Below are 72,089 nucleotides of genomic sequence, written 5' to 3'. Positions count from 1 at the left end.
CATTTCAAGGGTCATATCAAAAAGGCCCTTCTTGTTTTCTAGTCTTCCACAAAATCATATTCCGTTCACATGCTGGGACGATGCTCCTGGTATTAGGATTCCTGGTGAACTTTGCAAAGCTACAAAAACTCACACCAGAATCTGCCTTAGCTTGTTTCAGGTATAATCCGAGCCCAACAAACTGCTTTTCTACTGAGAATTCTGTCTGCAAAAGATGTGTTCTGGGCTGAATCTCAAACCATGATTAGATTAAAAAAACAACAACCCCAACTGATGTGCCTATTAGCTAATACGAAGGTCTTAACAGAGCTCTGCGTGTCTTACAGCATAAGCGATATTTCAGCCCGTGAGCTATTGCACAGTTGGATCCAACATCCTAAAATGTTTGAGGATACTGAAGCAGCTAACTCACCAAAGCGAGTTACTATGGCACGATATACATTAGACAAATCTTGGGAACGGGACTCGGTGTTTTCCTAGCGTAGCCGGTGATTCAGTTCTCCCCTAAGCCTGTTAGGGACACATTCTCATGTCCTTAAATGTACAAGCAGATAATTGTTGGCGCTCTATCTTTGTGTGAGGAGGCCAGGGTGTAAATGGCTTTTAATGACTGCAGCTGCTGGCTGAAAACTGTCAATGGAATTGGCTAATTCAGAGCCCCCGAATCTTGCGAGCTCTCTGCATAGTGCCGCTGAATCCGGACGAGCTGAACTAGAGTTACTGTCGAGGGGAGAGATACGAAGCCATGATCGCCAGCAGCAGGGAACGCAAACAAGAGGACCGGGAAAGCAAACCCCTCTCGACTCGGAAAATCCTTTCCGGATCCTGTAAGTTTCTTATTCACACACTCAAGACCCGCAGGGAAGAGTCTCGGTTTTGTTCTGACCCCCCCACCCCCAATTCCCTACTCACTCGGTGGCTTAGGCGTCCGAGGAAATGATAAGAGTTTTCTCCTTCCTGATAGACATCTTTACAGTGCTGGGGGGATCTTGGTATCTAAACTCCATTTAAACTTAATCTTATTGTATCCCACATGATTCATTGTTTTAACTCATATAATGCCATGTGGCTTTGCGGGGAAGAGCCGGAGAGAATTTTGTTTTCCTCTCTGCTGCACCAAGATATTCAGGTCAAGTTATGGCTCTCTGCGTTCAGTGCGCTGCTGTTTCCAGCCTGCCCCGTTTCCGGGGTACCTTTTGTGGGAGAGAAAGGAGAGGTGGGCTCTTGATTTTACTGCTTGGTTTGATTTGTAGCTCCTACTAGCTTCTGGTTTTCTGCTGCCCAGTAAGTGCCCCCTAAACCTGACTCGAGAATGACTCACTCGGCGCTCCGGAGTGTTTTGGTTCAAACAGAGGTTCGGTGCCATATCTCATGTGCCTGGTCACCTTCTAGGTAGAGGGAAATACAGTATCATGAGGCCGAGGCGGGTGAAATTAAGAGAGGGGGAGAGAGAAGCAGGCAGGTAAAGGAGAACTGATCACATCCATCGATTTTTTATTAGGATTGAATTGAATTTTTGTCATTGGTAAGGTGGCAAGTGTCGACAATATTGTACAGCTGCTTTATTTGAAATTATCCTCCCTTTTTAAAGCCACGGTTTCCCAAGATAAATGACCGCGTATTTGATGTCTGTGTCAGAGCTGCCCGTTCGGCTCCTGTAATTCAATCCTGTTGATGTAACGAGTGCAGTATATGCTGTGTAAAAATGTGGGCAAATCATTTTTAACGGTTTTGGTGGGTGTGAGAGGCAGGCCGGGTATTTTATTACTTGCCCCAAACAATACCAAAGCTACGAGATTAACCTCTCCCCCTCCTTTGGGTAAACGCGTCCATTGGTGAAAAATATGAAATATTTATTTGGGAAGGGAATTAAGGAATTAAATTTGTTGCAATTCCAAAGTCCAGAGTTCTTTAAGCAGCAAACTTTTTCGATTAGGCGTTTAGCTAAAAAGTGAACGGCAGTGCAGTATGTTTCCTAACGATAAACTCACATTCCTAATTTTGAAAGTGTCTGTTTAGCAGCATAAGCAGACATACCTCATCTTGCTTCTGAATTAAATACAACTCTTAATGATGCAGCATTATCAACAAGGGACACTTGATTGATTGATTGATCTAGGTATGATATATGTGCTGTACATCTAAATTAAATATTAAGTGAAATACTTAGCTCTAATTAGAAAATGTAACCTAGCAATGAAAAGTAGTAGAAATAAATTACAGAGGGAGAAAAAAGCCCTTGAGCCTATAAAATGTTACAGTGATGGAAGTAGCATGTTTAACAGTCATGTGTACAGTTGCTGACATATTAACAACAACCAGCAACACTGAAATGATTGACATATCATTAAGCCATCAGGCTGATTTTAATAATTCTGTCAAAACCAGAACATTTTAGTCAAGTTTTTTTATTTCCTTTCTTTCTTATTTTTCAGTACACTAACCCCAAGAAAACATAATTAGGTTGGGGGGGGAGAAGAGGGAGATATGAAACTGTCAAGGATTTACCAAAAACAAACAAACAAACAAACAAAAAACACCCTAAAAACCCAACCCTCTCCGGGAGATGAGGTTTCCGAAGAGAGCTGGGTTTCTTCTTCTGCGATTGTGCCTTCAAAAGGTAAACAACCACACAGTTGCCTCAACTTTCCCCTTTAATAAAAAGTTCCTGGTGTGACGGAAAATCTGAATATTTTATCAATCTCTTTTAGTGACCCTCATTAGGTGGGCATCCTGCAAAGGCCCTGGCGTTATAAGAAAGCTGCCCAATCAGAGCATTTGCACGCCTTGTTAGCGATGGTTAATGAAGCTTCCCCATACACTGAAAGAAAGGCCCCCTCAATGTAGATTTACCTTATGTCAACTCGTTACTTCTAATGAATCGCATCAAAATTCTTCCTTGAATGGGACTAAAGCACACAGAACCTGCAGCCCCCTGGATTCCGCCCCCCCCCCTTCTCTTTCTTAAAGAAGAGTTTACACATGCCAGACAGCAGAGCATCTGAGAGCTAGGTGACAACGTGCATTTATTGGAATGGAAAAAATATATACTCGCCTATGTACTATCAGAGCAAAGCCCCCAGGGCACCATGGATGTGGCCCCTGAAAACTAGTGCAATCAAACATTCCTTAAGAAAACATTTATTGAAATGATTCGGACACACTCTGCCTGTGCCTTCTGAAGTGCACACACACTGCAAGGTGAGGTGTATCAAATTATGGACGCTTCGCTGCTGTCAGGTATACATTTGCTCTTTGCCTGTGATTTGGAGCCCTTGCGCCCTTCCTCCCTCTGGGCTGGCACTTTAAAATCAATTAGTATGTTCAATTCTTGAGGTAAATTATTCAAACAAATGTTTGGAAGACCCCAAGGGAGAATTTGGCCATAACAAAAGGTTTGATTAGCTTTATTTACCCCAAAAGCAACAAAGGCACAGGGCTGGGAGAACAATCCACTACATCAGTGCCTGCCCAATTAAATGAAAGTCATTAGCTTCTTCCTGAAAATCCTATCTTTAAAATAAAATGGGGCGGGGAGAGAGAGAGAGAGAGAGAGAATCGGGTGTTTTGTGATATTTGTAGCACTAAGATTTTTTTAAAACTCTTACCCACTAGAATTTTTGCTCGATCTAAACAACAGAAAACCCATAATACAGATTATAACATTCACTGATTCTAATCCATTATCTGCCCGCCACACTGTCTATCTATTGATTCCCATATGCTTTCCATGGCTTTCAGTGACTGAGCAAAGCTACAACAGGGCAAGACACTGCTTGAACTATACCTAACAATTGCAAGACTGCGCCTGTTGTAAACATGAAGTGTTCCCAGCTTTACCATTCAGCTGTGAACAAACAAAAAGTAAATAAACTGGGCTATAAATTGTAACTAAAAAATGAGCTTGCATTCTGCGAAAAAACAGAGAGAGAGAGAGAGAGATTCCCGAGAAACAGATCTAGTTGGAGCCCTTTCCCTTTTGTCCCCCTGCTTATGAACTTCTAGCTCATTTCAAGATCATCACCGAGCTCAGCACAGATCTACAAGGAAAGGTTCTTCTCTCTTGCCTTAACTTTTACAACCTCTGCAAACTCTGGCGAGCAGAGCTAGCGAGCATTAGCTCACCAGTTTGTGGCCCTGTGCCTGCAGGAGGCTCTCTTCCCAGGAAGAAGAGCCTGCGGACCCAGGCTGTTGACGAAGGACGAGCTAAAAATGTTGTTTCTTAACTCTGCACCCCAGAAGACAAGAGTTCGAACTTTTTCAAGGATCCTCGGGAAGGGAAGGTAAGGTATATTTGGAACGAGATCACCCTCTGATGGCCTCATCCATAATATAATGTGCATGCGTGTGTATGTGTGATATGACCTCACCTGAAAATGACTAAAGAGAGAGAAGAAATAGGGACATCAACCTGACTTTAAAAAATTGTTCTTAAAAGAATGTAGTAGAAACAACGTGTCAGAAACCAGAAAACAGATGGGTCTGAGCCCCAAGAGAGCATTTTGGCTTGTCCTTTTCCTTTTTAACTTTTCTGTCCTGAACACTGCTCCACCTTGCCAAACAATGGGCAATAGGCATCTACACGGTTAAATAAAATATTCCCCCCCCTCCAAAAAAGAAGGAGAGAAGCAAGAGGATATGCAGGAGATAAACTCAATTCCTTTTATATACAATCCGGAAATAATCCATTCCCACCCATTGGACTGGGTTGGTGAGGTCCAAATAATGGCTTAATTTTTTAGATTTCATTTGCTTTAACTAAGACTGCCTTTAAACTCGAAATAAACAAACGATCTATTGGCCTGGTAAGACCTTCTCAAGCTAATATGTGAAACTTTAAATAACAGCAGGTACAAATTTGCCCTACTTAAGGCTATAAATGATACAGAAATTCAAGTGCCTAAGAAGTTGGCCTTGCACTATAAGGAAATTGCACTATACATAACCAATTATTTATCATTTTTACTGAAAGTATCAAATTCTCCTTAATGATGGCATAGGTGAAGTTGTTTCAAACTGACCAAAATGGGCATTATTCTTTATCATGTAAATTATCATTCACTTGACCCCAAGTTAGTGGAAATGCTTATACATGGATCACACTGAAACTTATTTAAACCACAGAACTAAATAAATATTTGACAAAATCGGAGGCAGCAAATTAAGGTAAATAGAATTCTTCAATTAAAGAGTGGAAGGTTTTAAGAAGTTTTAACTAAAATCTTTGATCATTGTGACAAACTTTAAGAATCAGGAATTTTAAAAAAATATTAAACTTATGCTTTCTAGATGTCACAAGAAATGTATGTAATCTCCCAGCACAAGAGTAAAAGAACAGAAAACATATGAACCATAGGAGTGTTAGATACATAAAAGACCTCCAAGTAACAATTACGCTAATACTTATTTTAAAATAGTAAAGGAAATTTTAAAAGATATTTAACACTCGTGTACAACAAAAATGAAGCTTCGATAAAGAAGATGCCGCTTGCAGTTGCTATTTGATTGGATAAATATACTTTTGGCATGGAGTGACATGATGTTATTTTGACACAAAATGAAAAAGTTACTGCAGCTATAAAGACATAGATACAGATAAATAAACTCATTTATAAATGAGTGGGCACATGTAGTATGAAATCAGAGAGTCAATGGCGTACAACGTAATGCAGGAAAATACACCATAGGTACAGCGCTGATCTAAGGTAAGTTTAATTTTTAACTCCTAGAGATTATTGGAAATCAAATAAAAATTCGACATGCATTGACCCATTAGAGGATTTAGCAGTGAGGAGCGAGAGATTTTCCAGGGCTTTTGTCACTAATGTTTCAATGCTCTGCACTAACTTTAAGAAAGTGTCAGTAGAATAACAAATTGAGGGCATGAAAGGCCATAGAGAGAAAGCAAGCAAGGATGCTCTTGACTTCTTAGCAGTTGCTTAGAAAGGAACTCGAGCTTAATATGAGGACTTAATCAGTGGATAGCACAAAGCTGGGAAAAGGGGAAGAAAAAAGTTGGACTCAGCACGTGCAGTTTGGTCAAGTCGCTTGATTAAGCAGTGAATAAAAAACTCCAAGGCTCAGAGCCTTTCAGTGCAAAATCACCTTCTGCCTTCAACTTTTCTAAACTGACATGAAGCCGCCACTGACAAAAACTATATTCAACCAAGAAACCTGGGAGTGGCAGGGTAAGTCTTTAAAAAGAAATGTGTATTTCATTGAAGGAATAGGTGTTCTAATATCACACACACACACACACACACACACACACACAATGTGTGTACAAGGATGGATGTACACGTGTGTGTGGTTTGTATGTCATAATATAAATTATGATATATTTATGTAGCTATATAGCTATATTTGCTGGTATGTATAGAAAAATCTATATATCTATGCATCCATACGTACACTTGTTATATACACACATACAGATCCATATATTATGTATATGATAGATAGATATAGTATAATTTAGCCATTTAATAGACCTAGAGAAGTAGATTTTCTCAGAAGATGCTGTTATCAGACTCACTCCTTCCTTAAGAAACAGCTGATTTTAAAGGCAAGCTGTAAAGATTTTTAACAGCTTAGCGAATATCACAGATAAGAAAAATCGGGAAGATGCTACTAGGATATCAGATTTTAATGGGCTTCTTCACTGGTGAAGGGAAACTTCATTCTGTTCCCTGTACGTATAATGATGTAGACAGACTTCGATATATACTCCATTTAATCTTTCTGTGTGACAGAGCTGTTTAAGTGTATACCATGCCTACATTCTTTGTATCAAGACCAAAAGGATGCATTGTTGAAAAAAAAAACTATTCAAAATCTTTCATCTGATAGAAACGATCCAGCAACTGTGAGGCAGCTCCAGTACAATGGTTCTGTCTACATAATAGTATCTGATAAAAATACAGCGTGTCAGTGCAACAAAAAGTTAAAAGTCTTAAACGTTTCCATCTCATATATTGTATGTAGTCAATAATATGGCAACCCTGCCTGTCCCCCCACTCCATCTGGTACACGGGGGCACTTTAAAATCGAGGACGTTGTGTTTGAAATCCCGGGTTCTAGGCACAGAAAGAGGGGCGCAATAGCTTTCTTACCTGGTAAGTTAAGCGAGAGCGATTAAAGGTGTAATGACCATAGGGTAAATATTCATTAGGAAGAGGAGATTCCTCTTCTAAGACCTTGTTTATTTTATTTGGAATTTAATATCCTATAGCCTAATCTACTACCAAGACCAAAGATTTAGAAGGAGAATATATCTACCTAATATTTTCTTTTTTTCAGACACTTTCTTCAGTGGGATAAAAAATATATGAATCATATGCACGTTATTGTCCTTTGCTGCAAGAGAAGAGCGCTATTTACCAAACCCCAAAATGTGAAGCAGAGAACAGTTGACTAATGTAGTTAGCAACTCTGTCTGAGGTAGAAGCATTTAGCTAGCTAACTGGGAGGGTGTTTTGCTGCTCATTCAATCCAGTGAGATGGAGTTTTCCTCCTAAACTACTCTCCCCGAAGAGTAGTAGCTCTTTTCCCTAGAGCAACCATGAGCAGCTGAGGATGGCGCTCATGTGTCTTAATAGGGTCACAAAGGAGGTTTTAGTCTTTTTAATTTCCAGCCACAAGAAGTGACGTAGAATTCTTGCTTTATCTCATATAAATAAATAAATGCAACAATAAAAAACAATGGCACATCTGGCTTGTGAGATCTGCCCCAGTGTTTCTGTCCAGTTTAATTTTATCAATAGGATGGTTGCTTGATTATGAAATTTCCTTTTGGGCTGGGTTACACCCTGACAGACAAGCGTGAGTAGGGCGCACCAAGCTGCCTCCTAGCCCCCATGACACGCAAATGCATAGCCCTGAAGATCTGAGGCAGGAAACGAACAAATTGCCTGATGTGACCTTCAGGGAGTACATTTCAACTGCTAAACATCAAGAAAGTGCTTCTCTCGCTTGCAGGCGCCATATTAATGCAGGGAGCTGCTGAGCTGGGGAGGGGCCAGTAAGGGGGGGGGGGAGGGAAGGGAAAGCAGTTTCACAGTTGGACAGTTGATGTAGTTTTACACAGTTGTTAATTCAGACTGGACGAACTCTCGACGGCTGCACGGGAACAGCGGTGCTTTCTGAGTTCTCTCTCCCCTCCGAGAGACTGGGCTTTACAATAGTCATCTCTGCCTGGGACCTCACTTTGCAAAACAGCCCTACCGCTCTTTTTTAAAACAATGCCTTAAAGCACACCCTGAAACTGGAAGCACTGAGATAGCACGTCCTTGTGTGAGACAATGTCTGACTCTGCAGGGTTAGCCTCGCTCTTTTTTTTATTAATCACTTTTCAGAAATTCTAACCGGTCCTCAGGCAATAGTCCAAAGTCATTCATAAAACAACGATTGTGATAAATAAACCGATCAAATTCCCCCTCCGTCCCCCACACGCCCTACCCCGATTTTGCTAAAATCTTTGCCTTGTTGAGACAGACACGATGAGGCTGGGTCCTTATTTTAGGAAAGGGAACTTTCCCCTCCATGCTGATGAAGTTTCAAAAACGTGTAAAATTATATCCGAAATGTATGTGCAGTTGTTTTGTGCTTCATTCTTCACCCTCCTAGTTTTAAAACGACTATAGCATTAAACCTAATACTTAACCAAGAGGGTTTTTTTTACAAGTAAGTTCTACTGATATACGTTAGTTGGTAAATTAACATAACGTACAATCATAGGTAGTGCAAATACCATTCAGAATCTACACACTCCATATTTGAAAACTCGATGCAATTCTAGGAATCAAATACACTCTAAATAATTCATAACAAAGTACCCACGCTCATTTTTCTCTCTCTCTCTCTCTTTCACACACACACACACACACACACACACACACACACACACACACACGTTCATTATATGCTGTCCCATATTTTTGTCCTTTCTCCAGTCTGCAGTTATTGAAGGTCAGCTGGAGAGGTCATGGCTCTGCATCCCCTATAAATAGATTTTGATATTTAGACAGCTATTGCTACTCAATATTAACTTACAGGATAATGGCGAGAGATACCGCATGCACTGAACCTGTTATTCACGAGTGAGCAGCATCTGTCGAATACAATTCTCGTCTTTTGCCCTGTTTGGACATAGCGCAATCAATAGGGAGAAGGAAGTCTTGAAGCTGTGCAGCAATAGAGCTGCAGGTACAACACAGAAGCTTTCGCTTAGCCCAGTAGTCAGGTGCAGGCCGGTGACACGTGGTTAAACAGACGGGGGTAATTGAAAGTTTCCAGGCAGACTTGGAGCGGACTTTTAAAAGCGTAGGACAGTATCGCTTGAAAAGATGACAAACTTGGTCTAATTTAATATTAACCCACAGAGACACCCGGTCTCCCCTTATTACTTGAACATGCGTCGATTCAAAACATATAAAGAAGTAGAGATTCAGAGTCCACCGTTAACCCATTTATTAACACAGACGATTCAAGGAAGGGGAAGGTCTTCAGCTGTAGGTAATATCTTGAGGATTAAAAACAGTTGGCGCTGAGCATACTGTATTCCATTTTACCAAAATACCCCTTTACTTCTAAATGCCTGCAATGGTTGGGTGGGTTTTTTGTTTGTTTGTTTGTTTTGTTATTTTTGTTTGTTTGTTTGTTTCAGTATGGCCTCTATTTTTATTTGGTAATTAAAATGAAATGAACTTCTGTAACTTCCATTGTGTTACAATCCAAAACCAAACACACAAACCAAGCTCAGGAACAACCTCTGGCTGCTGTTAGCCAAGGTGGTGCCTTTTGACAAGGCTGTATTGTTATCATTTTCACTCATTCTAGAAAGATGTCGACTACATTTCATTTGATAATAACCAGGATTTGAAGCTGTGAAGCAATATTGGGGTGTGGTTTGTTTATGCAGCGGTCTGTGGGGGCAAATGCGTGGCTGAGTGTCACATTCGCAAAACCCTCTATGGAATGTGAATATGAGGTTTAGCACGAGAACAGCATTCTTCTCCTAATGTACAGTTTTGCTCTTTAAAACATGATTTCTAAGCCTTTTACAAAGCAAATCCCCATTTTACTGGCAAGATTGCAGCTCTCAAGCTAGCTTTAATTAAGTTCTTTTGTGGGAGAAAAAAATGCATGTCTGTCTATATTTACATCGTATTTATCTGGAAATGTTGTGATGCAGGTTCCAGTTTCTTTCTTCATGTGAACTTTATCAGATAAAAAGTATGGAGGGCAGTGAAGACTTTAATTTAATAAACAGTGCCTGAAAGAGAGTTGGGAAGTTTTTTTTTTATCCCTGCATTCGTTTGACTCAATCTTTAATGGGTACGAGCAACATCTGGTAGTTTAGGGAAAGTTCTTATTTGAAGAAAAGGGATTATCGTCAGGAAATAGGCACAAAAGAACAAGTTTTAGTAAATTCAGACTCCATACAGCCGTTTTTTTTCTGACATACTTTCCCAAAGAGTCTAGAGGACCAGATCACTCACCTTTCTGATCGGGGACTTGTGCATTTCGTTCCCATAGTAAAATCAAGTCACATCAAACTACACGAATCCTCCTTATTCACCGTACTTGTATTCACTTCTGCCAGGCTGTTTTGCTAAGTGTTCTTGAATGGGTTCTGTTTTGTTGGGGGTGGGGGAGGACTGGAAAGAGGGGGAAACGCAGTATAATTATTGTAAAAATTGAAGTCGGTAAGTGTAACACTTCCAGGACAGTTATTCAGACACGTATACGACGCATTGTTTGTTAGTGCGCACATAGTGTTATGATCTTCAGCTATTTTAAGAGAAGAAAAGTAGAAGCAATTCTGTAAACAACTGGGAACAAATTGACGACTGCAACTTTTTCAACCTTCCTCGCCAGACAGAAAAGGGGCAGCAGCCTTCCCAACAGGTCTACGTTATTTCATCCGCCAGCCACCCTTCCTCGGAAGCTTGACGCAAGGTCTGAAAGTGCCCCGTGCTAGGCGCAGAGCTATCTCTAAAAATACCGTCTTGGATTAAATGGCTCTGAGCATACAGATCCCCAAGAGCGGTTTGGGATCAAGCAGCGCAGTTTTGCCTAAAGGATGCAATGATGCAGTAATAACCCGCCCTCACCACTTCTCTATGTACAGCAGAGTACCACAGCAATGACAATCTGCAAATAGTCGCTTCGCCCAGTGTCGGTAACAATCGGGAGAAGCCCTTAAAACGAGTGCCAGGGCCACAATGAGAGAATTTCACCCTTTGAGGGGATTTTGTAGGGGCGAATATTATCTATCGCGTGTTTGTAAATCAAAGAGGGGATTTTGCGAGGCGCAGTCCCATATACCTTTAACTACAGTGATTACTAAATTAATAGCAGGCACTAAGACAGATGTCAAAACGTCTTGAAAATGTTTATCTGTGAATAATTGAGACGGTGGTAGGACGTATTATCTGATCGTATAATGAAATATGTATGAGGAACAGCTGTTCGCAATAGTCACCTCCCGTTGTTTCATTAGTTTAGAGTCCTCCTCATTTAAACAAGCGCTTTAATGAAGTTGGTCATTTACTTATGTCCACTTTTGTTCATCATCATCAGAGATTGATGACATTCGTGGCCCCACGAAAATATACGGGAAGGAAAAAAAATGCTTTCTACTGACTCATCTCTATCTTTCTTCTGCCTGGATAGGAGTTCTGGGGCATTTGACTCCAGCACTTGCCACTAGATTATTTGTTCCTAGAGACAGACGCACACACTGGATTAGTGCGCGGGTGTATCTATATATTCGAATCCGATACGAATCCATACGGCTCTCCTATTTCTGCCTAGCAAGATCCAGCTGTCCAGGATTCCCTAAGAGGACGGATCTGAGCTGCTCATCTAAGAACCATCAGCTAATAGTCATTTATTAAGATTTCAGGCTGAACAGCAGCGTACTCCTAAACTGCTTATTGTTGACATAAACTTCCAGACGTTAAGCGTATGCCTTTGCACATCATTGTGAATGTGTAGTACCAGATGTTGCTTTGCAACCTATTGTCTGGAGACACTGTTTAGTTCAGGTTAAAATATCTTTGCTCAAACGGCTCCGTTGGCTATTGTGTGAGCATTAGTGAAGTGTCATGAAAAGGTAATGGGAAGTACTGGGAGGTTAGCGCTCGGAGTGTGTCCAGGAGGTCCTTGGTTCATGGTGGGGTTACAATGACTATTGACAGCTTTTGTTTTCTCTCTTCAGAGAACCCTTTTCCTTCCTCTAAAAGGATGTGCCCCGTTTTCTTTCCCTTAGTAGCTTTCTCCACCTATGTCATTAGACGGGCCAATGTTTGTTTTTCTAGTTTCCCTAAATCGCCCCAAAGAGGAAAACAAATCGCTTTGTTGCGTCACCACCACCCGCAAGGCCCAGGGCTGGCTGGGGGAGGGAGGTTTCTAATTTTGGTCAGGGATTGTTTGCCGAGGAAGGGGAGAAACTAGTCTCTCAAGTTCATCTCAGACTGGCTGAGCCCGATCTCCGGAGAGAAAATACACCCTGTCTCCAAAAGTTCACGGCCGGACCACCCCAACCCCTGCCTCACCTCTCTGACATCTTCAGCATCTTCTGTCTTTAGGCTTTTAGCCGCCCTAACGGCAGACAGGGCAGATGGGAATGGGCGGAGTGGCACAGCAGTAACACTGAGCTCTACACAGAAAGGCGAGAGAGTTGCTAACAAACTCCGATCGTGCTATTCTCCTGACCATAACCTGTCCGGTTTTATTCCTTTCTTTGCTTGTCCCGCTAGCCTTGCCAGCTGCAGTCGCGGAGGTATGTGGAGACTTATGCTCCGGGGTGGGGGCGGGGAGAACTATAGACATAAATCGGCCTGTTTCCCCCAATACTTCTGGTACGTTGTTGTTCTACAGCTATATGGAGACAATTATTTATACACGAGAGCGTGCAATTAGTTACAAATACTTTAATACTCCGGATTTGTTTCACTAAATTGAGGGCATAATACAGTGACTGAGCCTCAGTCTGTCGGACTGGGATCTGGGTGTTGGTGGGGAAGGCCTGTCAATGACCTTTAGAATAGCCAAAGTGATGTAATATTTCGACGTCTCTTTTACACTCTTTCATTCCAGCTGGTGTTTCTCCCACTCTCACACGAGACAAAATAAATCGGAGTCAGTTTCACGGACCCTGAGATTCTGAGTTCATTTACTCCAGATTTACACTGGTGTAGCCTTATTGACTTCAGTGATATCGCAGTATCACTGCGAGTAGACTCAGGCCAATAGCTCTGGGACTAGTTGCGTTGAACACTATATAACGCTATTTTCTGTCACTGGAGCGCAACGCCACATCATCGGAGCATATTTCCTCACCAGCTAGATCATTCACCAATACTGGAGACTGTGAGAACATCCTTCAGCTGTAGCAGATTTATACCTCAAGAGAAACCATGTTTCCCCTTCCCTCTCTGAAGTTTGCAAAGCCACTACAAGATGCAGTTAGCATATTTAACTATGCATCCCCGTAAATGCCCAAGTGATAAAAAAGCCACATTTTGTTTTTCAGCATTGAGAGTGAAGCTTTTGCAAACCAATGCACTATATAAAGTAGACGTATTTGTGTTATTACTGGCATTTTTTCCTTGCGCATAATCCCTTATGCCTTTTATTATAATCCTACACATTACAGTTAATCTGTAATGATACTGCTTCAGAGGGACCTGTTGCACACAGTGATGGTAATTTGTAACCTTGGTAACAGTTTTAAATAAAGATTATAACAATGATGTCAACTGTATTTATTCACCATACTGTAGGAGGGGTCTAAGGATTACTACTATCGAGGACGGAGTTTAAGAAGCAGTCGAGAGATTTTATGTTAGTATAATTTGATGTATCACTTTTTAGTTTGTCTTAAGAAAACACAGTCATTGTTCTAAATAGTGAAAAGATTTGCAAACTGCTGAGAACTCTGTAAACTTTAATTTTCTGAATGAGAGGTGTATTATTATGAATTAGGTTTATCAGGGGCCAAGTACCCTTAGGTAGAACATTTTACTCTGCCAGAGAAATATCCCAGAATAAGTACTGCTTAGAGACCCTGATGAATAATGCTAACATCGAATCTACCATTAGCTTTCTGCATGAGCTTTCTCCCCTATTAAAGCTAACAATGAATTGCTCACTAGCTGAAAGCAAAATTAAATGTAATTGCTTTTATTTATCTATTGCTTTTATATCATTAAAATATTTTTAGTTACATTTGATAAAATAGCATCCACTTTGATTATTACCTGCCATATCTGTTGATCCACGTCCTGTATATGCAGTACCACAACATTAACAATTAAGAAAAAAGCATATTTTATATATTGCATCTGTCAAGATATATTACAGTTCCCATTAACAAAAATACATTATTCTTGTTGAACAAGCTATGAAGCATATCTTTCATGAACACTTTATTAGTAATCATAGTTGTCAAAAATTAGATATGCACAGATTGCAGATGCAAAGGAAATATTAGTTGCAAAATGAAATATACCGTAGAATTGAGGCATAACTATTTTCCCTCTTTAAAATAAAAATTTTACAGAGTGAGAAACTGAGCTATTAAGCTTACTTAAAAGATGGCTTTGTTGGTTTAATTATACTGTAGTTATTTTATAAATATGTTTCAAAGGAAGCTTGCCATATTGAATGTCAATGAGGCCTTAAAGAAAAGACTTACAAAAGCTAATGCATACCAAATACCAAATTTTGGTCATTAGCATTCCTATTTATTACAAACTAAAGGAACCTATTAGCAGACAAGAATTTCTGTTTAGCTAGCATTACAATGTTTGGCCATTAAAATAAAAAAGGGCAAAGTATGATTTTTTCCATTTAGAACTATATGTTCCTTTTTATCTAGACGGACACAAGTACCCCCCCAAAAAAAACAAAAACAAAAAAAATCTTTAGAGTGGAAACTATGATTCTTCATAATTGTGGGTCAATATGGAGCCAAATCCTGCAGGCTTTACCTAGGGAAAACTTCCATGTCTCCAAATGGAGATGATTTTGACTGAGTAAGAACTGCAGATTTTTGGCCCATATGTTAACAGTGAAGTTTTAATGATCTTCAATTACAATATAACATACTTTTGTAAATCAAGTTTTGACTACGGAAGGCCTGCAGGATCAAGCCCTTGGGAATTAGGGCCTGATTAAAAGCCCCTTAAAGTCAGTGGGAATCTTTCTGGTGACTTCAGTAGACATTGGATCAGGTCCATAATATGCACAGTAGCCTACCTGCTTAGGGTAGGAGAAATAGGAACTGGAACATGAATTAGCTGATGCAGGCTTCTAACCAACATTTTCTTTTCTGTGCCTGTCACAAAACAAGCATATTTATTAAGAGTGTTTGTCGGTTCTGGGTACTGCTTCAATAAATTTTCAGGCTGGCAATTAATATTTCTTAAAACCTTTGAAGAATCTATACTATTTCCTCTGTTGATGAATATCCAAAAGATGAATGTGTATAATGTGTTGCTTCTTAAAATAAAAGTTACGCACAAAGAGAGAGACATTTTGTGCACAAAAAGAGGTAAGTTTTATTGTGTTTTTACTGAACACATGCTTTTGATGTTGACCATTCCTGTTATAAAAGTCTCTTTAGATAAGGCATCTGGAGATGCCTAATGATAAGGCAACAAATTAATATCCACTTTTTTCCTTTGTTGCCATGTATATTTGCAATGTCCTTCTGTCTTATTATTGGTTAAGATTGTGGTATCTATTTTAATTTGATAGCAAAATTCTGAACAAAAGCAGAGAAGTTTCACAATTGCTACTGAATAACAACATTATTGATGTTGTCTAATGTCTATTTTGTTTCAGAAACAACTTCTGTTCCAATAAGAAACTGTATAAAAAAAAAAGTAGGGAGTCATAGCCCCCAATCCAGTAAAGTTCACACAGTGATGCCTGAATTGCAAAATTTGCTTTTCTACTTTTCATTGGTAATTTATAAATCTAACTTTTAAAGTCAATTTAGTTTTAGACAATGTTTAATTTGACTAATAAAGCTCATCCTCTATTTTGATTTTGCAAGAACAGGGTGAAGAAACTTGCAATGAAGTCTTGTTTTCCATGAAAAAAAAATCATTGTATAAGTACTGTAAATATACAACACAAAGAATGAAGGTTTCTCCCTCAGTCCATCTGCAAGATCTGTAAGTATAACAAATTTACTTTACACAAATTTAACTCCTAAATTCTTATGATGTCATTATAAAATATGTTATTTATTCATTCACAAGAACATATGGAGAGAAGTTTAAATTAAGGATTTCCATTATCTTTGAGAGCCTCAGAATGTATGAGATACATTCAACAAAGAAGGCCTTGTATGACCCTATGCATGTATGCTATATGTCCCTGCATTTCACTGATGAAAACAGAATTGGCCTTAGTTTCTGTGGGCAGGGATATTTAGGGGCTGATCTCAAAATGATCTAGTCTGCTCATGACTGTGCTAAAATAACTTGGCATGAAGGAGAATTTTAGGAGGAAAACAAAATTGAAAAATTCATTATAAAAGCAATCAGACTTTTTGAAATGTTAAGAACTCTCATATTTCCATGGAGGTATTTTCTGAGTCAAAGATCTTCACTTCCATTTATTATCATGAAAGGCAGAGGTTCAAGAAGCTGCAGACAATCCAAATTAATAATAAATCTGAGGGAATCTTGTTATCTTCTCTCAAGAATTGTAATTTTCACAATGAGCAGTTTTTCAGGTCATCATGTCTGTAAAACAAATGGAGCTGATCCATTGATCTACAAATCAGATGCTCCTGGGAAGATAGGAGATATCTGGAAGGTCTTTCACTTATATTTGGATGATTTAGATAACTACTGTTAGAATATTTTCAACATAGGAGTCTTTTTTTTGCAGTGATGTTACTATCAACTATCAACTAATTGTTGTAACTATAAATCTTTCTGTTAGAGTGGTAAATAGGGTCTATACTTGAAGGAGAAAAGGCTAATAATCTAATAGAATGAGTGTCAAAAGAAGTTCAGACAAAAAGACCGGCCCTTATGGGGGGAAAATGTTGTGATGAAGCATTCTTTTGTTAAAACCACCCTATTAATACAAAGTCAAACAAGAGTTTGAACAAAAATGCTTAAATCACATCATTCTGAGCAATGATGTCTCCTTTTCACTCTAAACCATCCATAGTCTTTTATAGCAAGATATAGTACACAACAAGGTGTTTTGAAAAGCTTCATCTATCAAGTTTAACAACTTTCTGGTGTAACTTCTGAGAGTGCTTATTGCTTATTCATGTGGAAGTGAGTACGCCCAACTCGTTTTGCCTGGTTTTGCTACTCTTTGTTGGTTTGTGAAGCTGTTAGGGTAGCTGCAAATGGCTTCTCGAGTGACATTTGCTGACATTCAGTGAAGTATATTTATCAGCATTCTTCACCTCACCTCTATACATGTAAACCATTTTATTTTGTTCTTCATAGCAACCTCCTTTTCTCTATCCATGCTCTGAAAATAATAAATGGCAAGGTGGCATATTTCCCCAGCTGCACTAAAATGTCACTGTGAAAAATCTTTAATGGTCTAAGTGTAGCTTTTCAGGTTGTAACTTGTCAAGTAACTGAGAAATTCTAGAGTTTCTCTTTAATCCACAGTTCTTTGGAACCATATAACTCGAGGCAGAGACTAATTATAAGTTACACCAGTCAGAGCTGGACAAGCATAAACCAAGTAGAGTACACTTGATAGAGGCTAATTTTACATCTGCATTCTCTCTTTATGCTTTGTTACTTCAATTTCTGTATTCAGAAATGCTAAATGCGCCTTACTGTATTCTCATGAATATGTGTGGGTGTGTATTTATGTTTGTTTTAATTACTTTGCTCATAATTATCATTAAACACACTTCTCCAACTATCATTAATTATTATTTATATTATGGTAGCATCTAGGCACCGCAAAAGATATTGGGCCCATATTGTGCTAGAAACTGTACCAACACCTAATTAGAGCCCTGCAAATCCACAGATATTCACTTTATATCCACGGACCATCTTCACAGATCACGGATCAGATGCGGATACAAATTTTGTATTCGCACAGGGCTCGATACATAATAAGAATTAGTCTGTGAGGAGCTTACAATCTAAATAGACTAGATAGAACAAGGGTAGGAGAAAGGAAATATTATACCCATTTTACACGTTTATAAATTCTTTAATCTCTATAATAATCTGGGGATCCTTTTCCACCTAAATACTAAAGAGAGCAAAAGGAATAAAATACTAATGTTGACAATGAGAAATGTTTAGGAATAAGGGATGGGTTTCCTGTCTGAGTCACCATTTTGTTGATGTGGTTAGAATGAAATATGTTTCCCCATGGACAAAAAGTGACTAAAAGTCATTTTATTTGATTTCACCATTAACTGTGGGTCCATCATGCTTCCTTTACCAATAAGAAAAAGACTTCATAAAGCGTAAACTGTTATATTTGTGTCTACCATACAATATTTATCCAACCTCTCATAAATGAACCAAGATAAAAATCAGTAAGGGTAAAATTCACCACTGCCCATGTAGAGGGCCAATACAAGACTTGTGCACCACTTATGCCCATAGAGAGTTTTGCCACTGACTTCAATGGGGCCACGATTTCATTCTTAGGAGTTAAGTGGTAGATAAGCTTTGTGCTGGTCCTCTGCATAGTGATGAATTTAATCCATAATGTCTACAAAATATTTATTTTTAGGAAGAACACCTTTGCTAACATTCTTTAATGCCACTGTCAAGCTTAAGAAAAAATATATTATGCACTTGACACATTTTCCACTCAGTATTTTCAAGGTGGTTTTTTTTTTTAATCTTCTGGTATTTTGCATCAGAACATGGCATTTGTGTCATGGATTTCACTGTATTTTCTTTTCTGGGTGTCAAAAAGGTGCCTCCTCCATGCAGCATATGTATTTGTTGAGGTAAAGCAAACTCACAGCTTTCGACATTTATTTCAGGCTGGGTTACAAGAACACTTGAGTTAACTAATACATTTCTAGACCTTGCACTGCTGTTTATCTGCATGTGAAACTCCCATTGAAGTCAATGAAAGCTGTGTGCATGGATGGAAGTCAATACATGACCTAGAGGCCAAATTCTACTCTCAGATCCACACTTCAGGTCTCAGAAGTTTACCTTGAGTTAAGTATATATATTTGTTATCTATCATGGTGAAAGCTAGATAAATAAATACAACTACTACTTAAGTTGACTGTTTGAAGAGCTTAGAGCAGCCTTTGGGCCTCATTCTACCTTCGAGTCACAGACAGAGCTCTCCCAAGATCAGTGTAAATTCTGCTGCTGATTGAGGTCAGTACATGGCCCTGAGTGCTTTGCTTTTGATGCTTTGGCATTATGCACCCTTCAGAAAGTGCAGATCACTGTTTCTATGCCGTATTTGTGATGGCAGGATCCTCAAAGGTGGAGTGGTATTGCCAAAACTCAGGATTTTGAGCAAGATACTTAGGCAGAGACACACTTATGGGCAGTAGGTAGCTCTGTACTCTCTGTCATGTGTAGATCTCAGTAGACAGAAGAGCATATATCATTCCAACTGAAGTTGCTAGTTACTTATACTCAAGTGATTTATGTTCCACCTATTTCAGAATATAGCATTAGAACAGCTAGCGAATCTAATCTGTTTATTTAATCTGTCTATGGCATTTTGAATGCATCTGTCTTCTTTGTATCCAGGTGCCAGTGTGGGAAGATTTGGCCTTGGTGAAAACAGGGAACCAATAGAAGGCAGCCTCCCGAAAAGGATGATTCGTAAGAAACTCAGCCAGTTGTGGGTTCCCCCCGCCAATGGAGAACATGACATGGCCCATTCTTTGGCATGTATGCAGGTATGATCTACTTCCCTTTTCCAGCATCTGAGGGTAAAATATATTCTTGGTCCTGCAACCAAGTTGCATGCACTGCTCTCCCAAGTGTTTCAAGCTAAGCACTTTTATTTTCAACCAGGCACAGCTGGGCCTTATATTAACATCTGGTTTATCTAAGATTTGCATATAGTACAGAATCAGAGATATGTTGGGCTGGAAAGAACCTCGAGAAGTTAGCTGGTCCATCCCCTGGGCTCAGGTGAGACCAAGTATGTCTAGACCAGTGGTCCCCAACCTTTTTCGTCTGGCGGGCGCCAGATGACGAGCCACAGAGGACCGTGGCGGTGGATGAGCATCTGCCGAAATGCCGCTGACAAGCAGCAACGTCAATAGGTGGCGCCGCCGACAAGCAGCGTCATCCAGAGGCGTCGCCGCCAAAATGCCGCCGAAAATCGATGGCATTTCGGCAGCGACACCTCCGGATGACACTGCTTGTTGGTGGCATTTCGGCAGATGCTCGTCCACCGGCCAGTACACGGGCGCACTTAGATGCCCCGGTAGGCACCATGGCACCTGTGGGCACCACGTTGGGGATCCCTGGTCTAGACCATCCATGACAGGTGCTTGTCTGACCTGTTCTTAAAAACCTCCACAACTTCCCTTGGAAGCCTACTCCCATACTTAATTATTTTTATAGTTGGCAAGATTTTCCTACTATCTAACCTAAACCTCCCTTGCTGCTGATTAAGCCAATTACTTGTCCTACCCTCCGTGGACATGGAGAATAATTGATCATCATCCCTTTTATAACAGCCTCTAACATATTTGAAGACTTATGAAGTACCCACTCAGTCTTCTTTTCTCAAAACTCAGCATGCCCGGTATTTTTAACTTTTCCCATAGATCAGGTATTCTACACCTGTTATCGTTTTTGTTGACCTCCTCTGGACTCTCTCCAATTTGTTCACATCATTCTTAAAGTTTGGCACCCACAACTGGACACAGTACTCCAGGGGAGGCCTCATCAGTGTGGGTAGTTTGCTTGTAAAAACAAAACAAAAAAACAAAAACAAAATCCCCAAACAGAAACAACATGCATTTTTTCTACATAAAGTATGTATTTTTTTGAAAATGTTAACATTCTCTTTCTACTGGCATGGAAGAAAGGTTCAAAATTACAAAAAGGAGAGAAAAAGAGGCTGAGATTTCCAAGAGTATTCAGCATTGGTCTAACATTGCTCCATTTATGTCAACGGTAAAACTCCCAATGGCTGAGGCTGTTAGGGAGATTCCCAAACCTGAGCTGGCTTTTGTAGGTGACAAAACTGAGGAACTGTCACAGATTGAAGTGTCACTATAGGAGGTTTTGGAATTAATTGATAAACTCAACATTAACAAGTCACTGGGACCAGATGACATTCACCCAAGAGTTCTGAAAGAACTCAAATGTGAAGTTGCGGAACTATTAACTAAGGTTTGTAACCTGTCCTTTAAATCGGCTTCAGTACCCAATGACTGGAAGTTAGCTAATGTAACGCCAATATTTAAAAAAGGGCTCTAGGGGTGATCCCAGCAGTTACAGACCAGTAAGTCTAACGTCGGTACTGGGCAAATTAGTCGAAACAATAGTTAAGAATAAAATTGTCACACACATAGAAAAACATAAACTGTTGAGCAATAGTCAACATGGTTTCTGTAAAGGGAAATCGTGTCTTACTAATCTATTAGAGTTCTTTGAAGGGGTCAACAAACATGTGGACAAGGGGGATCCGGTGGACATAGTGTACTTAGATTTCCAGAAAGCCTTTGACAAGGTCCCTCACCAAAGGCTCTTAAGTAAATTAAGCTGTCATGGGATAAAAGGGAAGGTCCTTTCATGGATTGAGAACTGGTTAAAGGACAGGGAACAAAGGGTAGGAATTAATGGTAAATTCTCAGAATGGAGAGCGGTAACTACTGGTTTTCCCCAAGGGTCAGTCCTAGGACCAATCCTATTCAATTTATTCATAAATGATCTGGAGAAAGGGGTAAACAGTGAGGTGGCAAAGTTTGCAGATGATACTAAACTACTCAAGATAGTTAAGACCAAAACAGATTGTGAAGAACTTCAAAAAGATCTCACAAAACTAAGTGATTAGGCAACAAAATGGCAAATGAAATTTAATGTGGATAAATGTAAAGTAATGCACATTGGAAAAAAATAACCCCAACTATACATACAACATGATGAGGGCTAATTTAGCTACAACGAGTCAGGAAAAAGATCTTGGAGTCATCGTGGATAGTTCTCTGAAGATGTCCACGCTGTGTGCAGAGGCAGTCAAAAAAGCAAACAGGATGTTAGGAATCATTAAAAAGGGGATAGAGAATAAGACTGAGAATATATTATTGCCCTTATATAAATCCATGGTACGCCCACATCTCGAATACTGTGTACAGATGTGGTCTCCTCACCTCAAAAAAGATATTCTAGCACTAGAAAAGGTTCAGAAAAGGGCAACTAAAATGATTAGGGGTTTGGAGAGGGTCCCATACGAGGAAAGATTAAAGAGGCTAGGACTCTTCAGCTTGGAAAAGAGAAGACTAAGGGGGGATATGATAGAGGTATATAAAATCATGAGTGATGTTGAGAAAGTGGATAAGGAAAAGTTATTTACTTATTCCCATAATACACGAACTAGGGGTCACCAAATGAAATTAATAGGAAGCGGGTTTAAAACAAATAAAAGGAAGTTCTTCTTCACGCAGCACACAGTCAACTTGTGGAACTCCTTACCTGAGGAGGTTGTGAAGGCTAGGACTATAACAGTGTTTAAAAGGGGACTGGATAAATTCATGGTGGCTAAGTCCATAAATGGCTATTAGCTAAGATGGGTAAGAATGGCGTCCCTAGCCTCTGTTCGTCAGAGGATGGAGATGGATGGCAGGAGAGAGCTCACTTGATCATTGCCTGTTAGGTTCACTCCCTCTGGGGCACCTGGCATTGGCCACTGTCGGTAGACAGATACTGGGCTAGATGGACCTTTGGTCTGACCTGGTACGGCCGTTCTTATGTTCTTATGTTCTGTAAGGATGTTTTCAGGACCATCAACCAGGGCCACAGGTTACCTTACAAACCTAGCAAAGCAGACAACTACTGCTTCTTGTAGCAGACAAAACCATGACTAATTCCAGAGTTCAGAACCAAGGAGCACAGGTACAAAGTGTCACACCCCAGTGATCTGTATAAACTCAGCCAGTGAGCGGTACATAAAGGTAAAGACTTAAGTCTCTGTACACTATTTTATACTCAAGATGACACTCTCATTTCTATCAAAACCCCTCGTCTCTGATTTGGTACATACTAATGATTAGCAATATCTATGACCAAATCTAAGATTCTGTATTACATACTAAGTTATATAATGTGCTTATCTACTTATTAGCAATAATAACAAATCTGAATATTTAACAGGGACTTTAGGGACTTTCCTTGTTTATCTTGATTATATGTGGCTGGGTCATCATGACCTCTCATTGTAACTTCATCCTTGTCCTGTACCCAAATCCAAGGACATTTCAAGAGTTGAACAGGATATCTTACTTATGCAGGTGGCTGTTTTGCATTCCTTCCCAAGAAGTTATGTGAAGCCCACCTTAAAAACTAGTCCACCCACTGTATTAGTTATATTGATTATGCACTTGCTTATATATTTTAATAACTACTATTTGATGTATATGATGTATTAAATACATGATTAAATACACTTAGGCCCTTACCATTTGACATGAGGTAAGTTCATCTAATCACTGGCTTACCGCCTTACAACTTCAAAGGGAGCATACATAGGCTTACGCTGTGTGCTTCTGAAAATCCCTTCATAACAGCCACCCCTAGGTCAAAGGCAACATAGTATCACTTATTAAATAAAACTATGGCTTACAAGAAATTATCCACAAAAAAGGTACATAGGTTGCTGCTGCTCCAGGGCATCCTTAAGTCACACTTCAGCAAGTTATGAAGTTATCTTTGGCGAGAAATCACACCATGTTGTCAACCATATAGGAGTAGGTTTATGTGTCTGTGACGTGTCAGTTGTCTTTTTTGTCACTTCATTGCTGTTATGACATCTAAGTAAAAGGCAACCACTGCTATTTTAAACACTATGAATCCACAGAAATTTAATCTGTAAACATTTGTTCAGTGCTTACCTGCGTATTTCTCCACCACAATATTGAATTTCTGAAGGCTTTACTCTCACTCACAGGTCAGTACTTGTCCGTATGTCTCCAATTTTATTCTTTCTAACCTGACTTTACAAAGCAGAGGATTCATGGGAAAACCTTTTGCCCACTAAATGCTTAACACTTGCTTTGTTTTTATATTAACCACATCCTTGAAAAGAATAAAAGGATTTACTGTCTCAAAAAGTATCATTATGCAGTGAAAATAATATTGTAAAAAAGAAGGGACCGAATACGGATGTTCAGTTGTTTAGTGATCTGTATTGTTCTCATTTTGGGTGTCTTCCACTGTTTTGCCTAATTTACTCATACCCTGGTGTACTGATTTGCAGCTAAAACCCATGATTTGTTACAGTAAAAACTGAAGTGAACAATTACAAAAACTTAATTAACAATGTTAGCAGAATGGCAAGCTTTCAGAAAAAAAGGCATCTCTTTTTTTAAATAGAAGAAGCTATTGAGATTTCTTAATTTTGCTACAACTTAAACCCATAGAACACGTATCAATGAGAGAGGCAGACAGTGGATCAGATTCTGATCTCAGTTACATCATTATAAATCCAGAGAAACTGCATTGACTTAAGTGGAGTTACCCCAGGGTTCACACTGATGTGCATGAGATCAGAATCTAGCAGAGAGAAAAAAGTATATACAGAGAATTGTGTGTTCTGGTATACATTCTTAGCATAAGATTAATGATATTGCTAGTATTATCTCAATTCCGCTACAAAATACCGTTTTAGACAAATTAACAGAGATTTTATTTCACAAAATGAAACTGCACAGATCTCCTGAGGCCCAAGCCAGTGCCTTGTCCACTGGACCACACTGCCTTTCTGCAAATTTGCCCCTCTAAATACTCACAACCATGAGTCATTGCACATGCAGGAGCAGCCCGACTGAATTCAGCAGCACTACTCACATGCATAAAGTTCAGCAGGATCTAGCCTGTATGTGAATAAGGGATCACGGATATTTTGGTCACTGTGTAAATGTTTTGCACCAATAAATAATTGTCAAAACATAGCAGTGAGCTTAATATTATCATCCTAATTTTACAAATGGGAAAACCAAGGATCAAGCAACCTGCCTAAAGCCTTAGAAGTTATCAGTGCTAGCACCAGGATTAGCATCCAGTTCCATATTGAGACCAATAGACTGTATCTGCACATCTCCCTGCCAAAAGAGGATTCCCTGAAAGCTGCATCTGAATTTCCCATAGAGCTCTTTGAAAATATCCTCAGTTTTATTATGAGGAGGGTCTTCTTTCATGTAGTGCTATTGGTAGGAAGAAGTGGGTGACAGCTGGTGATGTTTTGCAGACGTTTCTAATGATGTTTCTTGGGCATTTTCTGAGATGTTTCTGCAGCTAGGATTTCTCCTTGGGAATTGCAGGTGTGTGTACAAGACTTTACATAGAAAATTGAAATGGTGCTATAACAGGATCAGGGTTATTCATGTTAATTTCCAGGTTTTTCTGGGATATCATTTAGCTTCTGATGAAATATAACAATAATTCTTATATATAATATTATTATATAATAATTATTATAATAATTAATAAAATAATATAAAGCAAAGATACTTAAATAAGGCTTTATATTAAATTGTCCAAACACTCATTTAATTTCAGTTCAATGGATCATGTTGGTATGTTAGCAAAATAACAATTATTACAAATATGTTATGTGAAGTTGAATGGTGATGAGATGTATACATATATTGCATCTCTTCAAAACTGCTGGGAGAAAAGGACAAAAAAACCTCTTATTAATATTTGCTTGAATTTCAGAACAAATACACTTTGTCCATGCTATCATCTCTTCTGTGAGGAATATCTATGAATATCCAGGTACTCCTAAACCTCCAACTGCCAGAAGCAGGGACTGGATGACAGAGGATGATCACTCAAAATTGCCCTGTTCTGTCCATTCCCTCTGAAGCATCTGGCACTGGCCACTGTCAGAAAACAGGATACTGGGCTAGATGGGCCATTGGTCTGACCCAGTCTGGCCGTTCTTATGTTCCTATCTAACCAACTGAGGTTTTTTGCACAAATCTTTGCAGAAACAGAATTTGAAAGTCACGTGTCTTTTCATGCTGGAAGTGCCTGCACCCTGATTCATTGAAGGGGAAAAATACCACACTCAAGCACTGTTAGGTGAGTTTTTGGGGATTTTTTTTACGGGGGTCATGATTTCTAGATCTATAAGCCTTCATCTCATGAATTGTTGGCCTTATCAAAATGGCCACCATATTCTATTGTTTTCAATAAGACTAAACGACTATAAGATAAGACTACCCCTACTTAAAACTGTTGTTAATTCGGTACAGTGTTTGCATTTGTATCTATTACAGATGGCCTCTTTCCTTTCAGTGGGACAGAAGCCTAGCTTGCCTCACTGAAGGTTGTTTTCCTTTGTGCTATATGGTTTGGAAATGGAACTGGGAAATGTGAGGTGAAAATAGATCATGGGATGGAAGATGGACAGTGAGAGTGATATGGGAACTCAGAGACGGATACTGAGAGGAGATGGGAATATGGGAAGAAGTACGAAAACTGAGGGAGCAGGCAAAGAAGCGGCACGGAGGGAAAATGTGAGAGGTAAGAGGATGAGGGGGAAAGATGGGAAAATATGGGGTGAGGGCAGGTGTGGAACAGGAGATTGTGGGGGAGCATGGAAGGACAATGTGAGTGAGGAAGGAGACTGTGGAGGATAATTGTGGAAGTGGGTAGAGCTAAATGAACCCCAAAGTGATCTTCCGGCTGCGAACACAGACAGAGATCTAGAACATTCTCAGAGAAGAAGCTGTTAGCAGGCTTTCTCAGGGGGCTGCTGGTATTCCTTCAATATCTTCTTTAATAAAATCTGCTTGCTGTTTCTTTTAGTGCCTTTCTCTTTTGGTTATTGTTCATGGGGCAGGTCAAGCCAGAATATAACAATCACTAATGGCATTTTGATGGGTAACTGGCCTTATAGAAAAGAAGATGAGGGAGCCAGGATGCCACAATTCAGTTAGGTTTTGGATAAGCATCTGAGGTCTAGGATTTGTTTCAGAACTAACCTTGAGCTCCTGCACCTCTGGGAAGTTTTTCCAGCTTTGGAGAAGATGAACAAAAGTGCAATCCAAGAAGGTGTCTTGGCAGATCCCTCTGGGAAGGAACATATGCAAATGTGAGAGTCCTCATTTATAGTCTGACCTTTTTTTTAATCAAGCTTTTGCTAAATAATGTGGGTTTGCTAAAGAAAATACAAAGAGTCCCAAAAGTCAGAGCTTTTTTATATATTTGCCCAAATTATCTTAGCTGGAAATCTCATTTGAGATAAGACATTCTCCTTTTCATTGGTGTGGGTCCTGTTATGTAATTATAGAAATAGGAATATGATGATTACACTCTTAACAAACATGCATTGTAAAATATAATCCGGCAGCTTCACTGTATTTAAAAGTGCTGCAGGATTGCTGTTGGAAAAATGATATTTCTACTATGACATAATAAGCACCAAATAAGCTTATTTAATACAGAAATGTACCATCCCCAATATGCTTATTTGCAACCTCTACATTCTATTTAATATGTTTTCTGTTTCTTGCACGCTCAGAAAACTCCATGCCCTGTTACATTTATTCTTTCAGAAAAGAGCAGGAACTGAACAAACACCATCCTCCCCTCAACCAATCAGTGAAGCAATAAACTTGGGGCCAAATAGGGCAGTCCTAAGGCATTTTACATTGGTGTAAATATTGACCAACTTTACTGACGCCAGTGGAGTTACTCTACATTTACACTTCTGCAGCTGAAACCGGAAGTGGGCCTTCACTTTTGAAGTCACTGGGAGTTTTGTCTGGACTGAGAAAGGAGAGCAGGACTGGGCCTTTAGACTTCCCACTAACTTATAAATAGCATTTTGCATTACATTTCACCTAGCTAAATTGATATCATTTGCAAACATAACTGGCATTCAGATTTTTTTAAAATTCATAGATTACATAATATTATAAAACTGGCTACTACTTTAAAGTACGGCAATGATTAACCATGTCATTATCTCCTGCTCTACTTGGCATGATAGGTATCTACTGTGGAAAACAAATTCTTTACATTTTAGCTGCCACACAACAAGTGCAGGGCTGTGTGCCAGAGTGCATCAGTTATGTCATTTCACTGACCTAAACCAAAGCTTTGGATCTAAACTCTGAGAGTCTTTGAAATCTGAACTCAGATTTGGATCCAGACACACATTTTGCAAATGTTCTTCATCTTTATATTGAGCCACGTCAAAGGCCCAGATGTAAAACACAGTCGTCTTTGGGATTTTTCAAATCCAGATCCAGTGAATGGAAGTGGGTAATAATAGCCCATGAAGAATAGATATTTCACTGCTACCTTTTGGCAGAAGCGAGTAATGAATGTTCCATGGAAAGCATCAGACAAGTTAGTATATTATTTTCCCCTTCAATTTTTATTTTATTCATGCCATGCATGTTCTTATGTTGTGTGCAATTTCTCTAACGTATTCCCTCACTGCATGGCTCCCCCCCGGGTCTATTCATTCTAAAACATAGGTGCAGATGACACAAAATGAAGCTACAAACTCTTCTGTGTTAACATTTCAAAGCCAAAACTGCTCAGGCAGGTCAGAGAACTTCATTAACACTACAAACATCTACAGCTCAGTACAAATGAAATGGTATAAAATTGACAATATTCATTTTCCTGCTAGTTCACACAATGACTGCAAAGTGCCTTACCATTCACATGGAGATATGTCTCATAAGTGTCTCTATCCTTAATGGAAAAAATGGTATGGGCAGAGCATAAATCTAAGAGAGGATGGCTTTGTTTTAAAGAACTATTATATCACATCGCCAAGTGCTGTATATATTCATTCTGGACAATCGTTTTCCTGTTGGTATGTTCTGACAATACAAAACATGCTAAAATCCAGGCTGATTCTTCTTTCACAGAAGCACTGTGATTGGAAATGCTCCAAAGCTTCTGAAATTTGATTTTTCATTGAAATTTCAAATTTTGACACCTCGCCTGAAAAGAGAGCATTTAAATGACATTTTCTTTTCATTTTGTGACCAGTTCCAGTTGCCCTCAGGCATCCCTCAATGCTGGAAATGCACTGATCAGGTAGGGACTCCCAAATCCTTCAACATCAGGCTCATCCATAAAACCACTTTCCCAACCCTTCCTATTAGCTGCAAGTGACCCATCACCACTGCAGTGCCAAAAGAAGCAGCAGCATATTTCCCCAGGTCGCAGAGCTGGTTATCTGCAATGACTGTCCCTCCTTCTTCCCTACTACTGGCAGCACTCATGGTGGGGCTGCTTAGCCCAACTGCTTTGCTTGATCTCTTCCCACTTGGCACCACTCACAAATAGGTCCTCATGTGGATTGCTTTGCGGTTAAAGTATTTGAGTAGAAGTCATGAGACCTGGGTTCCGGTCCCCGTTCCATATGTGACCTTAGAAAAGTTGTCTAAGTTTTCTCTGTGCCTCAGTTCCTTATCTGTAAAATGGGGATAATGAATAATGGTATTTACCTACCTTACAGGAGTACTGTGAGGGTAAATTCATTAACATTTGTGCGGTGCTCAGATATTACAGCAACAGGTGCCATGCAAAAACATAAACAGAGAGCCTGCAACTTACACTGAAGTCAATGGACCAATGTACTCAGATTCACTTACTCCCTACTTAGGCAATCTCTCTTAGGTTCAGTAGAAGTTTGCCTGAAGAAAAATTAAATAAGAACCTCCCAGTGTGACCAGTTGAGGAATTGCAGCACTGCCCAAGAGTCTTTAAGAAACTATGAAAATACAAAAGAACAATTGGGGGAACCTAGGGTTCATTCATGTCAAAGCATCTCACTATTACTCTTCCTTTTCAGATAATAACTGGAACAAGAAGTCAAGCTGTGAAACATGCAAATGTTGCATCATCCGGCTTCTTGGCAGACCACTCAGGTATGCTGTGTCATATAATGCCAATGAATTGGGTGAGGTGATCCAAATGGCTTTACCCTTTTGAAAAATCATTCCAACTGTGTGGACCTGATTCTGACCTTATTTACACCAGTGTAAATCTGGAATAACTCCACTGAAGTCAATACCATTACACTAGGGTAAAATAAATGTAAGTGAGAGGAGAATCAGACCCTGCATTTCTATCAGTTCATCTTTGATTGTTTCTAATGTAATAAACATTTTTATGCCTCCAGAACAAAGACACCCTGCCTCCTGGAGCTCCTGCCTCACAGGCATGTGCCCACCCTGGATGTAACAGAACTATTATGAACATAAAACTGATTTGGTCTATGAAAAATTTGCAAGATAATTCAGATTATGATTCAATGCCTACAATCCGGGCCTATTCAGATTTGTAATATAAACTATGTGGGTTCACACTCTGCAGATCGAGAGCTAGGATAGAAAAACATCTCTCTAAAGCTCTAATGCAAGTTAAATCCCATCAGACCCAATCCTGAAAAAGCAAACAAAGCCCAAGTAAAAAGGCTCATTTGTGTGAAATGCTGAGTTGCTGCAGTAGGGCTGTACAGCTTCTCGGCTGCTTCAGACACCAGAATGGGGAAAAACATCCTTTTTTGGAGGCTTTTGACCCTAACACAACCATGTCGGCAGGCTCAGGACTGGGCCATATATTCACAGAGTGGACGAAAGAAAACCACAAGTGAAGAATAAAATGAGTTAATTCAGATATTGGAAAAAGAACATCTGTAGGCTAACATGATGGGGCCCTATCCTGGTTCCATTGAAGACTGCCATTGACTTGGTTAGGAGCAGGCTCTCTCTTGACACTTCATTATTGTTGGAATATAATGTACATAATATAGAAAGCAAATATATCACATTTGCTTCATTATGCATAATTTCAGACATTTTCATAGGCTAATGTGGTTTGGTACCCAGTTACTTAGAGGATTACCTCTCCCAGTGCCATACTGCCACACCTGACATCAGTAGAAGCACTTGAACTAGAACTTCCCTCAGTGTAAACTAGAGGGAGCTGTTGTAGGGCACTTTATATGGGGGCTCAAAGGCTTTGGAGTTTGTTTCCCTCATTATTCTGCTAGAGCTGTATCATCAAAGGCCATCGTTTTCTTCAGACACATTTAGGACGGTTAGGGGTTTATGAGCAGGCAGCCAGAGACTGAAGCATGGTTTACGTGAGATATTTTGATATAGATGGTTAGAAAGTATAATTTTTCCTCAGAGAGTCTATTAAATTAGAAAAAAAAAATAGAAACTTGATGAACCAAAGTATTATATTAAAAACTTTGAGACTTACTACTTGAGTATTTTACATTTTGGGAGGTGCCTAAACCTCTGGATAGGTGCTAGAATTTTTTTAAACATTAAAATAATGGGGAACTAGGTGTTCAATGAAGAGTTAAGTATGTGTGATATTATAATGAAGTGTACTGTTAATTATTGTATATCTTTGTAGTGCACCTTGAGTTAGGTGTAGGACATAAACATTTAAGAACAGAAGCTTGAGTGCAGTAGTTACTCTGGATTTACAATACCATAAAATGTGTCCCCTTGACTACATTGCCTTTTTGTTTACATTTTAAATAACACATTTATGAAATACTTTGCATGTTAATTCAAATGGATTTCAACTAATTGTGACCTAAAACACTTTTGATTAGAGTCAGTCCAGTTCACAATGGATGTGTCCACCTCATATTGAGTACTAATCGACTGACACTCTCATAAGGATCTGCATGGCGGTCAAGCACTGAAAGCTAAAGTGCAATTGCAGTATTCATGTGAGTAGGCCTGTTAATAGCAATGAAGCATCGACAGGGATAAGGAAATCGCAGTTTGGCCAGGAATGAGTATATAATCTGAAGCTCCCTCTCACTGCTAGAGATGGTCTCTGCATATACTTCAGAAGAAACTTTTCTGAGGCAGTATCTATTTTTTTTTATAAGTAAGAGGCCTCCATCTCCAGGCTGTCCATACGTTACCTTTCATGAGCGGTACATTTACACAAATTCCAAATTAACATAGAAAAATTAAAACTGCATAAGATTTTAAAATGATCATTTCAGAGCTCTCATAATGCACCTGCAAAATGTGAACGAGCATCCTGCCCCTGCATAAGCAAATAGGCACCAATATGAGAAAACATTATTTTGTGTACAAAAGGGTTTTATGTGGTCAAACCTTATTGGGTGCATTTTTTAAATCCAGTTTGAAAATTTTCCCTTATAATATCTTAAATGCTGGTGCCAAAATAACAACAGGACTGTATAGAACTAATAGAAACAGCCAATCTCAACATCTGGGAGCTATGGCCACGTCTTCTAAAAAATGGATATTCAGCCACTACTAATTCCCAAAGAGTGCCTGTGACCATGATGGAAAATGCATGTCAAAGATTTAACATATGACTTGTGGATCAACAGCTGAATGCTAATAGCCAGAGCCTATCACTGATCCACATTCAGAACTGCTATTGACCTCACAGAGAGTTTCACACATGGATGGACAGCAGGGTTCGGGTTACTAGCAAAATATCACCAGGCAAAAAACACAGGGATTGATTCTGCAGCCCCCAAGCAGGCAAAACTTTTACTGAAGTCAGCAGAAGTTCTGCTTGCTTAGGGAGTGCAAGGTTAACCCCATTGTGAAGTTTGCTCATCCATCCATCCATCCATCCAGATGAAGCAAGTGACAGAAAGAAAAGGACTATCACATCCATAACCCATCACCAGTTCCTAATAAATAGATGGGAGGATTGTGAGGCACCCATAAATAGGATGTTGTTTCAAGTTCCTGGACAAATTTGGTACAGTCGTAGTGCTGGGATTGTTAGGAGGAATTTGGCTGTGGTGGTTATGGTTGGAGGCTGACATGTAGGGGCCTGACAATATATCCTGATGATAACACAGACCACTATTGTCACTTCACAGCGATTATGTAGTCATCCTATTTATTAATAATGATGTGTGAGTTAATGTCATCTGCAGTCTTACCCTATCTGAAGAGGAAATGAGTACTGACATGCCATGGACTCAACTGAAAGGTGTTGATGATTTAGCTCATCTTAGTGCTGAGTCTGACTGTTGATATTTTATTATTTCAGCTTCACCGGATAAAACTGTGAGATGGCCAGAGAGAGGCTTCTTTGCAGGGCAGTGTGGCACTGATATCACATACAAAGGATGATGTTTGAGAGGTAAGGAAGCTTAGAAAAGCACGGGTAGCCACAGAGCTCCCTAATGACTAACACACAAACAGATCCTACAGAGTATAACTAATCCCACATAGGGACCCTGGATTGTGAGACACATTTTTGTACCTACCCATCCATTTTGGATGGTGTGGTTCAGTGTGAATATTTTTATTTGCCACTTTTTGACAGACCATACCCCCTTCTTTTGGATCTCAGAAGAAAAACACAGGCAAAATGAAGAATAGGAGATTTGCCATCTTTTGATGGGAGATGCGATTAAACTAGTGAGGATGAAAATTAGGAAAGCACCTTCCACTCTGCCAATCTGATACAAATTAAACACATAAATATCTCCAAATTTTAGACCTCCACAAGGGATGGCTGACATTCTCATTTGGCCCAAAGGGTTTAATTTAAAGTACTTTAGAACATCCATTTACTTTTATAGGCCCCAATTTAGTTCCTATTCAAGTCAATGCAAAGACTCCCACTGACTTAAATGGGAGCTAGATCAGTTTATGATATACATTCTTAAGCACAGTCCATTAATAAAAATAACAAGCTTGATTGCTAGTGATAGCTAATGGAAAATGAGTAGATGACCCTTAGTTAAATTTCGCTGACTTATCTTTATGTTTTCCACAAAACCAACAGGAGCAACGAAAAAGATTCTGTAGTTCTATTTACAAAATCTCTAGAGTAATTTGATGTGTGAAAAGCCTTGAACTGATTTTTAAAAGCAATTTTTGTTTGATCTGAAAATTTTGCAGCCATATCCTGCCCTAGCCAACATAGCTATGGAGAGAAGCGAAACAAGCCGGCGTGTCCTGCCACAACAATCTGACTACTCAGAACAGGATTTCAAAGGATGTAGTAGGGCACTGCAGTTCAGGGAACATTTTGCTGCTATTCCTAGTGAATGAAATTCACACCCTTTGCTGAGGGCCAGCAGAGTGCCCATGCATCACGTAAATCCTGTTTTGAAGTCCAGATCCTCAGCTGGTATAAATTGGCGTAGCTCCATTGACTGCAATGTGGTGCACAGACATTACGTTTGCGTTGTGAAAAGAAGTGAATTTCATCCATCATGGGCAAAGTCATCAACAACCTGTTGTCAGCTTACACTGTCTACTGCTTGGGAACTACACACATTTCTCTTAGCAGATAAGAGGCTCTTTACACCCTCTTACTGTCCTTATACACTAGCACAGCAAACGGCAGAACTTAGCTACTATACAGCTGAAGAAACATTACTTTTTTTTACAATTATATTTAGAAATTTCCTTGAACCACCGTGGAAAGCAACAGCTTCTATGGATAAACAGCTCATATCTTAATAGATTCCCTCCTGACAGTTGGACAATACTGAGAATTTTATGCAAGTCTGTTGAGAAGATTCCACATAAAAAAAGGATCCCATGGACTGCAGTAGTAGCTGGGACCCCTTCTCTTCCCTTAAGTGCTGAGAGAGATTAGGCTGGAGGATAATGCACTGGCTGTTCCCCTACACACTTCAAAACTTTCTCTTTTCATACCACCCTTACAGTATGTCTACACTACCCGCCAGATCGGTGGGTAGCAATTGATTTATTGGGGATCGACATATCCCGTCTCATCTAGATGCGATATATCGATCCCCAAACGCACTCCCGTTGACTCCGGAACTCCACCAGGGCGAGTGGCGGTAGCGGAGTCAACAGGAGGAGCCACAGCCATCGATCCCGTGCCGTGAGGACGGGAGGTAAGTCGAAATAAGATACATCGACTTCAGCTACACTAGTCCCATAGCTGAAGTTGCGTATCTTACATTGACCCCGCCCCCTAGTGTAGACAAGGCCTTAGAATAAAACTCTATGGTATATGTGGTATAGAGAGCCCCCCTTGCCTGGTCTCTTCAGCTCACTCTCTACTGCTCTTTGGGCATTGCACAACCACAGCAGCATCTGGTTTAAATTGTCTTTCATTGTAGCACAAGGGGAGGTGTCTGATCCTGATTTGAGACTTCTAGGCACTACCATCCTACAAATAAATAATAATAATGACGTTGCTCTGTAACAAAACAAAAAGAAAAAGAAAAAAACACGTTCTACATCCTCACCACCGCCAAACTGACTTTACTATAAGAAAACAGTTAGAAATATAAAAAACCAAGTCCATACCAGGAGAACGGTTCCAGGAAACAGCAGCCAGTATACAAAAAGTTACACATGTCAACTTTACATGTGGAATTAAAAGATCTTGAAGCAACTCCGAATTCAAAACTGCAAATTGTACAGAAACAAAACCCTTGTGGAGTCACTAAAATGTCTAATTCATTATTATTTTAAAAAAGATTAAAAAATAATTTTTTAACATTAAAGTGCAACCAAGCACTGAAGAATTTATGTAAGCTTTCCATAGGGGGGGAAAAAACCCTAAAATGCTGCAATGGTATTGATGTCTATTAAATATTTACTTTTCTCTCTAGCTCACACTAGAAAGAGTAATTTGTATTTGGCAGAAACTGGCTGCAATTACATTAGTCAATCCAAAAGCCCAACTTGCTCATACAAAATGCAAACAAATTAGTTAAAATGGTCTAATTAGCAGACTGTAAAAATGCAAAGCAAGTCTGGCATAAAAATGTGTGCAATACAAGTATACTTTTACAAAATAAACAGAAAGACAGTTATGGAATAGCCTAATAAATCCTATACCATCAAAGAAACCTAATGAAAACTGGCATATTTATTGATGTTATATTTTAGAAAAAGTTTGTGTGATCTAATTAAATACTGTCATTCACGCAGCACTAGGACATGAAAACTGATTGTTACTGTAGTTAAAGCTGCAATGTGATTTAAATTCAGTGTTGCGTAGCTATCTAGGACCTGGTTCTATATTCTCGACACACACAGACAACTCTTAGTGAAGTCAATTGAAGTTCAAAATAGTTTTGGGGGTGGTGCAAGGAATGCACACTTCTGTCGACAGATAAAATTTTCAATCCACTTTCTTAAAATGCTATATGATTTTCCCCCTATAATAAAGGGAGACAATTTACTCTTATTTTTATGACTATAAATGTGTGCAGATTGTTGTTTGCAGTGTGCCCAGTTCCCTATATAAATAGAGAATCTACAATAACTATTATTTTATATTAGACCACACAGGCTCTTTTGGAACCTTTATAGTTTGTTACTTCACAGCACAGCTGAGGACTGTTTAATTTGTGGGTTTTTAACTCCTTAGCACATAGACTATTCACACAGTAGACCATTGTGATTTATAGTCTGCTATATGAAAGAAGCTATTGTGAAGACAGAGCTTGATTCTGTCTTCTTATGGATCCTACCTCATATAGCCTACAATCCTGCAGAAAGCGTAGCTGTCTTTTCTGTAGGTATGATGGCAGATCTCAAATAAGGATGGGAAGTAGGTGGATTTAGCATAATGCATTAGGGTTGTGCACAAATAACAACAATGACTATGCAGAGGATTAGTATCATGGTATTTGGAATGCTGAACCTTTATGTGAAATATACTAATTACCTTGGGAAGGGTGGATGAGGATGACTTTTCAACAACAAAGTCATCCGTTCTACCCAATAGGGGAGAGAGCTGATATGGGGTGATCATGTACAAAGGAGAAGGGGCAGGGCAGGGCCTGGTGATTATCACTTTTGATATACTGTATTAAAGTACATGTGGGAGACATTAACTGGGAGTGACGGGAGGGCTCTCTACAACAGTTACAACTGGCTCATCCAGTTAGTTGCACTAAAATATCTATGGGCCTGATTCCATCACCTTTACTCACTCGAGTAGTACCCTACGGTGCAAGTGGCCCAACTGTGGTTAATATGCTCAGTTTCTGCCATCCTTACTCATGATGAGTAGTATCTTACTGTGCAAAAAAACGTGTGTTTCAATAGAACTAGTCAAGGTGTAAAGTACTCCTCAGTGTGAACAAGGGTGGCAGAATAAAGCCCAGAGGGGCTACTTGAGGAGTAAGGGATTCTTCACTCTAAAGGTGTCAGAACTAGGCTCTTTGTTATCTGGTATTTGAAGACTCAGGCCTAATGCATTAGGCTGAGAGCTGGGAAAGGTGAAAATAAGAAAGTATCACAGGAATCAGAGAGATTGAAAACACCTATAAGGTCATGTAGTCCATCTCCTCCTACACAACCAGAACACCTCATATGCCCGCCTCACAAAATGTTTCAGATACTGGGAACCCAATAACCTTGAACCCCATAGAACTCATTAGGGCTGGGTAAACCAGGATGTTCTAACCATGAGGGAGGAAAGGAACTCCTGACAGCAGACTACAGTCTTTACAGAAAGCTTGTATAAGAAGATTAAGATCTGGAGCGTGGGAAAAGAGGAGCTCCAAAGCAGTGCAGTGTGCTCCTCCGGCAGTACCAGTGGTCACAGCAGGCTGGAGTGCAAGGGAAGAGCGCTGCTCCAAATCTGTTAAAATCAGCTAAAATATTCTGGTTGCTCTCCCTCCCTCAAGCCTCAGGCTGTGCAGGTCTCCTAGTGTTTTGCCTTCACTGCCTCTGTAGACAAGTGCAGCAAGACCAGGCCAGGTAAGCAAGCATTTGCCTGTCGGGGTGATCTGTTAATTCTTTTCTATATGTGCTGACAGTGCCTTTCTCCCTCTCCCCACCAGTCACTACACATTAGGTAAGGTTTACACAGCTCAAGCTTCAGAAACAATGAAACAGCTAATTCCATTGGATGCTATTCCCCACTGCCCTGTGGTTCACTAAGGTGTGAGATCAGCTGATAAGAGACAGCTTCAGCCCCTGCTACATTCTGGGCCATCTGATCAAACCAGGCCCCCGGTATCCTGATTTGTCACCAACATGCACTAGTCACAATTTTCCTTCATAACAACATGCACCTGATCAGCCCTTCAAATCAAGCAGGCCAACAGCAGGTTTTGCAGTAGACCCTAACACCCACATTTGCTACCATCTGAAGAAGAGTGACCACTTCTGTCCACCACTAAGACCAGCCCTTCAATCTAGGCCATTTTCATAGAGAGCTAGACTCACATTCCATTGAAGTCAGTAGAGAGACTCCCACTGACTCACACCTAGAATATCTGCAGATGGGCTCCATCCTAAATAAAGAGAGCTGGATAAGGCAAGGAGAGAAGAGATGCGCATGTGTGGTCACCGAGTGGATTTGGGTGAAGAGATGTGCAGAGAGTGAGGAATGAGAAATAAGAGAAAAGGAAGGCAAAACCGAGGAGAAGCTTGAAAGAGAAAACGAAGGAGTGAGTGAGAGTGAAACGGGAAAAGAGGAATGGAGGGAGAGTGGAGAAAAAAGAGACAGGATGATGAAAGAAGAGATATGCCAAGATGCAACATAAGGAAAGAAAAAGTGAAGAAAAGATGAATAGCAAGTGAGACCCCAAACGATACATATTTTATTATTTAAAACAAGGTTTTTAGCCATAATGTTACAATACTAAGGATGCTTGATTTTTATAGACAAACTGGGTATGCTCATTTTCAGGAGTGACCTGGCTGAAATACTACCTGAGAGACGAATGTAGCAAATGTTTTAATCTTGTCAGGGAAAGGAGTGGCTTGAAGGGGTCCTATTTGGTAGAGTACACTGAAGAAGAGCTTGATTCAGTTTTATTCCTAAGAGGGAAGTAGCAGCACTAGCCCTCCGCTTTGATGTAGCCTGTGGAAACTGATGTTTTAGGACAGTCTGACATCAATTAAAGCCCCACGCTGCACAAATTAAAACCTGCTTTTCTTCACTAATTTCCTTGGCTTATACTATTTTCAAAATCATGCAGTTCAAACACACACAGCAACCAAATAAGACTGTCATCCCCAACTGTCTTAAATACAACAGTTTTCCCTACGCTACTGTCTGAAATAAACAGATCTAGAGCTTGTTTACTGAGCATAATTTATTCCAGACCCATGCTGGAATAATAATGTTCTTGAGTCTTTGCAGATGTGTAGTCACTAGAGAGCTGCCTGCCTACATGAGTTTTTACACATATTTCAACTAAATCAATGCTCTAAATGCAACATTGAACACTCAGGGATGTTGTGTGGATTTGTAGCACTCCCTGGAGGACTCTGTGTCTATAAACCAATAAACAGTTCACACTTCTCAATATATGTCATTTTTTGTCATTTTTGACACATACTGTATCGATCATATTCCTCATTTTAATTCAATATTCTTCACTGAGAATAACTGGTTACAAATTAATGAAGGAAGTGAAAACTATTCTCCATATACTTAGTTCTCGTAGAATATCAGCTATAAAAGAATACAGCAAAATAGAAATTTCTCATATAAACAGGATGGAATTCATATTGATCAGGTAAATACTGAGTTGTATGTATTTTGTGATCAAAACAAATAAATAGGACATGAAGAAATGGGGAGAAATAGTTTATATTTTATGTCCTTCATATATGCATGTTTGCAAACATGTTTGGACACTGCAATTTCAGAAAAAAATATTTTCTTATTCTCTTGCATGCTTGTCTGTGGATGAACTCTTGGGGGCATTACACTGAAGTCCATAGGTGTTTGCCAGAGAAAGGATTGAGTAAAAATGGAGTAAAGACCTCAGGATTTAGTCCCTAACCATAGAGCTATTTTAATTTCATGAATTAAGAGATTCTGAGACCTTTTCTGGATTGACCAGTCAGAATCAGACAGATTGCAGACCTAAAAATACTTAAGTACACACACACTCACTGGTTTTATAGATGGTAGGTGTTTGCACAGGTCAGGAGATAAATAATCTCAGTAAACAGCTACACGAAGGTATATGTAGGCTTGGAAGGATTAGACTTTTATCTGTAAATACTGGTAAACGTGAATTTCACCATGGACGTATAAACTGATGAAAAATATTTCCATTTATAATAATCTAAATTTATAGATAGGCAAAGTAAGAAAAATGCTGCTTGAGAGCTTAGTAGAGTTTGATTTAAGCATATTTACTTTGTATATTTTGACATGTGATGTTGATAATTTGGGTTTTAATAATCATAAAGCTTTAACTTTTGGATCTCAACATCTACTGTCATTGAATAATTATTGTTTGAACCCCTCTATTGTCTGACCCACCCCATAATTTCCTGCAAATGTTAAAATTTAAAGAGGTAAAACAAAAAAAAAAGTTTAAAACCAACAATGTTGTGTAACTATGAAAATGTAATAAATAAAAATAGGAAAAAATGCTTTAAAATGATCAATATTATCTGTTGAAATTATAAAAAATAAAGATAGAATTCTGCCTAGTCTAGATAAATACAAACAAAAGAGTCAAGTAATTCCATTGTCCTGAGAATATATTATTGTCCTTATATAAATCGATGGTATGCCCACATCTCGAATACTGCGTACAGATGTGGTCTCCTCACCTCAAAAAAGATATACTGGCACTAGAAAAGGTTCAGAAAAGGGCAACTAAAATTATTAGGGGTTTAGAGGGGGTCCCATATGAGGAAAGATTAAAGAAGCTAGGATTCTTCAGCTTGGAAAAGAGGAGACTAAGTGGGGATATGATAGAGGTATATAAAATCATGAGTGATGTGGAGAAAGTGGATAAGGAAAAGTTATTTATTTATTCCCATAATACAAGAACTAGGGGTCACCAAATGAAATGAATAGGCAGCAGGTTTAAAACAAATATAAGGAAGTTCTTCTTCACGCAACGCACAGTCAACTTGTGGAACTTCTTACCTGAGGAGGTTGTGAAGGCTAGGACTATAACAGGGTTTAAAAGAGAACTGGATAAATTCATGGAGGTTAAGTCCATTAATGGCTATTAGCCACGATGGGTAAGGAATGGTGTCCTTAGCCTCTGTTTGTCAGAGGATGGAGATGGATGACAGGAGAGAGATCACTTGATCATTGCCCATTAGGTCCACTCCCTCTGGGCCACCTGTCATTGGCCACTGTCGGTAGACAGGATACTGGGCTAGATGGACCTTTGGACTGACCCGGTACTGCCGTTCTTATGTTCTTATGATCACACAGAGAAATTACTTCCTTTTGCACTTTTTTCTTAAAAAATGGGGCACAAATTCAGTCAACTAACATTTTTTAATTTAAGCAAGTGTTCTAGAAAAAGGTTGCTAAATGGATCACATACTCTGCCTGAGATCTGGAGTTCATAGTCTTCAGGGCCAAAAAGGTTACATCAGCATAGTTCATCACCACTTCGGAGCACATCGGCTTACTTCTGCAGCTGGCAAAAGTGCAAAATCAGAGTCCAGGGAGAAGTTTTCAGCTTCTCAGCATAAGATTAGTGTTTAAATATGGCTGTGAAGGTAGAGTATAGGAAGAATGAGATGCCAAAGCAGAATGAAAGGGACTATGATAATATAAGTTCCTGATTTAAATAGTTCAGGTCCTTGTTCTAATTCTAGCTAAACATGTTAATAAAATCCATTTTTTTAAAATTGGCATTGTCACACTGTTGACTTTAGAAAAAAAGAATTACACGTGTGTCTATGTCAGAATATCTCTGTGTGTAGAATTTCATGTGAAAACATAGTTTAAAAAAAAAGAAAATTTGTGAGGGGGAGGTGAGAAAGAGCGGTGGAGTTTGTGCAGGTAGCATTTCTTCTGAAAAGAGATAGTACAAGAGTTTACATGCCAAGTATGTGGCTCCTGGTGTTACGCAACACACCAGTAATACTGGTTCTATGCCTACAGTATGATGTAACTTTATGAAAAATGTTCTGGAATGAAGATATTTCTGTGTCTTCAGTGGATGACTAAAATATGCCTTCTTTCTTTATAATTCTAGATACTATTTCCAGGAGTTTTTTTGTTATGAAAACTTAGTAGTATAAACCATTCAGATGGAGTAAATTTACACTAGTATACCTGAGATCAGAATCTGGCCTGTTAACATCAATGGGACTATTCGCAGAGCAAAGGTTGCAGGATTAGACCCTGTATATTTGTAACAAAAAGTACTGGTGTACAGGGGCGGTTCTAGGCATTTTGCCGCCCCAAGCACGGCAGGCAGGCTGCCTTCGGCGGCTTGCCTGTGGAGGGTCCGCTGGTCCTCCGAAGCCGCGGGACCAGTGGACCCTCCGCAGGCAAGTCGCCGAAGGCAGCCTGCCTGCTGCCCTCAAGGCGTCGGCAGAGCGCCCCCCGCGGCTTGCTGCCCCAAGCCCGCGCTTGGCGGGCTGGGGCCTGGAGCTGCCCCTGCTGGTGTAGTAAACTGCACACTGAAATGATTCTCAATAAGCTGTCATATAAATGAATGAAAGAGGGGCATTCATTTCAGTTTAGCTTATATATCCAGCCAATATTTACATGTGCTATTAAACTTTTGATTTATCAGAAACCCTAGAGTCATGCAAATTGCTGATAAATGTGATGTGCAGTTTAGATTAAGGGCTCAATCACCTTCCACCCCAAGATCTGCCTGCAGAGAACACCTTCCACATGTTGATTTCTCCCTTTGTACAGAGAGGACTCTGGGATATCATTTGCGGCGACTGAGCAGGAGTGTGACAGCTGTAGCAAGGCGAATGTACATGATCCATCCCCTAAAGTATGCGCAGGGAGGTTAATGCAATCTGAGACCGCAAACTTTTCCATATATGCCCTTCTATGCCATGGAATCTTTAATGGAGTTTCCAGAGGGAGCAATGAATGAAGAAAGCTAAGGAACTGTAATGAGGAGAGGGGGTGTCACCTTTTGCAGGTTATGTGGAGTGATCATCCATGGTTGTTTCATGGGGTTTGGGGAAATGTCCCCACCCTACTCCACCCCATAACAGACTGGAAACTCCTTCAAAGACAGTCCAAGGAGGAGTCAATCTTTTCCAAAAAAATGTAATTAGGTTACTCTGGAATGGTTACACGGATGTCACTGCAGTTAGTTCCTGGGCCATTGGCTTCAGTGCTAAACCAAATGAGCAAGGCCTAGGTTCATGAGTAAGGGCTGCAGGCTCAGATCCATATGTTTGGCTTCTAGAAAAAGGGATAGACAGACACACACACACATAGACACACTATGGAGGAAAAATATATGCAATCTAAAATAAATGGAACAGTTACCCTATGACTAAGTATTGAATGTGTTACATTTATTACTAGCTGAAAGCCTGTATTGTCACTCAGGTGCAGTCTGTAAAGTCATGTGTGTAAAAAAGCCAAACATGACAGAGAACTTAAAACTGGACCGTAACAGACTGTGAATCCCATTGGTGGTTGAACCTTGTGATATTCTAAACAAAAAGAGCTTTCAGCCGTGATTGTAGCTGTTTCCATTGCTTCACTCTGACACAATAGCCATTCTAGGCTTCAGATTAATGCTTAGGGTTACTGTGTATGCTGGTTGCATTGCTGTGTGGGTGGCTGTTTTATTGTGTGTAGGGGAGTTGCACTGGGAGATGTGTGTGGATTTGTTGAAGGTGGCGAATGAGGATTGTGTGCTGTCATGGGGGGCTATGTGTGTTTGGGATTATTGTATATGCCTGTTGTGTTATTGTGTGGGTGGTTGAGTTGGGAGATTCATGTTAATTTGTGTGGGTGGCAACTGGGTGTACAAGTGTGGCTATTGGGCCAAGTAATCCACCCTCTCTGCAGTCTCCCTCACACAAAAAATGAAACTATTGCATACAAATTAGCTGTAGAATAGGGGTAGTGATTGGTTGTTACCTCTAATATCACATATCAGAGGGGTAGCCATGTTAGTCTGGACGAAGTGGGTATTCACCCACGAAAGCTCATGCTCCAAAACATCTGTTAGTCTATAAGGTGCCACAAGACTCTTTTCTGATATCACAGTTTTCTAGGACTCTTGGCATAGCATAGTTACATGCCTGACAGTAACTGTATACTGTATAGGTGTAACTCCTCATGTCAAAATGGCTGAGAATTTAAATATTGGACAATAAGAGCAATAAAAAAGTAATATCTAGCCAATGGAAGAAAGGAGAAGTTGATAATAAAGAATCTAAATCTGAAGTTTGGAATTGTAAAACCTTGATAAGGGAATCAAAGGGACACAAGGAGAAATGTATGGCCAGAAGAGTTAAGGATGATCAGAAAGAGTTTTTAAAATACATTTGGAATAAAAAGAATCCTGAGAATGGTACTGGTCCATTACTAGATGGAAATGGTAGAATTATGAATAATAATGCAGAAAAGGCAGAAGTTCAATACATTTTGTTCTGTATTTGGGGAAAAACAGATGATATAGTCTCGTCACATGGTGATGATAACTTTCTTTCCATTCCACTAGTATCTCTGAAGGATGTTAAACAGAAGCTACTAAAGTCATACATGTTAAAATCAGCAGGTCCAGATAACTTGCATCTAGAGTTTTAAAAGAGCTGGCTAGGGAGCTTGCTGGACTGTTAATGCTGATTTTCAGTAAATCTTGGAGCACCGGGAAAGATCCAGAAGATTGGAAGAAAAGTAATGTTGTGCCAATTTTTTAAAAGGGTAAACAGGATGACCCAGGTAAATATAGGCCTGTCAGCCTGACATTGATCCCTGGCAAGAAAATGGAGCCACAGATACGAGACTCAGTTCAGAAACAATTAAGGGCCAGCAAAGTAATTAACGCAAATCACATGGGTTTGGGGAAAATAGAGCCTGTCAAACTAACTCGATATCTTTTTTCGATGAGATTACAAGTTTAAGGTAAAAGTGTTGACATAGTATACTTAGACTTCTATAAGGCATTTGATTTGGTACTGCATGACATTTTGATTAACAAAGTAGAATCATACAAAATTAACACGGTACATATCAAATGGATTTTAAAATGGCTAACTGATAAGTCTTAGAATGTAATTGTTAATGGGGAATTACCATCAAGCAGATATGTTTCCAGTGGGGTCCCCCAGGTATCGGTTGTTAGCTCGATGCAATTTAACATTTTTATTAATGATCTGGAAAAAATACAAAATCATCACCGATAAAGTTTGCAGATGACACAAAAATCAGAGGAATGGTAAATAATGAAGAAGACAGGTCACTGACACAGCGTGATCTGGATCACTTGGGAAACTGGGCACAAGCACACAATATACACTTTAGTATGTCTAAAGGTAAATGTATACATCTGGGAACAAAGAAGGTAGGCCATACTTACAGGATGGGGAACTCTGTCCCAGGAAGCAGTGACTCTGAAAAAAATGTGAGCGTTGTGGTGGATAAGCAGTTGAACGTGAGCTCCCAGTGTAACGCTGTGACTAAAAGAGTCCTGGGATGTATAAAATCAGACCCAGTGATACCAAATTTATCTAATCTCTCATTGAAAAGGAAGTCTTCCAAATTCCAACTGGTAAAATCTTTAAATGAATACTGTACCATATGAGTCATGCATTCCATTGTTGTATCACATCTTTAGCCATTAGATTATCTCCTATTACATACTGTGTGCAACTTATCCACATTCACTAGCAAATTTAGCTCTCCAAAAATAAATGTTTGAGTGTTCCTAGTTATGTTTATGGCTATGTGTACAGTGAGATTATGCAACCATTCAAATGGTCACAAAGTTTAACTACCTCCTACTCCCCAAGATGACACACAAATCTCCATTTATGCATGAAAATCCACAAAACTGGCTATTTTACTGCCATCTTTACCATGTCCAGTTCCTGTTTTGCCTGCTTCCACCTTTCTGTGTATTGTTCAGTGCTTTCCCCATAAAGTGGAGCTCACTGGATTTCTTGCACCTGCTTCTACCTGGCTGCAGAAAAGGATGGTGTAGAGATCTGTATGCAATCCAAAGACAGAAGCAAGACCACCAGCACTGATTCTCTGTGATGAGAGAGATTGCCCACCAAGATTTTCACAGAGGTAGGCTGTGCTTTGCTAAGCTACTTGTTTCGATCCCACAAAGATCACAGTCCTTCCACAGAGCAAAAAAGTCTGCACTGAAATAACAGGGTGGGGTGCTGCTCCACTAGAAGAAATCTATGAGCAAACAAAAATATCTGGACAAAACTATGTGGCCAAGAGCAACATGTCATTTAGTAAAGCCCTCATTGTGTTTGGAAAATTTGCTTGGGACAGAAAATCAAGGCTGACTTAGGTACCAGAGACTCACCAACTTTACTACTGCAGAATGAAGCTCCAGTGCATGTCAGTTCCTTCTCTGTTCAATGTCAGTGTCTTTCAAATGACAACCGATGGCAGGCAGAATTCTACAATGCAAACAAACAGTACTGTGAGTTATTATCTCACTTTGTGATGCATTTTTTAGATTTCAGTAAAACTGATAGATGTTGAATGATTTCCCAGTCCATTAAGGTGGCTGATAAATTCCAGTTTGCCACAAAATTCAGTGCATTTCTGCTGAACATATTGAGGGGAGGGTTCTGCCACAGACTTCAGGTCCAATGTGCCCAAAATTGGCCATAAGCACATTAATACTAATAAATATGGCTGCCAAGCGATAAAAAAAATTAACCGCGATTAATCACGCGATTAATCATGCTGTTAAACAATAATAGAAAACTATTTATTTAAATATGTTTGAACGTTTTCAAATATATTGATTTCAATTACAACACAGAATACAAAATGTACAGTCCTCACTTTATTTTTTATTTCAAATATTAGCACTGTAAAAAATAAAAGAAATAGTATTTTTCATTTCACCTAATCCAAGTACTCTAGTGCAATCTCTTTAGCATGAAAGTTGAACTTACAAATGTAGAATTATGTACAAAAAAACCTGCACTCAAAAATAAAACAATGTAAAACTTTAGCACCTACAAGTCCAATCAGGCCTATTCTTGTTCAGTCAATCACTCAGAGAAACAAGTTTGTTTATATTTGCAGAAGATAATGCTGCCTGCTTCTATAGGCGCCAACTCTGTGAGTGCTCTGGGGCTGGAGCACTGATGGGGAAAAATTAGTGAGTGCTCTGCACCCACCAGCAGCCAAGCTCCCCTCACCCCCCGCCCCACATCCTCCTCCTCCCCTGAACGCATCGCGTCCCCGGTCCTCCACCTACCTCCCAGTGCTTCCTGGCTGCCACCAAACAGCTGTTTGGCAGCGCTTAGCACACTCCGGAGGGGTGGGGGAGGATTGGGAACATGGCACGCTAAGAGGAGGGGGGGGGAAGAGGCAAGGCTGGGGCGGGGATTTTGGGAAGGAGTTGGAATGGGGCAGGGAGGGGGCAGAGTTGGGGCAGGGGTTGGAATGGGGTGAGGAAGGGGCGGGAAAAGGCAGGGAAGGGGCAGGGCCTCATGGAAGGGGTGGAGTGGGGACGGGGCAGATGGGAGGTCAAGCACCCACGTGAAAGAGGGGAAGTCGGTGCCTATGCCTGCTTCTTGTTTACAATGTCACCTGAAAGTGAGAACAGGCATTTGCATGGCACTGTTGTAGCTAGGATCGCAAGATATTTACATGCCAGATGCACTAAAGATTCATATGTTCCTTCATGCTTCAACCACCACCATTCCAGGGGACATGCATCCATGCTGATGACGGGTTCTGCTTGATAACCATCCGAAGCAGTGTAGACCGACGCATGTTCATTTTCATCATCATGAGTCAGACGCCATCAGCAGAAGGTTGATTTTCTTTTTTAGTGATTTGGGTTCTGTAATTTCTGCATCAGAGTGTTGCTCTTTTAAGACTTCTGAAAGCATGCTCAACACCTCACACCTCTCAGATTTTGAAGGCACTTCAGATTCTTAAATCTTGGGTCGAGTGCTGTAGCTATCTTTAGAAATCTCACATTGGTACCTTTTTTTGCGTTTTATTAAATCTGCGGTGAAAGTGTTCTTAAAATGAACAACACATGCTGAGTTATCATCCGAGACTGCTATAACATGAAATATATGGCAGAATGCAGGTAAAACAGAGCAGGAGACATACAATTCTCCCCCAAGGAGTTCAGTCACAAATTTAATTAATGCATTTTTTGAACAACATCATCAGCATGGAAGCATGTCCACTTGCAGAGGCAATAAAGTCATTGTTGTTTCAAATTAAAGCATTCTTTATTAATTTGTCACACAAATGGGGGGGATAACTGCCAAGGTTGCCTGGGAGGGGTGGGTGAGGAGGGAAGCACAGGGGTGGGGTAGTTGTAGGGGCACCCACTAGAATGGCATGCAGCTCATCATAGAAGCGGCATGTCTGGGGCTCTGACCTGGAGTGGCTGCTTGCCTTTCTGGTTCTTTGGTAGGCTTCACACAGCACTGCTGCGTCCCTGTTATAACCTCTGTCCTTCATGCCCTTGGAGATTTTTTCAAATATTCTGGCATTTCATCTTTTGGAACTGAGTTCGGATAGCATGGATTTGTCTCCCCATACAGCGATCAGATGCAGTACCCCCTATTAGGTCCATGCTGGAGCTCTTTTGCGATTCTTTTGCAATTCTGGGACTCCATGGCCACCTGTGCTGATGAGCTCGCTACACTGGCCAAACAGGAAATGAAATTCAAAAGTTCACGGGGCTTTTCCTGTCTACCTGGCCAGTGCATCTGAGTTGAGAGCGCTGTCCAGAGCTCCCAGAGGCCAATACCGTCTAATTGCATCCACACTACCCCAAATTGGACCCAGCAGGGTTGATTTCAGTGCTAATCCCCTCATTGGGGAGGAGTATAGAAATCGATTTTAAGAGCCCTTTAAGTAATTAAAAATGGCTTCATTGTGTGGACGGGTGCAGGGTTAAATCAATCTAACGCTGCTAAATTCGACCTAAACTCGTAGTGTAGACCAGGGCTGAGACACTGCACAAGGCAACAGACACTGGGATAAATCCAGTCCCCTCTGAAGGTAATGGGAATTTTGCCATGGGAACTTAATTGAGTTCATCTTCCAACTCTATGTCACCTCTTCTAAGGGGAAAGAGTGTTCAGGGAAGTTGGGGTCAGGGTACAGTGTATTACAGATTAATTAATTTTAATTAGTAGAGCTAAAAAATACATTTATTCTAGGCTATAATACCCTGGTAGCTATTTCAGAGGCAGTCAGTCAAGTGACTAATTCACTGGTTTTCAGTGCTTCGGATGCAATAAAGGAGTGTCACACAGGAGTAAGAGACTGGTCTTCCTCACCTTCCCTAGTCAACTGACAGAGGTCAGGGTTACAGAAAGTTAATACCCATTACATGGTTCTTTTGCATACTATTTCCTGTATTTATTGCAAATTTCACACTTGGCTATCTTATCTTAATTGGCAACACTTATGCCTGGCGACAACAGGACATCTCAGGCATGTCAGTTATAAGAAGCTCCTTCCTGAGCCCGCATTTAACATTTAATGAGTATTTTGGCAATTTCACTATCATTGTCTGAAGTCTAGGTTGTGCTTTTCAGATTGGTTTCTGTAATACAGCTTCCAACAGGTTTCCACCCTTTGACATTTTACAGGAGCCACTTGCAACCAAAAGCAATTGCCAGCATTTCTTTTGCCATCTAAACATAGTTCTGTTGTGCTTCAGACAGTGTTTTGGAAGCATATGCCATGGGGTGATCATCTCACAGAAAGACAGGCCACAACCCACGGAAGCTTGAATCAACCAAGATCTTACGCTGTTTATTCATCTCCAAAATTTTTCAGGACCAGTATTTCTGTAACAACTGCTTTTAAGCTCTTCTGTTGCTAATCATACCAGTGTCTGTTCTCAAGATGATCAAATTAGCAATCTGTGTCTTCAGGCACCACCTCACATGGGGCCCGCTGGTTTCACATGCCTGTCATAGCCCCACGTTCACAATATGGCTCCTCACTCATCCACCCTGTTGTGGCCCTGTCTGTGTTTGGTCATTCAAACACCGTCAGGGCCACAGGAGTGATTAAGCCATGGGACAGAGGTAAAGTCATGGGGTGGGGTCCCCCAACAGCTGCCTACTAGATTGGTGGGGGGCCTTCAACTGATCCTGTTTAGTATTCTTCCCCTCTGCTCTTTTCTATGTGAAAGTTTAGAGCACATGAAAGGAACCAGAACTGGGGGCCCTAGGCATCGACCTTTTGTACCTAATGTTTGATTTGGCCCTGTCTTCTAGTAGAGCTCTGAGTGGAGCACTTCATTAGGCAAATTAGGGATTCATTTGCTGAGGTGTTCACATGCCTGGGAATCTCCCTAAGGCCTCCTTGTTTTGTGGTCTTTCAATTTGTACAATTGCCGTCATTCTTCTAGGGTCTGGTTGAACACTAGTCCCTGTGTATGTATTTTATATAACTAATCTAATTTATCCTAATCTGGCATTTGTTCCTATTCAGCTGAAGGTCTCTTCCCCCTTAGTCATGCTACAGAACATTGTGGAATCTCTCAGTGTGGCATTTATCATTTTCATCCCAAATCAGCAGATTACAACAGTTAGTTCTACTCCATTCAGATCTTCAAAGATCTGCTTCAGTAGATCTCAGTCAGGTGCTAAGGCAATGCCAAAGGAAAGGCCCTTAAAGATATAGGCTCAGATCCTCAAAAGTATTTACACACCTAAGTCCCATTGATTTCATTGATATTTAGGTGTCTAAATATCTTTGAGGAGCTGGGCCCTGCCTACCAAGAGGGAAATTGAAGGCATGGAGTTTGACACAAAACCCTTGGCTTGCAGTTTTTAAAATGCATCAAATCATTTCAGAGACGAGACCATTCTTATTTGGTCCTCTTGTGCCCTGGGGTATCTGAGGTTTATAATGAAATCTTCAGAATCTAAAACATAATGCTGGGACTGATTTTTCAGTGCATTATGTTTGTTTTACATGATTGTAAATTGATTGAAATCAATGGAGCTACAATGAGTAAAAACTGGAAAAACACAAGAGTGAAATCAGGCCCACTAAATCCATGAGAGTTGACTAGAACAGCAATGTATTACCTCTTTTTACACTCAGAAACCTAAGATATAAGTCTGCATAGCTGAGGGCAGAATGGAGTGCTTCATTTACAAATTATTTAATGTAAGTTTAGTGTTAGGAAAAATAGAGGCTTCTTTGGACAAATCTAGTTGCCAGTATTATGTTAGGTCTGTAGAACACCCTACCTGAAAACATTCATGCCAACTCTTGTTGAATGATCATATGTTTAAAAGTCCTTAATTTGGATTATGTGTACTAACTGCCACAGCCTAGTTTAGATGGAATGAAAATGTTTATTACACAGCTTGTTTCAATGCATGCTACAAGCATGTTGTATGCACTGCAGTGGTCAAATAAAAAAAATTCCAATATCTCAGTGAGTGATTGATATAATTAAATTTCAAATAAAGGCTTGTTTTATCACCTCAGTTAGCTTGTTGACATATAATAGGCACTGTTGAGTAGTACATCTAGTTAATTATTTTCTTTTACATATTGATATTAGTACCTGAAGTGGGAACATCTCATTTCCTGAATATGATTACCATTTTGAAATCTTACGCACAGGGGGAAAAAACCAATTCTATAAATTAAACAAGAAGTTCTGAGAACTTATATCCCCCAGTTCACATCCAGATATTAATGCATCTCATTTACTTTGTTGCTATTCCCTTGAGTTATCTGTGTCATGCAGACCAGTCTTGCATGTCATGTTAACTATCTCCTGAAAAAAGCTAGACGAGTACTTGTAACAGTGCCCTAAGCTAGCATACAAGGTAGGTAGACGAACATAAAAAAATCATCACTGTTACATTTCAAGTTGCTGGGATATTTTAATTCCAACAGGAAAGAACCCATGTCAGCTAAAGATGGAACTATAATTAAACTGATATGGCATTCACAACTGCCTCAAAACCCACTGTAGTTGTCATATGTTTCTTTCCCCCATCTTTAAACTATATGGAAATCAATTATCTCAACAGACCAGATGTAAGGACTGTATGCCAACCACTTACTCCTGAAGTGAATAAATTATTTGAAATTCATTATTGATGTGAACAACTCTCCAAGATTTAAAGCACCAGTCCATTTTCTGTGCTGAGATTCACATGGAATTTTAACAAGTTCAGCACTATCCTCCGTCATAAATTCATATGGCAAACTGTTATGCAAATAGCTAGAATTCTGGGATAGGTGAGTAGAGCACAGAAAATTATGCTTCAGCTGACAAAGTGCCCATGAGTTAATGGTTCTCTACATTTAGTGACAAATTTGTTCCTGATTTACCCCAGAGTGACAGACACAGGGTAAAAGGGGGACATCTGAGACTGAAAATACCATTTGTGTGTCAAGGATGTTAGCAACCTGGAGTGGTGATAGGCACTGGTGTCTACAGGATATGAAATTGAGTTGATGTGATGTCATTTTGGCTCTACTGTAACCTGGTTATCTCTTGCCAAGACTTCATGTATGATTAGTCAGCTTGGAGAGGACAGCAAGCCTTATCAGGCATATTTCCTGACATTTCTGTCAACTTAAGAAATGTGGCTAAGGAATTTAAGATGAGGTGTCACATCTTCATATCAAATCCCATTGAGTCACCACCTACAAGTTTGAAGACTCCTTCTAAAAACATTAATGAAAAGGAAAAATGAAGTTTAGACTAAATTTGACCTTGTGATGAATTTTGCATGTAGCACCTCCCTAAGTTAGTGTCTTTATTTTACATGCATTTTCCCTATGCACAGAAAAAATTGTAATGCAGCTTGTGTAAAATAGTATTAATTAATACTAATGTGCAGGAGGTATGTTGTGAATTATCTGGGTTCTAGTCTATGGAATAAGCCTATCTTGTCTGTGCCTCAACAATTTTAAAAGAAATTCCTTGTGTATAAAACTTGCAATCACATATATTTAACAAGTACTGTATTTGGAATAGTTAATAGCCAAATGAAAATACTAAGCATAACAATATTTTTTCACTTCTTCAAAGTAAAAGCTAGTATAATGTAATATTCGCATAATACACAGATTCTTTCATGTTTCTTTTCAAAAGCAAGTTAGAGGCATGCTCGTTTTATGCTATTAAGTATGTCCAATAACACGAGTCATATAAATAAAAGCAGTTGAATTGGAGAGCTCTCCCCCGGTTGCAATACGGCTCCAAGTTAAAACTGATAGTTAAGCCAAAAAAAATCAATATATGTTGTAGATCAAAACAGTACATAAACAAGGCATGTCTATAGACTACCATCTGGAAGACTAAGATGAAGTAGTTTATGGAATACCCAAGGATAAACTACTGCCCTCTGACATTTTGCTGAACAGAGACTTTGATGAAGACTTTTAGATCAGGACATCTGGTTTAGGCTCATCGCTAGTTTCTCTTAAGAAATGTTAGAATTGAAATTATGTTTTTTAAATGTTTTCATTAAAAACCCTTTGATAGAACAAAGGAAATAGATGAGCATTCAGAACTTTCCCCAGTAACATGCAGTTTCTGGCGTGCCATTTGGCTATGCAGGACACAACATTAGTAGCTTTATATAGAGCCCAATCCTGCTCCTATTGAAGTCAGTGGAAGTTTACTATTGTTGACAATTAAAGTAGACTCAGACTCAAATGGGACACTATAGTTATTTTTCAGGAGAAAGAACCACATGGCATTACAGCATCTCCTGATAGCCAATCACCATTAACCATTCTGTGTTATTTTAAAAATAATTCATGTTAAGAATCAAACTCTTCATTCACATCTTGTTTCCTCATAACATTATTCTGAAATTGCCCCTCTTCTATCATTAGGTACATTGGTTTCTTCTTAAATCATTCATCTTATGCTCTTTGTGGTATCTTTAAACAGCACTTTTGGTCGTACCTAACAAAGCAATAGGTAAGACATACCATGCCAGACCTTTAGCTGGTGTAAATAACCAGAGCTTAACTGGAGTTAGGGTGACCAGGTGTCCTGATTTTATAGGGACAGTCGCAATATTTGGGGCTTTTTCTTATATAGGCCCCTATTATCCCCCACCACCCTCGTCCTGATTTTTCACACTTGCTGTCTGGGTCACCCTAATTGGAGTCAATGGAGTGATGCTGATTTACACCAGCTGAGGTTCTGCCACCGCTAAGAAGGCTAAAAATCTAGAAGGAGAAAGAGGCACTGTTCCCTCTGCTCTTTGTCTGATGACTAGGGATAGACAAGTTTATTTTGCCTAATTTCAAACCCACTCTTCACAGGTGTGACTCAAACTTGATTGCATTTTATTTAGGTGAGACTGGAAAAAGGTGGAGGGAAAAGGAAACTTCAATGTGAAAAATGAAACAGAGTGTGTGTGTGTGTGTGTGTGTGTGTGTGTGTGTGTGTGTGTGTGTGTGTGTGTGTGTGTGTGTGTATTAGAATTTTTTTCCCTTGTGGGAGTGCGGGAGGGCTAATATTATTCTAGTGTATTAATGGGTGTGTTGTATGTAAGACAGGAGGTAACTGTCCCACTCTACCAGGCACAGGTTAGGCCTCAACTGGAGATGAAAACCTAGGAATTCAATGTAAAGTTAATATGACAAACAAATGATTGAATCTGAGGATATTCATTCATACATTTCCACAAAGATTCTGAGCCTCCTGTGTGTCCTTGCCCACTGTCCGTCTACAAGATCTTATTATGCAAGCTCTGAATCCTCTTTAGATATGACCAATATGTGGGTTATTCTAATCAGTATTTGTTTCGAAGGGTGGATAAAGGAGGTAGGTGAACAAGTTTAGATAAAAATGGCAACTGGCGTATACCTTTGTCTTTTTTAACAGCTATCTGACTGAGCCTTTTTTTGATGTTTGAAAATGTTTGGCAAAACTTAAAAATTCACATGCTTCTGCATTTCCTGTTTTTTGCCAATACAGGAAATGGAAACACTGAAATACTACAAGAAGTTATTTTTATAATATTTCTATCCAGCCTAAACCAGGAAGTATTGGCAATCTTGCAAGAAGTCTATTCTTGTAAGATTGCTCACTTAAAAATGATTGCATCAGTTTGGCTATGCTTATCTGAGTAGAGCTGAACAATGGAAGTTTTGAATTTGACCCCAACAGTGTCTATTAATATGTGTTTACTCCCGCAGACCTTAAATAACTGATAAAAATGGAATGTTTCCTGATATTCCAGTTGGATGTAAAATGAGGCAGCATAGGGAGGCTGGAGCTAGGGAGCAGGATGTCAGAGCAGGAACAGGTAAGGAGAAAGTCAAAACAGCAGGCAAGGAGGCCAGCAGAGATTAGAGGAGCAGTGGGGCTGGTCTACATGACAAAGTTAGGTCTGCTTAACTACATTGCTCACACCTGGTGAAAAGTAATTAAGCCAACCTAAGCCCCAGCGAGATACTGCCAGGTCAGTGGAAGAATTCTTCCATCAGCCTAGTACCACCTCTGGATGAGGTGGACTTACTGAAACAAACAATGGAAGAACCCATTCCATTGCTGTAGAAAGTGTCTATACTATAGTGCATCTTCGCTGCAGCTGCAGTGCTGTAGCAATTCTAGTGTAGACATAGGTTTTTGTGAAGTGGCAGGGAGAGATAGTAATGGACAGGTGGAGTGGTGGCATGAAGGCTAATAGGTAGAGCCTCTATGTGGAAGTGGATGAGGGGTCAGTTAGAGCAGAAAGTATGGAGGGATGGAAGAAAGCAACATAGAAATTGGACATGGGGTGGTGAGTGCCGTGGCCCTGGAGCATAGTGGGACTGCAGAGAAGGAATGGAGAGCTCAGTGGACCAAGAAAGCTGGAAGGCAGGGCCAGGGAGAAGAGCTGGAGGTTGCTTTGGAGGTTGCTTCAGCCGAAGGAAGATCAAGAGACTCATTTAGGAAGATAAGCTGGTTAGACCAAAGGTTTGTAATGCTAATGGTAATGTTGCAAGTCTCAGTCATTTATAAAGAGAGAAAGTCAGTGACTGAGTCTCAAATGAATCATTAACCAAAGGTAAATGAAACTTATATTGAAGTGTAACCGAATGCATGATTCTGACTGAAGGGTTTGTAGAAAAAAACAAATGGACAAAAGCAAGACACAAACTGAGTTACAGTGAAGATGTAGCATGACTTCTTTATTTTCATTCCTCATTCTTCCTCTTTCTCTATTAGAAAGGGATGTTGCACTTATAAAAGGAGAGACAAAAAGCTAATGGGAGCGTTTCCCCTGACAGAACTGCTTGTACATTATGAACAAAAGAGGGTGTTTGTTCTCCTTTTAAATAGCTGGTGTATGAAGGCCACTGTTAATTCACGGTTGAGCAGATAACTACATGGCCATTCTGTGAAGCTTGACGCCAAAAGCAGAGGTTTGCCAGCCCATAAGCTTTAAATCTTAACTCTGCATTTCCTGACTATTGAGTGCATTAATACTAGAGTGGGCTGGAAAACAGCTAAGCAATTTTGCACAAATGTTTGACATTTCAAAGTTGTTTCTGTTTCTCAGAGCTTGAAATGGACCCATTTTTTATTTTTGTGAAGTTTTGTATGAAACTTTTTACCAAAATTACCAAAATATTTTTTGAAAAATGTTCCTTTTTGCCAAACCAACTGTTTTTAGTAATGAAAAGTGTCTATAGTGATATTGATAACAGTGGTTAAAAACATCACTGAAAATACCGCAAAAGGCAGAAGATTTCTATAATAGTGACAATTTTTCATGAGAAGTTTCATTTTTGGAAAAAAAGGCCATTTTTGGATGTAAAGTTTATTAGTACAATGATTTTTAGCCAGCTCTAATTAATACTAGTTTTGGCAAGAACTATATTTTGAGATTAATGCACTTATTCCAGACTACCCTGTCAGCAATCAGACACAAAAGGAAATAGAGGCGAATGAGCTATAACAGGGAAGGACAAAGAATGAAGGGGGAAAAGGGAGGAATCTAATTTTAATTTATTTTATTTAGATTTAAATACTAAAAATTGCCTATGCAAGTGTCTAGGCACCCTAATACATAATTAGTAATAAAACTAATCCCTAGCAGCAATACAATAATCAGGAACTCAGCCAGCCAGCCACCTATTAAAACTCCTTTCCACCCTTCATTGTTCTGGGAAGCATAGCCTCAGCCTTCTCCAAAACTCCTATCAAACAGGTTCATAGAATGTGTGAGATCTGCTCTCTTAAGAATCACTGACTTAATTTTTTTGCTGCATCTGAACTGCTTTTCTTTTCCAGGAAGTTTTCAGTGATGTCTTGAGACTTTGTCAGATTATCATAAAGCTCATAATTATTAGCTCCTCATCAGATAGTATCTTCCCCTATACATAGATATCAATCCTTAATCATGTGTGAGAGTGTATTTTGCCATCAGCACAGCAATACTCTCTTCAGGAACAGCATTGTTAAAGCAAGCCATTTCTTAGTTGGGTGTGACAGATTGTTTAAATCCTGAAAATCATGTAGCAGTATTAAGCTGTCAGATCTAGGTATTGTTCTTCCCACTACCCTGTCCATTACTTATAGCACCTGCTTTCATACTATTTGGGATTCAACCACATAATATGCCCAGTGTCACAACTGCATACTTAAAGCATCCAACCACAGTTGCCTTCAAAGAAGCCCTTGTTAAACAATATGTCTGTAATTGATGGAGAACTTTAAATTGAATTAAATATTGGTTGAGGTCTCTGGCTGAGCAATAAAGTGATTTAGGATTTTATTCCACTGTTTGTTAAATTTGATCTTAAAACGCTTTCCATATGGATTTTAAATTAGCAGTGTCCACTGCAAAAGCGATGTTCTAAATTATCTGTATTTGTATTTTATAATACTATACTATACTATAATATAATAGTAATGGTAATTAGTAATAATATGATAGACCATTGGTAATGATTGAATAGTAAAACTATTTTTTTAAATATTCCTGATAACTATAATAACATATTTTAAAACATTCTTATTCCTTGTTTTGAAAAATATATTTTAATTAGGAAATTGTCTTTATTTTCCTCTGAAGCTACTATTATTTAAGATCTTTAAGAACAGATAAGTAATGTGGGATTATGCTGAGGAATGACTAATTATGACTCAAATATTATTGCTATTATTACAAATTAATAATATTTGTATTATTTTGATTCCAAAAGCTCCCACTATGTGCTAGGTCCTGTACAAACACAAAAGCATGGCCCCCTGCCCTGAAGAATGTATACTGTAAATGAACAAAATGGACAGAGTGATAGAGGGAGGGGAAAAGAGGTACAACATACAAGTAATGTGAGGTGGAAGCAACTGTCCATGTCCTGTTAATACATCAATATGTAAAGTGAAATAGCCTATTCCCAAGTATCATATAACATTGCCATAATTGGGCTAACCATTTTCTTTTATGTTTCATGTTAGAAGTGGGTCTTAAATGAAGACAGGATAGCAGCTTTGTGGACCAGGCTCAAGAAGGGCTTCCATGAGTGGAAGCATTGAAACAGGGCAGTAAGTAGCTTGGTAGGACGGGGGGATTCAACATGAACAGATTAGGGCAGATAAATATGAAGGGTCAGGACTTCAAAAGCAAGGACAGGAAAGTTTTGAATTTGATGCAGAGGTGGAAGAATAGACAGTGGAGAGATTAAAGGGATGTGTGATAAGTTCAGATTGATGGAGGAGAGAGAATATTTTGGCAATAGTATTTGTATGGTCTGGAGAGGATGAAGTGAATGCCAAGGAGGCCACAGAGGAGAAGGAGGTCACAGTAATTAAGAAAGGAGATGATGGATAAGAATTTTAGACAAAGAGTTGGATAGAAATAGGCAGACCTTGAAAATGTTTTGGAGGCAGAAGCAGCACAATTAAGATACAGTTTGGATGTGTGGGGTCAAGGGAGGAGTCAGAGTCAGAGATGATCCCCAAGTTACAGGCCAGAATGACAAGGGAGGATGGTGGTTTTGTCCTTGGTGTCAGAGAATAGGGGTGAAGTGGAGAAGGTTTGGGAGGGAAGATCAACAGTTCAATTTTCTAGAGAGGCAGGCTGAGATACAGGATTGGATGGATGGAGACAAGATAGGACAACTCCTGACAGAGATAGATTTGTGACTAGCCATCAGCATAAAGATGGTAGTTGAGGGTGAAGGAGGGAGATCATGGCAGATCTTATCAATCCGATTGACAACATATTGCATAGAGAAGGAAGAGGGTGTCAGAATGGGGGGGGGCTTTAAAGAGGGAACAATATTTGGGAATAAATGTTAGATCATCCTTGATTTGTTAATTTCCTCAAGCGCTGAAAGTGATTGGCTCAGTTAAACTGTTTAATGTTTTCCTGTTCAATAACATTTTAAATACTGACTTTAAAAATTCAAAAAACGTTATTCTCTCTCTTTCTCTGAAAGATAAGCTTATTCTTCTCCACAATACAGTCCATTTTAAACAGACATTATCCTTTAGTTTGACAATATTCCTTTATGACCCATATGATATTATTTTGCAACCCACTAATAATAATTGATCCCACACTTCATCTCCACTTCACGAGCACTAGTCAACCCATGTGGAAGGATGTAAGGAGAGGTCTAGAGGTACTTGAAATAAATGGTCTGGGTCTATCACATATCCCTCCCCCCTGCTCAACACCAAGGGGTTGGGCAGCTTGGGACGCCAAACAGTGTACACGTGATAAGCCATTGGTGTTGCCATGGCGACTCCCTGCTTTGTGCTGTATGCGGAACTGGAAAGGTTGGAGGGATAAGAACCACCTGGTTACCCTTGTGTTCTTTTCCTTGTTCCATTGCATCCATTGAAGAGGGGCATGGTCGGCCCCGAGGACAAATCTGCACCCCAGCAGGTAGTAACGCAACGTTTCCATGGCCCATTTTACGGTGAGGCACTCTCTCTCTACCGCTGCATATTTTTGTTCCCTCGGAAGGAGTTGCCTGCTGAGGTAGATAATTGGGTGTTCCTCTTCCCCAACCATCTGCGACAAGACAGCCCCTAACCCCACCTCAGATGCATCTGTCTGAAGGATGAATTCCTTGGTGAAATCTGAGGCTATCAATACTGGGTTACTGCAGAGGGCAGTCCATAGGTCTGTGAATGCCCTCTCTGCTGCGTCGGACCATCTGACTGGATTTGGACCACGGGCCTTCACTAAGTCCGTTAGGGGTCTTGCCCTTGTGGCAAAATGGGGGATGAAACGCCAGTAATACCCCACCACACCTAGGAATGCTCGCACTTGCTTCTTACTACTTGGTCATGGCCAATTTTGGATGGCCTCTAACTTGTTCAGTTGAGGTTTTACCAGACCTTTTCCTACCACGTAGCCAAGATATTAGGCCTCCTGGTACCTCCGCTCGTGATACCGCTGGGCCCACACTGCGGTCATTACCCCAGATCTGGCCAGGATCTCTGCTTTCAGCTGGGGGTAGTCTGCTGCAGCCTCTTCAGGCAGATCATGGTAGGCCTTCTGGGCCTCCCCACACAGGAATGGGGCAAAGATGCCAGACCACTGATCTCGAGGCCAGGCTTCCCGTAGGGCTGTCCTCTCAAAGGCCAGAAGGTATTCCTCTACATCATCCTCCCGTGTGATTTTCTGCAGCCAATGGCTGGCCCGTATGATCTGCGTCCCATCATGGCCGCGGTTCAGCTCAGTAAGGGTCTTTATCTGGTTTACCAGTTCCCGCAACATAGCTCAGTCTTGAGCAGTCTGGTCCACCAGCAGGTGATTAGTATCTTGCTACAGTCACACCGCCTCCTGATGGGCAGCTGCTTGGACACAGGTAACCTCCTGCTGGGCCGCTGTAGCTTATATCAATGCCCGCACTACGTCATCCATTGTGGTGAAAAAAAATAAACCCTCTCCCTTTTATTTATTTATTTTTTTAAATTACCCTCCTTCTTCCGCCACGCTGTGCACACCAAACCCCACTCCTGGTACCAGCTGTGACAAAGTTCCTCCTCTACCTTGGTGGGTCCTGCGCTTATTGGCAGATTTGCTCACCTCACAGGTTCACCCTGTGGATCAGGAAACAGCCCAGAGACCTTCCCCTCTGGTAGAAGCCACAGTCCAGATCAATTCCTCTTGTGTTTGATCAGGAGATGAGAGGTTTGGGGGGAACCCGGGCCCGCCCTCTACTCCGGGTTCCAGCCCAGGGCCCTATGGACTGCAGCTGTCTAGAGTGCCTCCTGGTACAGTTGTGCAACAGCTAAAACTCCCTGGGCTATTTCCCCATGGCCTCTTCCCAACACCTTCTTTGTCCTCACCACTGGACCTTCCTCCTGATGTCTGATAACACTTGTACTTCTCAGTCCTCCAGCAGTATGCCTACTCACTCTCAGATTCTTGCACGCCTCTTGCTCCCAGTTCTTTGCACACACTTCCTCTCCTCTGGCTCCCTTTGGCCTGACCGGAGTGAGCCCTTTTATAGCATCAGAGGGGCCTTAATTAGAGTCAGGTGTTTAACAGCCTCACCTGACTCTTAGCAGGTTAATTGGAGTCAGGTGTTCTCATTAGCCTGGAGCAGCCCCTGCTCTGGTCACTCAGGGAACACAAAACTGCTTATCCAGTGGCCAGTATATCTCCCTTTGACTACTCTGCTGTTCCCTACTGGCCTGGGTCTATCACAATATGAATGAAGAGAAAGGACCATTTTGATGGCCCATTAAGTGCAGCTATCGCTAGAGTGGAGCTGTAGTGCAGCTTTGCCACGGTTCGTCCCTCAGCGGGACTGTGGGGTATCCCACCTCCTCGCTCTAGTTCGCCTGCAGTCCGGGCTCTGCAGCAGTGTGGGATGGCAAGCACACGGTTAGGGGCTCAGACCTTTAACCAGGGGCTGAGTCAACAGTGCAACAGCAGCCCCGGCCCTAGGTCAGGGCGGGGCAGCAAGCAAACAGTCAGGGACTCAGGCCCTTAGGCAGGGGCTGAGTCAATAGTTCTATAGCAGCCCAGGCCCTAGGTCAGGGTGAGGCAGCAAACAAACAGTCAGAGACTCAGGCCTTTAAGCAGGGGCTGAGTCAAATAGTCACAACAGCAGCCCAGGCCCTAGGTCAGGGCGGGGCAGCAAGCAAACAGTCAGGGACTCAGGCCTTTAAGCAGGGACTGAGTCGATAGTTCAAATAGAAGCCCAGGCCCTAGGTCAGGGCGGGGCAGCAAACAAACAGTCAGAGACTCAGGCCCTTAGGCAGGGGCTGAGTCAATAGTTCAAATTGTTCTAGCCTCTCCAGGCCAGGAAAAGACAAGGGGGAGCCTGTTACCCAGGAGTGGGTGGCAGGGAGGGACGCAGGCCCTCCCTCTCCACTGCGTCCCAGCCCAGGGCCCTAGCAGCGGCAAAGACTCGCTGCTGTCAGTGGGGATCCAGGCCGCAACACACTGACATAGGTTCAGGCAGTGCTGCAGCCAGACTGGGGTCCGCTGCCCCTGGCTACTTCCACACTCCCCGTCGTAGGGTACCTGGGTTGTGCTAGCGTCCTCGGCTGTCTCGAACACCATCGGCTCCTTGGAGTATGTAGCGAAGGGCAGGCTCGGCTGTTCCTCAGGGTAGCTGGCACGGGGCAGGCTCGGCTCCTCCTCGGGGTAGCTGCCACGGGACAGGCTCGGCTCCTCCTCAGGGTAGCTAGGAAGGGGCAGGCTCAGCCAGTCCTCCTCGGGGTAGCGAGCGAGGGGTCAGCTCGGCCAGTCCTCCTCGGGGTAGGCTCAGCTGGCCGGGTGCGCGTTCAGGCCGGCTGCGGGCTGCTGCTGTCTCCCAAGAGGGAGCTCGGTCGCAGACGACTGGTCTCTGCGGTGGCTGGTTCTCCACTGAGCGCTGAAGGTGAGCTTTTATACTTCCGGGTCTGCGCCATGACCTCTGAGGGGCGGGTGCAGGACCCAGTGGCTCCGCCCACGTTGGTATTAGGGGAGGTTCGTCCCTCAGCGGGGCTGTGGGGTATCCCACCACCTCGCTACAGGAGCACTATCGCTTTATGGCACAAAACAATGCTATACAACAGCTTTAAAATAGAATATGGAGAATTATAACATGGCCAGTTGAAATTATAGGGAGAATTTAGGAAGACTGTAAAATTAGAACCTTGGTTAACTCAAATGATTCCTCCCACTTGAAAGATGATAGAACAACCCTCGTTGAACATGAAAAGCATACATATTAAACCATCAGATAAGAGCATGTAGTTAACTTTAGAAGTGAAATTACTTAAATACCTACACTAGTATTTAGAAACTTTAATGATTAGATATGGAGATCTTTATACTTTTAAGGCAAAAAGTGAAGATAATGAGATAAAAATAAGAATGACAATCCAGGGAAATTTGCATTTTTGAATTTCCAAGGCATCTAAAACAATGTTAGTGATATCTGAACCTGCAGCACTTGCACATGGGAAACCTCCCATTAACTTCAGAGAAAGCTACGTAAAGAATAAAGACTCAGGACATAGTCAGGTATTAATAAGGCTTGCAATTTCCTAGTTAGGAATTAATTTCAGGACCACTTGCTTATATATGATGTTTTATTTAGTATCTTAAGCATAGGTATTTGCATTACTGATTACTAATACATTCCCATTTTATCATTCATTACTGATATACATTATTAAGCTGTCCTTGACACTGAGCTGCAATGTCTCAGCATGGCATATATTCAAGGAGTGGATGGCATTCAACAGAATAACTTCATCACACAATGATATGCTTGAGCTTTGACAGAAAAAGGGCCCAGTGTCACTCTGTCCTTGCCAATCAAATGCACATCCTTTCTGAGGTGGCTTCAATCCACACTGGCACACCAAACATAATGAAAGGTTAAGCCAATAACACTTCACAGATTACACGTTGTCAAGGGCCAAACAAAAATAGCAGAATATACGTAGGACAGTCTCGCTTTGTGATAGAACGTACAGGACACACAGGTGATGACGATATTCCCACAGGGGATGAGTTTCATACAAGCACCCTTGAAAGACCTTGCTCAAGAAAATCAGGCATCAAAGGAATGAGCAACAGCATAACAAGATCTGGCCACAACCCTGGGGAGCTTTCCTGTCCAATTTCAAAAAATATTAAATATTGCCAAAGAACTTTCTGACCTTTGTCATGGGAAGGGGCAATAGTAAGGGATAGGCAAAAGCACTGAGAGTTTGTGAAACTCTCTGATTACTTGTAAGTGTTTGCAGGACAGTATACAGCTTCTTCAAGTATAACAATTTTATTTCCTTGGTTTTTTTAAAGATATGAAGTAGGTTCAGGCTCTTTGTGGAAATTTATGAAAGAATATCCTGACATTCAATCATTTGTTTTTCACACTGATTGATGCTGAATTCCTAGGTTCTCACCTATTTTTTTTCCTTTGACAACCATAATGTTCTGATATTATTCTTTTCATTTATTTTCACGTAGAACCTTTCCTATTGAAGTTTTTTGTCTGAGAACAGCAGCAACATTCCAGGGCTGGCTTTTCTTTGCCGATTCTCATTAACAATATGCTACTTTCACAAGGTTTAAAGAAGGGACCATCTTAGGCTTTACATCAACATTTATACTCTTGTAAATGTATTCTAGCTTTCATTAGTGACCCACACGTTCTCTCTTCAATTGCGTCCACTTTACCTTGAAATCATCACTTATAATGAGGAAGGAGAGCTAATAACTGATGGGATCAAGAAGGCCTTTAATGCCTATTTTGCATATCTTCACTAAAAAGGTTAATGGTGATCAGATACTCAGCACAATTTATATTACCAACAAGGGGGAAGGAAAGCAAGCCAAAATAGGGAAAGAACAGGTTAAAGAATATTTACATAAATTGAATGTATTTAAGTTGGCAGGACCTGATAAAATTCATCCTAGGACACTTAAGACACTAGCTGAAGCAATTTTGGAACCAACAGCAATTATCTTTGAGAACTCATGGTAGATGGGTAAAGTCCCACAGGAGTGGAGAAAGGTGAACATAATACCTGTCTTTAAAAAGGAGAACAAAGATGTCCCAGGGAATTATAGACCAGTCAGCCTAACTTTGATACCTGGAAAGATACTGGAACAAATTATTAAACTACCAGTTTGTAAGCACCAAGAGGATAATAGGGTTATAAGAAATGGCCAGCATGGCTTTGTCCAAAATTAATCATGCCAAACCAATCTTAGAAAAAGGTAATAATTGGAGATATACCAATCTCCTAGAACTGGAAGGGACCTTGAAAGGTCATTGAGTCCAGCCCCCTGCCTTCACTAGCAGGACCAATTTTTGCCCCAGATCCCTAAGTAGTATCCTCAAGGATTGAACTCACAATCCTGGGTTTAGCAGGCTAATGCTCAAACCACTGAGTTATCCCTCCCCCCATCTAATTTTTTTCTTTGACAGGATTACCAGCCTAGCGAATGAGGGGAAACAGTAGATGTGATATATCTTGATTTTGGAACAGTCCCACATGACATTCTCATAAGCAAACTAGGGAAATATGATCTAGATACAATTACTATAAGGTGGGCGCACAACTGATTGAAAGACCATACTCAGATTGTAGTTATCAATGATCAGACTGGGAGAATATATCTAGTGGGATCCCATGAGATCAGTCCTGCGTCTGGTACTATTCATTATTTTCATTAATGACTTAAATAATAGAGTGGAAAGTGTGCTTATAAAATCTGCTGATGACACCAAGCTGGGAGGAGTTGCAAGCACTTTGGAGGACAGGATTAGAAATCAAAAGGACCTTGACAAATTGGAGAATTGGCCAGAATTCAACAAAATGATATTCAACAAAGGTAAGTGTGAAGTACATTGTTTAGGAAGGAAAAAATCAAATGTGCAACTACAAAACGGGGAATACCTGATTAGGTGACAGTACTGCCGAAAAGGATCTGGAGATTACAAGTGAGCACAAATTGCATGAGAGTCCACAATGTGATGCAGTTGCAAAAAGAGCAAATATCATTCTAGGCTACATTAACCAGAGTGTTGTATGTGAGACACAGGAGGTAACTGTCCCATACTACCCAGCACTGGTGATGCCTCAGCTGGAGTACTTTGTCCAATTCGGGGCACCGCACTCTAGAAAAGATGTGGACAAATCCAGATGAAAGCAACACAAGTTATAGAAGGTTTAGAAAACCTGACTTATGAGGAAAAGTTAAAATAACTGAGCATGTTTAGTCTTGAGGAAAAAAAGACTGAGGGGAGACCTGATAACAGTTTTCAAAAGGGCTGTTATTAAGGAGGCCTGAGATCAGTTGTTCTACATGTCCACTGAAGGCAGGACAAGAAGTAATAGGCTTAATCTGCTGCAAGGAAGATTTAGGTTAGATATTAGGGGAAAAAATCTAATTATAAGCATATTTAACCTCCAAGGGAGATTGTGGATTCCCCATCATTGGAGGTTTCTAAGAATAGGTTGGACAAACACCTGTCAGGGAAAGTAATCTGGTTGTAACATGTAATTCTACTTGCCTATTAGTCAACTAATCTTCTCTAAACCTTTAGAATTAGTCAATCTCCTCCCACTCACACCCCATTAAAAATTATTTTTTCACCAGAATGGCTATTTATGTCCCAAAGAACTTGGTCTGCTGTATGTCCAACAGTTTTTTCCTGTAAAAGGCATTGACATATACCATGGCCTCAGTACCTTGCAAACTAGTGTAGAGGGAATAGCAGACTCAATGGAGTTGTTCTGGTCTTGCTTACTGATGTTGGGGTAGATTTCTCCTTCTCAGCCAGAGGCTTGCTCAAGGCTGGCATTTCTGTGCTATTCTCCCTAAAACTGATGGGGAAATGGCCTATGCTTTCCCTCCTGCCAGTGGAGACTGGATAGTAAGTGTAGAATGTATCTTTTCAGAGGGTCCAGCAGGGGTTGCGGGTTGATCTGGCCCAGGTTCCCCTGACATTCTGAGTCAGTGAGAATGCCTCCCAACTGGGGCAGTGCATATCTGTTCCTTGTACAACAGATGTGTTCCTGAAGAACCACAGCATAACCGCTCATATTGCATTAATGTAGGGTTTTGCATTGTGTTGAATGACTACGTGTACAAATAACATCATGCTTATTAAATATGATCACACACCCAAACAAATGTACTACAGGTCCCATTTGCACTCAGAAACATAGGTGCATCTCAGCCAGAGTTACACTTCTGTAACTGAGGGCAGAATTAGACCCTATATTGAAATTGTAAGGAGTACACAGAAATTGATATAGCACAGAAAAAAATGTGTGTTGATGTTCCAGATGTAAACATATGCTAGCAGCTATGTAGCATTGCCGGTTGGTGGGCTGTTAAAAAATTAATAGAAAATAGTGTTCTGCACATAGTGTGATACACAGTGTTTAAACTGTTATACTTTACTTATTTATATAGCACGTTTTCCCAATCATGTCAGAGCACTGGTCCTCCATCAAGGGATAATTCCATGCAAAGAATAATGGATAGATCCTCCACTGGTGAAAGTCGAAATAACTTCATGGCAATGAGTGGAGTTACATTAATTTACACCAGCTAAAGAGGTGGCCCAAAGTTTTTAAAAGAACAGTTTTTGAATGATCTAAGTGCAAAGGAAGCAGTGTAAATGTTTAACTAGTTTAAAAAAAACCCTCAAGAAGGACGTTACTAAATTTTGTCAGGTTTTCACATACAAAAATTCACTTCTGGGCATGGGATACGTATATGAAATATCAATCCGGAGGTTAAAGTTTTTGGAATGGTAAAATACCAGAGAGGTTTTAAATGAGTGCCTTCTCAACCATAACTAAAGAAAGACTTGTGTAACAATATAATAAATATTCCATCCTAAATAGTTAACAGCAATGATGCAGCATCTAATATTGGGCTCATTATTATTGTCATTTAATTATAGTGTAATTATCTTTAATACTTTAGAGTGTAATTTAACATTTTCAGTGTCATATGATAGTAATACAAAATATGCCATTACACCAGCATTTGACAGCCAAACTGTTTTAAAAAACATTGGCAGTTTAACAGCATAATTTATACAGGTGCATAACAAGACTCTAATGTAAAATACATTGGTATTAAAACCATCACAAAATTAGGCGGCAGGGAAAGAGTTCTTCTGCCATGGTCATATTTGGCTTCAATAGTTCAATTGCTCAAGGATCCTCAGAGGGAGATCATCTGAGGATAGATGAATAGATTTTAAGGCCAGAATTAGCCATTAGGATCATCTAGTCCAGGGGTAGGCAACCTATGGCACGCGTGCCAAAGGCATCATGCGAGCTGATTTTCAGTGGCACTCACACTGACCGGGTCCTGGCCACCAGTCCGGGGGCTCTACATTTTAATTTAATTTTAAATGAAGTTTCTTAAAAATTTTAAAAACCTTATTTACTTTACATACAACAATAGTTTAGTTATATAGAACTTCTAAAAACATTAAAATGTATTACTGGTACGCGAAACCTTAAATTAGAGTGAATAAATGAAGACTCGGCACACCACTTCTGAAAGGTTGCCAACCCCTGATCTAGTCTGACCTTGCACTTACACCACACATCATAGAATTTCACCCAAAATCACTCAAAAGTTAGAATTAGAGAAGAAAGGATATTCTCTGCTCTGACATTCCAGGGTGCAATCTAGACCAGTGGGGAGTTGTGTCACCACCACTTGCCTGCAAATGGGGGTGCCTCTCACATGCTTTGCTGCTGCCATCCCCATCCTGACTCACAAACAGTAGTATGGTCAAACCCTGAGTAGTATACAGACCTGGTCCAGAAGCTCTGACCCCAGTAGCATGTCAGCAGACATCAGCCACACACTGGCTTCCAGCAGCCTTGGTTACTACTTTGCCGGGTGACTCCACCACACTCCCAGTCCCTGATTTCCCCCAGAAATCATGTGTTCTGCACCATCCAGCCCTCGCCTGGACAGTCCAGATATATTAGATATGTTGCCCCTCCAATGGATCAACCTGCAACAGTCTGATACCTTAAATGGAGTTACCCAAACAATTCCCAAAACTGGATTAGTTTCCATTAAAGACTAAAACAAGTTTATTTACTTACAAAGAGAGAGATTTTAAGTGAGTACAAGTAATGAGGCATTAACGTCAGAAATGGTTACAAAAGAAATAAAGATAAAACACTTTCTAAACTTAACAAACTAGACTTGGTTCAAGATGATGTCCCTTACCACATGTTTCCAGTAACATTGCTGACCAAACTCCCCAGGCAGGCTTTACTCCCAAAGTGTATTTTGTCTTCTTAGGTGAAAAGAGAGATAGGGAGAGATAACTTGGGGTGTTTTTGCCCTTCAGTTTTATAGTCCAGTCCCCCTTTGAGATGTATGTTCCAGAAGGCTACCCCACAAAGCAAAGTTTATTCAAACAGTAAAGACGACAACATGGTGTCTGGTAATGAAAGAGGTTGCAGGCTGTTTCTTCTCACCTCTGTTTGTTGAAATGCGGATCTTCCTTGTCTCTTCTCTTCCCTCTTGTTGTCTGAGGACCATGTTGACAGCTTATATGTAAATTAAGGCAAACACATACTCCTTTGTTTAAAGCCTGCTTGAACTATCTTTGTTTAAGACCTGCCACCATCATAATTCAGGGGAAATTTATAACTTTATATGTAATGTTGCTACATACATTCTACCATGATATTATTGACCAGCAAGTTGTTAGTTTTTAAATGATACCTTACAAAGCACATTTTGTGCAAAAATTATTACAATAGTGTGTAGGGTGTGAATTTTGGGGTGCATTCTATCATAGCTGGGCACAACATTTCCATTAAAGTGAATGGAAGTTCAACACCTGAAAATTAAGCCAAAGTTTACAGAACTCATTGGAAAGACTCCCATTGACTTCAATGAGCTCTGGGAATAGTCCTTAGAGGGTACGTCTACATTGCAATGAAAAGCCCATGGCTGGCCCATGGCAGGGGACTGTTTAACTGCAGTGTAGACTTCCAGGTTTAGGCTGGAGCCTGGGCTCTAGGATTCTGCAATGTGGGAGGGTCCCAGAGGTCAGGCTCCAGCCCAAGCCCAGAAGTCTACACAGAAAATGAAACTATTCCACAACTCGAGACCTGCAAGACTAAATTGGTGGCGCAGGCCACCCACAGGTGGTCTAGTTGCAGTATAGACATACCCATAGGGCCCAAAGGGTTGGGCCAAAATATGTACTTGGGGCTGAATCTATTCACCAGAGTCCAGCCCAAGTAGCTTGCTAGGAACTGGAGAGAGGTGCTGGGAGAATGGAGCTGCACTTCCGAGAGGTACCTGTGGGCCTGCTTTGTGGCCATTGCAGTAGCTACTGTAACACTAATGCATCACTTCCCCGAGATTCGGGTCTTACTCTGCCCATGACCCCATCAAACCTCCTGCACATTGGAAGACAGAGAGCCATCCCCAGAGCTGAGAGTTATGCTCTGATGCACCCCGGAACAGTCATCCCAAAACACAACAAAAATTTAAGCAAAATATGCAGATAATAACCATGAAGCAGTGAAGTCAGCAATAGCCTGAACAAAACATAAAAACAGGGTCCAAATAGCAGGTATGTAGCAGCAGGCCCTGAGTAACTGCACACACCTAATGCTATGTACTCACACATACAACTAGGAATAGGAACACTGAGTTCAAGGAGCAGGAACCAGGAAATAAACAGGAAGCACGAAGGAAAAATGCACACACACGCACGCACGCACGCATGCACACGTTATCAGGCTGAGCTCTATGCGTCCTACATAACACCTCCAAATCCTCTACCCCAAATGTGCAGTTTCACTACTGTGTCCAAAGAGGTGGGGGCAGAATTTGCTCATGGATAGTTCCCATGTGTGTTCTTAAGCCTCTCTCCTACCCCTGAGATTAGAAAAGAGCCCTGCATACCTCACCTATGTATTTTCAAAACTCGGGCAAAACAAATGAAAAATGTGATTTTAATACCCAGAAGAAGAGTATTTATTTATCATCAAAGTGGCCGGGAATTTTAGGGCAGTAATTGCAGCAGCTATTCTGTTATACCAGAATTACCACTAAAAAAAACCCAGCACAGACAAATTTAAAAATAAAAGGTCAATTTAACTGGTATCTGCTAATAATGAGATGAATAGTTGTGCAGTTGGTGGTTAGCAGAAATTCAGAACATTTGCTATAAGAACACTTAACTTCCTGGGGACTTAGACAATAGTGCAATACAATCAGGTTTCTAGGATCTAACTAAAGTGTAAGATACATATACCAACTTTATGTCTCACTTGAACATACTGTGTTCAATGTGCAGGCAATAGAAATGGCAAAGACCACATAGCATCTACAGAAGTCATCTGAACACATGCAAGGTCAATGTAAAAATATATGGCCAGAATAATTGAGGGCAGAAATGGTCCTTCAATGTCATTTAAGAAGGGAAGCTTTTGACACCCATATTTCTGTCAATATTGAAAATCCATATTCTTTTTTAATTAAGCAAGACATTTAAATTGTTAAAAACACTCCATAAATCAAATCACAAGTTGTTTTACCCAAAGAGGGAGAGCATTTGCAAAGCACATCACTGGTACACTAACATATTGAGTGAGGAACACTCAGATTGGTCTTTATCGAAAAATAAAGAATATTATTATTAAAAAATAAAGTGAAAAATACAGTGCTTTGCAGCAGTTTGTTTTTGCAAGACACACGAAGAAGACTAACAAGATGTCAATAAATTCATGATTATGTGTTATGGGAGGTGAAATTCATTCCTTCTGCAAGAAACACTTTTTGATTAACTCCTGGGGGAGATGAGACACATCAGTAGAGCTACTGCAGTAGACAATTCAATAGAGCACCTCTGCATCAAAATGCAAGATTCAATCACCTGGCATCAGGACATTGTCATGTGACAATGGTAAAGAATCAAAGAACGAGTAACTTTTTAATGCTGAACAAGGAACTTCATTGGACTAAAGAATTCAGCATTAACCCCAAGCAGGATTCCCAGGCGTCTGGTTTTCAGTCAGAATCCCCGGCTGAAAAGGGACCCTGGCGGCTCCAGTCAACACCACCAACTGGG

At 40.3% G+C, this 72,089-nt stretch overlaps 2 long non-coding RNA genes across 3 annotated transcripts; both read left to right on the top strand.

Moving 5' to 3' along the window:
* Window positions 1-12,479: 12,479 nt before the first annotated feature.
* LOC120401671 lies at window positions 12,480-26,273 on the top strand. 2 transcript variants are annotated; one of them, XR_005596633.1, is made up of 5 exons: window positions 12,480-12,787; window positions 13,791-13,851; window positions 16,075-16,190; window positions 19,755-19,906; window positions 26,177-26,273. It is a non-coding gene; the product is annotated as an uncharacterized LOC120401671 (long non-coding RNA). The 2 variants fall into 2 exon arrangements; XR_005596634.1 differs by lacking the exons at window positions 19,755-19,906; window positions 26,177-26,273 and adding an exon at window positions 19,019-19,666.
* Window positions 26,274-26,546: 273 nt separating this feature from the next.
* LOC120401670 lies at window positions 26,547-35,005 on the top strand. The gene is made up of 6 exons (XR_005596632.1): window positions 26,547-26,714; window positions 27,169-27,285; window positions 28,442-28,547; window positions 30,013-30,088; window positions 33,237-33,329; window positions 34,097-35,005. It is a non-coding gene; the product is annotated as an uncharacterized LOC120401670 (long non-coding RNA).
* Window positions 35,006-72,089: the final 37,084 nt, after the last annotated feature.

Source organism: Mauremys reevesii, linkage group 3 (genome assembly GCF_016161935.1).
Source record: "Mauremys reevesii isolate NIE-2019 linkage group 3, ASM1616193v1, whole genome shotgun sequence".
Lineage (NCBI taxonomy): Eukaryota > Metazoa > Chordata > Testudines > Geoemydidae > Mauremys > Mauremys reevesii.
This window is presented reverse-complemented; position numbering and strand designations above follow the sequence as displayed.